Below are 72089 nucleotides of genomic sequence, written 5' to 3' on the forward strand. Positions count from 1 at the left end.
ACCAGAGGCTTCTGGGGTAGTCGAACAAGTAAATGGAACAATAAAAAACAGACTTGGAAAAATGTGTTTGGCCACAGGACTGAAATGGCCTGATACTTTATCACTTGTTCTGATGACCTTCAGGAGCATACCAGATAGAAAGACAGGATTGAGTCCTCATGAAATACTGATGGGAAGAGTAATGAGGCAAGCACTTGTGCCAGTTGATAAACTATTGACTATAAATGATGATATCATACTGGATTACTGCAAGAGCCTGTCTGACGTGGTAACTTCTGTATTCCACCAGGTTGGGATTGATGCAAGTACAAAAAAGAAACATCCAGCTCATGATCTAAGCCCTGGAGATTGGGTTCGGATAAAGGTGCACATGAGGAGAAACTGTTTAGTTCCCCGCTGGGACAGACCACGACAAGTTATTCTGGTTAGCACCACCGCAGTCAAGTGTGCTGGAGTAAAGAGAGGGGTGCATGCCAGCCACACAATCCGAGTCCCTGAACCTGTAAATCAACAATTGGAAGAGACAGAGTAGCACAGACTGATTCTGAAGGTGAACAATACCAAAATCCAGATCTTGAAGCTCGACCTATACGTCGACATCTGGAAATATCAGATACAAGTTCAGCATCTGAAGGAGAAAGTGAAATAGTTGAAGTGCCAGATCTTGAAGATCGACCTGAAAGTCACTATCTAGAAAAACCAAGCACCAGTGTGGACACTGACAAAAACAAAAGGAAAACTGGTAAAGGTAACAGTTCTAAAGGACAAGTTGAAAGTACTGAAAGCAGGAACATAAGCCTTGAAACTGGTCAAAAGGAAAGAACTCACGATAAGGATGAGCTTCCTAGTACCAGCTCTAGAGAAGTTCCTAGCAGAATAACTGAACTGGTAAAAGAGAACGCAGATTCAGTGGATGAGACAGAAATAATACGATTCATCATAAGAAGAAGTGAAGAAAAGTCTGAAACTGAGTCTGAAGACAGTGATGATGAGACAAAACTAAGGAGAAGCTCCAGAAAAAAAAGAGCTTGGAAATTAGAACGTGAAATAATAGAAACTGAAAACAAAAAGCCATGTAAAGGAGACAATTGGCCTGAAGGAAATGATGGATTAAAATTTAAACTGGTTAATAAGAATAAACATCAAGAAGAACAAGTAAATGAATTAACTAGTCAAAAGGAGTTGTCAAAAGAAAATAAGGAGACTGTGCAAAGGCCAAAAAGAGTAAGGAGACCAAACCAAAAGTATAAATCGCCCGAGTGGACATATGTTGCAGTGACCACTGTAGAGGTAGTAGAAAGTAGTCGAGAAAATGGGAATTATCCAAGTGAGTAAAAAGATTGATAAAAGACAAATTGTGTAAAGCTGGAAACAGAAAGACGATAAAACAAAAGTAAAGAGAATCATAAAAAGAAATTGATATTAAAGAAAGAGATTTAAAGACACTTTTCTAAGTGCAAAACATAAAGAAACTGGAGCAACGGTAAAAGACTGAGCATGATGTACTATATTGTGTAAAAATAAATAATAATAATTTTGAAAATTTTTTTGGGGGGGGAAAGATTTTGAAAATGCCTACTAATGATGTTGATAGATCAAAATGTGCTATTTTTCGGAAATGGTGTAGAATGTGGTTAATATGTATATGATTATTAATGTTAGTTTGGCTTATTTTTGCAATAGTGATCCCTTTCAGAACAAAGTTTGAACATGTTAAAAATAATGATAGCAAAAAAAGAGAAGATTCATGAGTTAACGAATGGTGTGAAAATTGTAGATAACACTGATTTGCATAGAGATGATTCTATTAGTGACTTTTCAAAGAATGCTTTTTCTAAACTTTTGTATGAATATGTGAAAACGATGGATGTAAGGGACTGCTATGTCTGTATGCGGTTACCTGCATCTGTAACGGAGGGCATGACTTACCATCATCTTCCTTTGACGTATGGAATAACATGTAGTGTTTTAGCTAGTTTATTTTACAAAACAGGTAAATTGGAATATTACTATTCTGATTCAGATGACGCCTTTGCAACATTGAAAGTTTTACAAGAACTGAACAAAATTAAGATGGGTAAAGTTTTTGATGAATACTTCCTTGAGACACAAGAACTAACTTTTGAGTATGCTTTTAAGAACAATTTAACATGTAGAATGCGCCGTGAAGAAAAAGCCTTTTTGGACATGGTAGAGGAAAGGAGAATCGAATATCAAAGAAAATCAACTGCAAATAAAGCAAAATCAACAATGTGGAACTTTGAAGATCAAAATCGTAAGGGAAATAATGTAAATGTGGCACTTAATATAGATACACCACACTTAGGGAAATTATGTATTTGAAGAGATAACACTCTGTATGACAACTATTTTGTAGGAGCAAGTGAATGTAAAGACACATATATTATCAAAGGGGGATGGGGATTGAAAGGTGGAAATGGTCCTGTTTTTCCTGGGATTACATTTTTGTGTGGAAACAAAGCCCATTATAGATTGCCGGACCACTGGTATGGATCTTGTTACATAGGTCTGGTCTTTCCAAAAATATTTCATGTAGATGGAGGAACTAATGGAATCCATGAGATGGGTAAACCATTAACACGTAGAAGAAGGGAACGTTTTTTAGAAATAATAGGTGATGTTTTTGGAGCATTGATACCAGCAGTGAGCATATCTTTTAATGCGAATAAAATTTGAAAATTGTCAACAATAGTAGATCGCTTATCAACGGACACTGCTGGAGGATTTTTAATGGTAAATATGAAATGGTTGCTATGAGAGCTATGGTGATGCAAAATCGGCTTGCTCTTGATATAATATTGGCAAAAGAAGGAGGAGTCTGTGGAATTTTAAAGGTACAGCACTGTTGTCTTTTATATCAGACAAAAGTCAAAATATTCAAAAGTACATTACGAACATTACTGAATTACATAAAGAAATTACTCCACTGGAGGTTGACAGTGTTCTTGAGAAACTTGGTAAGCATTTTTCAGCTGTGAAGAAATGATTTTTAGAAATAGGTAGATCAATAATAGGAAAGATTTGATTCCACTGACTGTAGTAATTTTTATTATATTAATATTAAGTCTAATTTGTAAATGCAGAAGAAGGAGAAACATTAGAAAATCAATAAAAAATTAAATTAAAGAAAATAAAGAAAGAGAACGTGAAAAGGGAGAAATAGAGTTGGAGGAGTACAAAGATAGAATGTATAATGATACAAGAAAAATGGAAATTAAAGATACAGAGTCTAAGCTAACAAAATGAAAGAATCTGAAACATATTTAATAACATTTTCTAAAATTTTGGGTATTGCGTGGTTATAAAATCACCAAAGGGGGGAATTGATGGAGCAGGGGAGCGGCAAAAATATGTGTGTACCCCTTGCAAAGTCAAGTTCTCATAACCATAAAAGTTATTAACCGTGTGAAGCATGTAAATTAATCAACAAAAGAAAAATACACAGAAAAAGGTACACGTGGGAAAACTAACTGGCTGATTTGCAAACACTAATGTATTAATAATGTGAAAAAAGTCATACTAATATAATGCAGTAATGCTTCAAAATATATAGAGCTATGCATTTATGTTTATTGTGAGTATTTTTGGGGCAAAACGAATAAATTTGGTAAGTAAACAATGCATTTATGTAGCTTTCCGCTAGGTAACATCTAATAGGATGAAATTAGAATGGTGGGAGGTAAACAGAAGGGTGTTAATTTTAAAATCTAACGTCTGTTGTGTTTGTGGCTGCTTATGCGAGACTCCGAGAAAGTATGGATCTACGCATGCGCGACTGTGCGCGAGAGATGTTTGAACGGCCTGTGCTCGGACTACTAATGTCAAGGTCAGCTTGGCCTAGGACATCGGACTGATGCCAAAGGATGCTCGAGTTTGTGAGCCTGGGAAAGTTGCATGCTGTAACTACATGATGTAAAAAAAATTACAAGGACAGGATGACGAGTTGCAAAATGGACAATTTTGATCGTATGAGAAATGTGGAAGTGACAATGCAAAATTTGGACAATAAGGAGATGAGGGGATCTTCACCACCCCTCGAATGGACCAATGAGAAATGAGTATGGACCCTAAAGTTTCAAATTTTAGTTAGTTAGGGAAAAATGGTATAAAAGAGCCGGTACGTAAGAGAGAAAAGAGCTGTTACTGAATTTATTTCCGCACAACGACATGCTGTCGGACTGAATGATTTTTAGGTGCAAAAGACTTTGAATATTTTTTCTGACTTTAACTTTTGATGCGGTATAGAACTGAATGGGGAGTCCTGATAGGAGGTAGACATCGAGGAAGAGAAAGAGTCAGATTTGGGAACCTGTGTCGTTTTAATCCTGTGTTTTCCATCAACGATGCTTGGTAATATGTTTTCTTAATGTCTTATTGCTTATTGAATGCTAATAAATGTTAGATTTACCGAAAATTATTTTTCCTTCTTGACTAAAATTTAGATAAATGTTTTAATAAGAATTTCATAGGTTAAATGTTTCAGTTAAAGAAAATGAAGTCATGACAGAATAATGAGAATAATAAGAAAAATAAAGATAAATGGGAAATAATAAATTAAGCTGGTCTTGATTTCCATCAACTAACTTGCTGGTCCATCGACCGAAACAGTGGGGTGCCTTGATGTTATTTCCTATGAATTTAGAGAAAGAGAACTAGTTCGTATATGCATATATATATATATAATGTATACATTTTAATATACTAATAGGTGCTCCGCTGTCCAGCAGCTCACCTTCTAGTCACACTGATCTTGGGAGCGGTGTGATTGTGTGAATGAGTGACTCGCGGTGCTATGGGCCCCACCGACGAGTAAAGTAAGTTAGCTCCTGGGTAAATTGAGATGAATTGGGAGGGTTGTTTGAGAGCTCCGCTGGATCAAGAGCGAGGCCCCGGCGCGTCTTTTAAAGTCGGACTGTTTGGCAGTGAAGAGGCAGGTTATTAATGTTTGAAGGACAGGAAAAGTCCGGTTGTCAGATGGGGGATACGGGAGACAATCTTAAAGGGGGGGAGCAGCATAAGGAGTAGTGGAAAGAAAAGGGTATAAATAGCTTAAAATTAATAAATTAGCATCTCGCAGGCGTATAAGAATCACAGTTTAGCGCTAATAGTCTAACAAAGTCTGAATAGACATATAGAAAATCGCATTAAAGGCAGTTATAAAGATAAATTAAGGAGAGAGTAAAGATTACTTATCTTGTGAGCAGCAGCAATAAAAGAAGGAAGATGGCTGCCTATTGCTGGACTATATAGATGTTCAGAATGTTTTCAAAGTTCTAAATTCTTGTTAATTGTTGCTGCTGTGTGAGCTGACAATAAAAGGAGATTGCATAATATTGGCGTCCGTGTCGTGCCATAAAATCCAGTGCCCTTACAGGGGATACTTTGAATGCTCATTAGAGCCAAGGAAGGGCATCAGGCCATTTGAGCGATATGGAGTCACAGGCTTTAGCCAATTTAGTTTTTAATAGCACATTAAGTCACTCTACGACATCTGATGCCTCAGGCCTACAGCTACAGTGGAATCACTGGCAAATGTTAGGGGTATGCACAGCAGCTGCATTATCTCATTGTTAAAGTGAGTTCCTTGATCTGATTCAAGATGAACTGGCATCCCAAATCATGGTATCAACCCCAGCAGATAGTTTAGCGAATGTTAGGCTGTCACATATTTGGGTGGAATATGCCTCAACCCACCATGAGAACAGGCACACGATGACAAAGATACTCCTCAGTTGTTTACATCGTAGTATCGCCAAAGGACCAAATAGATGGTCCTAAATGGGACAAGAGAGAATGGAGAAATAACAAAAGAAAAATATTCTTTTGTTAAAAGACCTCTCACTCACCAACCTGGTTGGTGACATGCTTCATCATCGGGGTCCCACCCGGACAGCCGCGTGCCATCCGGGTGTGCTTCAACACCTGGCTACAGTGGAGCGTTTTTTTTTTTTTTGTGAGTGAAGTGCAAAAAAGTGATGTTAAAAATTGTCCAAGTATAACTTCCTGAAAAGGATTTTAATTCTGAAGCTACTGAACAATATTAAAAATATGCAATAAGATACTTCAGTTGGCTTCAATGACCGGCTGTATCTATGTGAAATGTGGAATAGTGGTCTACATGTTTCAACCTGCGATGGGATCTACCAGGTTTTCTTCAGGACCAAGGGTGTGGAAACTGGGCGGTATACGCACTCTAACGTGTACCCAACCCTCGAGTCCAAAAAGACCTCAATGTAAACTTACAGTAGGTGTCCTCACAGCCTGGATTAGGCGAGGAAAAACAGTGAAACCTGTGGAAGAAAATACAATAATCACAAACAAACAAATGACGTGCCTGTAACGTAGTGTAGTTTCTCAGTAAGCAACATTCTCCATGCGAATCCCTTTATGCTGAATAAAATCATCCAGTTTGTGCATACTAAATGGTGGTCTAAAATGTTGACATTTGTCAGCATTTGTGTTCTTAGTATGCAAGGATTAAAGTTGTGAAACTCCAGATTACAAGCTAGATTTGCCTGTGTTTCAATATCTCACACACTCACAAATTATTGATCAGTGTGAATATGTGAGTGTGTGAACAAGCTTTGCATCTGGCATCAGCTAAAAATCCTGTGATTTTGGGTAAATCATTTAATCTTCCCATGCCTAAAGCAAATTAAAATGAATCTGACCTTGTGTAATGTAATCTGGTGCTCATGTAAGGTGCTCCTATGCCGTTGAGCGGAGTTTGTGCTATATAAAACTGGCCCAAAAAATGTGATTTAGAGGACAATTTTCAAAATGTGATCTTTCTTGCGCACTGGCTTACATTTGGAAGCCAATAATAAGAGAAATTCAGTTCATAATAAGAAATGTTATACTGGTCTATTTCCAGTACTTTTCCAGATAAAAACACTAACTCACTTGTGGGGCCGGGCTTAGCACCCATGACAGAAAAGGCCACAAAAAGCAATGAAGACATATCAGCATTTCCTCAAACATATTACCTATTTTGGCGACGAGCGTTGTTGCAGCTTTTGGGTCCATTCTCAGGCACCACCACGGAAATCTTACCAAACGAAGACAAAGCTAGACACACAATGGCATCCAGGTTGGTGCACCTTGAGTGGATCCCATGAGGCTTTTTTATCCACAATGCACTACAAACCTTAAACTGTGGATAAAATCAAAAATATTTCTCACATTTCTGCAATAGAAACTTCAGAATCTGCTGTGATTCACAAAATGTCTACCACCCAGCTTTCCCATACTCTCCCAATAAAAAATATATTTCACTTGTGTTGCCTGCGACAAATAACGGCCTCAAAACGCAATGTGGAGACATCAGTATTTCCTGTCAAAAGAATGACCAGATTTGGCGATGGAGGTAGCTGCAGTATTTGGGACTGGCTCAGCCACTAGTCAGAGAAACCTACCAAACCAAGACATTTTTTAAAACTAAACACCCAGGAGTGTCCAGAATGTTGTGGCTTATGTAGATTACACCTCATTGTTTTACCCACAATGCCCTGCAAACCTACAACTCAGCCTAAAATCAAACATTTTTCTCAAATTTCAGTGGTGGAAACCTCTGGAATCTGTGGGTATCCACAAAATGCCTAACACACATGGTTCCCACACTTGTCCAAATAAAAAAGGTACCCTAATTGGGTGGGTGGGCCAAGTGTTCGAAACAGAAAAGGCACCGAAATGCAGCAGGGAAAGATCACATTTTTCCAGTCAAAACGAACCCATTCACATTCTTCACATTCTTCCATGCGCAACATAAAGCCATTCACACTGCCAGGCAAGGGACCAACACGCACAACACTTGCATTATTAAACCACCCGCATTTACGTACCCATCACATTCATAAACTCAAAGGACTGAAACACTAATCACACAGCCACTCACCCAGTCATGAGCCAACTTAAACACAAGCACACCTCCAGAAAACCAACACACACATACCACAATCCAACAGCCACATATACTCCCAGGCAAGAGCTACATATGCCACCAGCAACACATAAGGGCAGCCTACAGCTACACAAACTGCCATCCAGCCGCTAGATGTAGTGCCAGCCAACAGCCACACATTGCGCTGGCGAAGAACCACACATAGCCCCAACCAACAGCCACACATACCACCACACCCGTACCACCAGCCAATAGACACATGGACCTCAACACAAACATATTACAAGACTATTACAGGATTGGCTGGTGCCGCCATCATTGTGTCTCATTCCTACCCGACTATCTTTGACATTCTGCTCGTCTTTTTCTTACCTGAAGTCCGGACTAATACCACAGGGGTACCAAATTAACTTTGCTAATGCTTCCCAGTGGCAGCCTCCGAGGTCCTTTCAGATAAGCCCGCATTGAGCACAGACATTTGCCCTATCCTCCCCCGCTCCTGGGCGATATCACGTGCAGCACAGAGGACGAAAAACTGAAGGGGCAAGAACGACTCAGCAATTTAAGGTACCAGGGAGCCTCTCCATAGCGGTTTGTGTGGTGGCGGCTGAAAGGGGCCCAATGATAAACGATATGAGCTAAGCTAATGTGCTTGCGAAGCAACAATTTCTGTACCCCTATGCAGATGACATGGGACATAGTATGGGGTACGGTGCAGGGTTAATTTTGGAGCAGCAGCAGGCGGGCCATAGCGGTGAGCAGTGGAAAGCATGTAAGGAGTCAGAGGGTCTGCAAAGCGTCTCTGGAAGACCTAAAAAACCCACAATTGAGTGTCAAAGCTCTAGTGCTAGATTACATTGGGGAGCTGCAGTGTCTTTTAGTGGTTCACTTCCATATTATGCTCTCACCCGGGCATGGCACCCAACACTCTGTGAAATGTGATACACTCAAAATAATTCCTTTTTAAACTAAGTATGAGTGTACCACTAAATCACAATGTGAATAATGATGTTATAGTTGAGGGGAAGATCCTTACTGATGGAAGATGATTTATTAACAGTAGGATATTTCGGTACGCCTTCGGAGTGTGTCTACCAAGGGCTAGCATTGACAAATATCTATCCCTTCCATATAGTCAATAACTAGGAGGGATCAAAATATAAGGGATTTGTAGTCTGAGGAAGACCATTGACCAGTAGGGCATTTGGTAAAGGCTGAAACATGTAAGACAGGGTAATGGAGATGTTGTTTCTCTAATATACCCGATGCATTTTTTAATCCTGCCAAGGGGGCCCATAATAAAAATACGGGGGTACCTACTTAGATCGTTTTATTTATCTTTCTCTCTCTGCAGTAGGGATCCCTCAAGTGAAAACATTTCTCAAAACATGCAAGCCATCCTGAGCATTGGTCTGCACCAGGGTGTGTCAGCTGCCATATGATGAAGCATGCCACTATCCAGTGGGTGAGGGCAATTTTAACAACCCTATGGCTTTCTTCCCCTTTTTGCTGCCCTAGTTGTAGGGAGACCTTATAATCCTCCTCTAGCACAGTGAGTTCAAGTGTTTACTTGGGAGAGTGAGGAAAGGCTCAATCTCTAGTCCCTTCTAGTTGTGTGTATGGTATATGTTCTACTACTGATGCTCTATTAAATATCAGGAGGGAATGATTCCATTGAAGGCAGTGGAAATTTCTTGTGGGAGAAGCGAAGCCTCATTTTTGGGCCCAACCCCTCTTCAGACCTAGCCAACATCAGTGGACCAATTGCTCTTGCCATTCCTAGCCCGATCCCCTCAATTGAGGAGATCTTGCAGCAAATATTAGGCAAAATTAGGGAGATGAAAGTCTCATGGGAGAAGGCCCATAAAGAGACAAACAACCAACTGGGTCAGATCAATTCAAACATTCAGCTTCTCAGCTCAAAGGATGTAAAGGTGCACTCACTCTATTATGTTCTGCCCCTGAAGCAAGCACCTTTTTTGTATTACCTGTTTACTTTGTAGGGTCATGTAGCCGTCTGAATCGCCCTGGATCACCCGCAGTTGCAGTTTTTAGTGCATTGTCAGGGAAATCATCTTTGGGAAGGGAGGTAGATGGGAGGGGAGGAGTATACTTAAGGATGGGTGAGGGCAGCGCCTGGGGCAGCTTCTGTGGGAGCCCGTGACAGGTGGGACTTGAGGAGTGGTGGGGGCAGGGTGGGGTAAGAGGGTCGTTGGAGGGCAGATAAATTCAGGTATCCCTGATTATTAGATGTAAACACATTTAGAATGTCGACCAGTATGCATATGCACTGTCAGTGACCCGGCCAAAGAGGGCATGAAAGAGTTGAAACCGTGTCATAAATTCAAAGCTTTTTCGAATAGGGGCACCCAAAATCCTTAAGACGTTCCTGAGTGACGGTCCCCAAAAATAAGTGCCGATGGCCCCTCACCTGCAACCACCAACGCACATTAAGCACTGCATGAAAGAGAGTGCCAGCAAATGCGTTCACAGGCAACGTCACATACATGAGAGTGGTAGCAGATTGTTCAGCAACTGGTGTGGGTGTCCCACAGGTAGTTACTCAGTTATGCCAAACAACCCACTTTGTGCTGGTTAAAGGGTGGGTCATAAAAAAAAGGCCGCTCAATCACCCCACCTTTACTTCTATATATGCTTATCCTCAGTTACTGTTTAAGACTAAGGGGAGTGGATATTCAGCTGGGCTCATTTATTGTTCAGCAGTAAAGAGTAAAACAAACAAGTTGGTGAGCAGAGGTGGATTTTTTCATGTGACACAGAGCTGTGACATGCAAAGTTCTCTTCACCCTATTTCGGTGATTTTTAGATGTTGATGTACTACTGGCTAAAACGGTTAGTCAGTCCCAAGTGAACACTTGGCAGTATGCTTTACACAGTTTCCAGCTTGCCCACTACTGGCTTAGGTTTTCATGTTAAAGTAAAGAAACTGCTGACCCAGAGAATGGCAAGGTGTTGGGGACCCTGCCCAGATTTTAATACAATGTTTGTTGCCAGCCTATTTTGGTAAAGATTTAAAGGTGGGATTAGCCATAGTAGGCTGGACCGTATCCTCGCGGCTAATGTAGCCGCATCTCTTTCTTTGACAGTTACTCACCAGGCCCGTTTTCATGCTCCAGTGACGTGCATGGCGCAATGGGCTGACCAGGCTACGCGTCCCCGTACTTGGCGGATGCCAATGGACCTATTGCAGGACCAGGTGGGGAAAGACCATGTGGCAACTGCCCTGACTAATTATATAGATTTGAACTGGGAAGGCGGTGATTTGTCCTACTCCACCAAATGGGAGGCCCTGAAACAGTGGTGCGTGGTGCCTGTATGGGCCTCACCTATGGGGTCCGGAAGCACTTGCTCTGTGAGTTACGGGACGCAGAAGATAGACTTCGGCGATGTCAGTCTCTACCGGATCCCGTTGACTCGGACCTGGAGGCGGAGGGGGAGGACCAGGTGTTCATCCATGACATTCTTACCCGTCTGGATAAGTATACCTTGGGCCAATATAGGCAACGTCTCCACCGCGAGGGGGACAAGTATGGTCGACTGCTGGCCTGAATTCTGCGTCGTGAATTTGCACCGGAGCGGATAATTGCCCTGCGGGCGCCCACAGGTGATATGGTGCACTCGGAGTCTGATATTCTTGAGGTCCTTCGATCTCACCTGCAGACGGTGTATGCTGCCGACCCCTTGGTCACGGAGGCCTCCTATCAGCCTTACCTTCAGGGTCGGACTCTTCCAGCCCTCTCGGCAGAGGCGGCGGAGGAACTGGATGCGCCTTAACACTCCGAGAGGTTGGGGTGGCGTTAGCCACCCTTCCGCAGGCTAAGGCGACGGGCGGGGACAGTTTCCCGCCTGAATTCTACTATTCGTTCGGGGACGTCCTGGGCCCCCTCCTCTTGCAGGTCTATAATGAGGCCCTGGGATGTGGCGTTCTTCCGCCCACCATGAATCAGGGGGAGGTTTGTATGCTTTTGAAACCAGGGGGGGACAGTTGCGACCCAGCTGCGTTTCGGCCTATCACTCTGATCAATACAGACGTGCAGATCCTTACCAGACTATTGGCCACTCGCCTGGCCCAACACATGGCACACTTGGTCCACCCGGACCAATGTGGGTTTATCCCTGGTCGCAACACTGCAATGAACCTGCGGCGTCTGAACCATGTCCTTCACGAGGTGCGTGGTTGCGAGGATCCCCACGTCCTGGTATCGATTGATCTGGCTAAGGCCTTTGACACTGTCAGCTGGGGGTATCTGTTGGAAGTGCTACAGATGGCAGGCCTGGGGCTGGTGTTTTGCAATTGGATCCGGGTGCTCTACGGGGCACCCCGGGCTAGGGTTCGGCTTGGGTCGGCCCGCTCCGAGGAGTGGTCTTTGGGGAGGGGCACTCGTCAGGGGTGCCCCCTGTCACCGCTCCTTTTTGCCTTGGCGATGGAGCCCTTGGCGGTCTCCGCTCGTGCTGAGATGGAGCAGTGGGGCATTAAGATGGGCAACGCTGTGAACGTGATCTCCCTCTATGCCGATGACGCTCTATTCTATTTGACCTCCCCGAGCGACGCACTCCCCGCTCTACTGCGGCTACTAGATGGCTTTGGCGCGCCCTCTGGGCTACGCATCAATCCTGGGAAGTCCCTGATTTTTCTTCTAGCGGGCTACAATGTCGGGCCGGGAGTGCGCCTTCCGTGCCTTGGGCTGAAATGGGAGCTGGAGGCCTTCCGATATCTGGGCATTCAGGTGGCTTCGTCTGACGAGCAACTGCTGGTCCGCAACGCTGACCGGGTGCTCAGCTCTCTGCACCAATCTGTGTCCTTCTGGAATACGCTCCCTCTTTCCCTCATGGGACGACTAGCGGTGGCTAAAATGGTGATGTTGCCCAGAATATTATACGTCCTGCAAAATACGCTATGCCCACTTCCCCCGCGAATATTCCGTACGCTTAATTCACTGCTCACGTCTTTACTCTGGGCGGGCGGGCGTAGTAGGGTTGCCCTGCATACTATGGTCCGGAGCTGGGAGGAGGGAGGTCTGGAGGCTCCGCGGTTTGACCTCTATTACTACGCAGCACAGCTCCTGCCGGCCGCGAGATGGTTCGCGGGCGCAGACAACTGGGAGCTGCAACTCCTAGCGGGCAGAGCAGATGAGACGGTGTTGCAGGTGGCTTTGATGCAGGTGGCTTTGATGCAGGGGCGGGGGGCGGTCGAGGCCCTGCCCTATGTCGTGCCCCATGCGGCGGGGGTCTGGCAGCGGTTCGTCGAGAAAATCTTGCGGCGGGCTCCCTTTCATAGGGAGCTACCGGTGTGGTTCTTGGCCCCTGTGCTCCAGATGGAGGAGAATGTATCCTTCCGGGAATGGCGGGACGGTGGGTGTGAGACGCTAGCCGACCTTTATCCGGACGACTCCTTTGTGTCTTATGAGAGAGCTACGGAGACCTTTGGCCTAAGCAGGGGACTGTACCTGCACTATAGGGGACTCCAGGAGATGGCAAGGGCGCCCCCACTGACCCACACCATCAACGTACTCCTTTCCTGCGGTAGAGGACGGAGGCTGATCTCTTTATTGTATTCTGCCATGAAACGGGACTCAGCCCCGCCGATCGCGCCGTCCTGGGCGGCCTGGGAGGCGAACCTGGGGAGGGATCTGGAGCCGGGACAGCGCAAACGTATTGGGCTCCTGACCCGGAAAGTTTTGTGCAATGCACGGTTCAAATTGATCCACTTTAACTTTATGCACCGTACCTACATGACCCCGTTATCCCTGCACCGTATCTCTGTGGATAGGCGGAACGACTGCCCGAGGTGTGGGGCCGTGGGAGCTGGATTCTTCCACTTGGCTTGGGAGTGCCCACGGGTCGGTGGCTTCTGGAGGGAGGTGGTGGAGCACATTGGCCGGGTCACGGGCCTCCGGATTGCCTTGGATCCGCTTCACTGTCTCTTGGCCCTGGTGCCCAAGCCCAAAAAGAGGAACTTGTCTTACAAGTTGCTGCAGCTGCTACTGGTACTAGCTAGGCGGTGTGTGGCGATCACTTGGATGGGGCATAGGGCCCCCGAGTTATCCCTATGGCTACGGGATGTCAAAGAGTGGTCCCTGGCTGAGGAAACACACATGCAGCGTACGCGCCGCGATGAGCGGCTTCAGGAGGACTTACTGGCTTGGAGGATGATGTGTGCTGAGGGGTTGCCTGATGATGACTCGGATGCCACCAGTGCTGAATTATTCACCCCTGAGGAGTCTGGGTCCGAGTTGACTGAGGCGGGAGGCGGGGGGGAGGGACCAGTGTCGGAGTAGTGCCCGGCTGGGCGCGCACGAATGTTCCATATTGTATTATTATGTAATTTGTCTTGATTCGAAGAGGATTGATTAGAACTGTGACGTCTGCACCCTATCGGGCCGCGGAGTAGGTAACCTGACTCTCTACATATACACTGTTAATGATGCCAAGTATTGGGGGGAATTGTTCTGTTACTATTTGTTAGACTGTATTTCTATTGGAAAATGTATCCATGCAGACAGATGGGAGACGGGATAAATAGATGACGTGGGAGGGGGTATAAACAGAAAACAGCGGATGCTAGTGATGCACAAGTTCTTTTAGCGAACGATTATGTTTATCCTTGTGGCACTTCTCACCTTTACGCCGCCCGGCCTCCGGGCTGTGGGCCTAGTGGCTGTGTATTCTACTGTATGATGACTTTGGTTATTTCACCTGGCAGTGCCTATGCGTAGATTTGCTTGATAATGTCTTCTATGTCTTCCGCAATAAACATATTTTTCAACAAAAAAAAGGTGGGATTAGTTATCCAGTGTCACAGTTCCAATTTACTACCCACTTCATTTTTCGGGCAAAAGAGAAAGTGGCGGGCTGAAGCTACATCTTTAACACCATTTTGTAAAAACATCGGCCGAAGTCAGTGACAACGACTTAAAACCAATGCTGGACAGACAAACAAGACATGATCCAGGTGCTGAATGCTCAGTTCACAAAAATTACAGATTTTTCAATTTTTCATATTCTGGGACCAGTTTACTGTTAAATCGTTTAAAGGTAAAAGATTCATGCGACATAAGGTGATCCAACGTCGAATTCCATGTTCTAGGTTCCTGTATAAATATTTCTGGGAAATTCCCAGGGAGCTCGTCCTGGCTATTATCTTTAATCTATCTTTAGTATTACAGAATTTAATATCTCTATTAAAGCTGATCTTACCACTAAGATTTTTAAAAAGGATTTAAATTCTAATGGCGGGAGGGTAATCACGGATTCTTCTTGTACACAGAAGAGTTTTAGTGCCAGAAAGAAATCATGATATAGGGAATATTTCCCCCAAATACCACTAAAGATTTCTTGACACATGAAACCTCTTAATGAGTAAGGGTCGCTATTTTTTTTAACTGGTATCCCCAACGTAAAACCATGCATACACCTTGGATATTGGAGCTTATCAGATCAAATTCCAATCTAATAGCAGCTGATGGAACAAACATGTTAAAATTGCACAATTTAGGTCACATCTGGCCTTCAATCCTATCTAAAAAAAACTCCAGTCCTTTACAGGGATTGATTCAATAGCATAAAGCAGAGCTGGAGGGATTTTTGCTTTGAAAACCGTCAGCAGATGTAAAAAATGCCTTCTGCCCATTGCACTATATAAAATGCGCAGACCATTAGCATGGGATATAGCTTTACAGGAACTGTGTTCATTATGAAGTTTAATCTTTGTATTACCCGCTATTAGTTTCCCTAAGTAAAAGTACGAATCTACCACCTCCAGCTTTTCAAGACCAATTTGCCACTTAAAATTACTTGATTTTCTACTTCTGTTGCATTTCATGATTACAATTTTGTGCTAGTAAACAACCTTGTTTCAGCCCATTTTCTATGGGAATTACAGATCACAACCCTTGGTTTCCTCCCATTAGTACCTGGCACTATATTTGAGAATGTAATTCAACAATTAAGGATAGCAGGGAGCAGACAGTCCCATATTATGTAATTTTCTCCATAGTAATGGTCGGTCTACCTTATCGAAGGCCGTTGAAAATCTATGAAGGTCGTTTAAACATTTGACCTACGAGAGATCGTGTATTTCTCCTTAAATAGATTCAACATGGAGTTGTTATCCAGGGTGGAATGATTTTTCCTAAAACCTGCTTGTTCTATAGGGAGGACCTTCTTCTCCATCACCCATTCCGTGAGGTGATCAAGAATACTACGTGCAAATATTTTCCCTGCTGCATCTAATAAGGCTATTTGGCAATAGTTACAGGGATGGGTTCTAAGGCCCTTTTTGTGCAGAGGGATTAAAATACTCCCGGACCAAGATTGCAGTGTCTTCCCCGGAGAGTAACAAAAATTAAACAATGGGGCTAGGTACTTTGCCCACAGAAGTGGCTCCTTTTTGATTACCGTCATAGGGATTTCATCCGGACCCATCGCTACTGAAGATCTAATTTTTTTAATAGATCCAACCACGTCATTAAATGAATGTGCATAGCTGAATATAGGAGTTTCAAAGGGGTCAGGTGCAGCGGGGACAAAGCTGGTAGAATTAAAATTCGCAGTGTAGAGTTCTACCAGGTGAAGTGTCCAATCCTCTTCTTTAATAGTAATGGGGAGAGATTTCACTCTTGTGCCGTAGCAGTCAGAGATTAATTTCCAATACTTTTTAGTGTTATTTTTTGTGGCCGCCTCTTTTAACTGCACCCATGCGCTATCTTCCTTTATTTGTTTTAAGGAGCGTTTTTTCCCCCGCTATTTCCTCTTTAATAGGTTTATTAGATTACTTTGTTTGATAGACAAATTCAGGAACTGGGCCCTTACTAATTTATTTATCTCCCTATTTAAAGTGAGCATTGGATTAAAATATGATCTCTGTTTAGCTGGAACATGCGAGGATTTACATAATGTTACCAAAAAACCTACATTATGGGAAAATGCTTCAAGTAAATCAAATTGAGGAGAGTCACACTTGGTCATTACTAAATGCTGCTGATATTTTATCAATGCTGTTAAGTTCACTTTTAATTTAGCGGTCGCTTGAGTATTCCAGTGATGTCTACCATTTGTTGCATTGAATCCTAGTGTGCTGCCTTTCACTCCATCGCTGCTGATGATATTCTTCTCCTGTGCTGGACAGCAATGAAAACGGGTGTGGTCTCGATGAGCTCAGCTCGTCATGAGCACACGAGCACCGTGCATTATGACGAGCTGAGCTCGTCATGAGCATGGAAGGGGTTAAAGTTCTAAGGACCTACCTTAACACAAGTAAAATTGAATTTGGAGCGGATCAACATATGGTCGCTAAAATTAGGTCCCAAAACTTCCATACTTATGAGATTACAAAAAAAATGAGCAGAAACAATTAGATAATCTATAACGGATCTCCCAGCTGGGACCTTATGGGTATAATGTGCTGGAAAATAATTTTCTAACCTCCTATTAGCAATTATACCATCTCAGCTTCTCAGACCTTTGAGTAGTATGGCTCCTCTTTTATCTATCCTTCTTTTATTCGGAAATTGGGAAGTGGGGATATTTAGGGCTTCGTTTTTTGCCCTGTTAGAGAATACCCTTAAACTGTGAGAAGAGACTTTAGAATTCAAATCTCCAACTAACATTAGAAACCTACAATCTTCCCTTTCCAAGGTAGAGGAGATAAAAACAAATAGGTCTTTTAATAGGTGAGAGTAAGATGCATCAGGAGGTAAATATGCATTTATGATCAACAGGGAATTTGAATGGTCCTGGCATCCTTGAAATTTAGCTTAATTGCCGGAATTAAGTTGGAGGCATGGAAAAATTCTTTATATGACCAACTAAGACTTGTACTTAGCATAACAGCAATACTTCCTTTAGCATGTCCTCTATTCACGGGGAGGGCAGGCCTGCTCAGCACTATATAATCTTCAGTGGACCAATCCTTTGTGATCCAAGTCTCTTGTACACTTATTATATCTGCACTCTGCTCTTTCAAAAATAGGAGTTTATTTTTGTTGGTGCTTAGGCCGGCTGCATTCCAAGATATCATAGTAATATCCTTGCTAGGAAGAATTCCCACATTAAGCCTAGGGATCTATTTTTATTAAGAGCTCCTGCTACTCAACTCAATTTCTTATCTTCCTCATCTGCGGAAAATTCATACTGAGTCTTTTTCTCTGTGAGTAGTGAGCCCCACCTGTCTTCTTTACCAAGGGAGACCTGCAATATACTCTCTCTCTCCGAGTGCGGTATGCCCCTTATTGCGATTTCAGAATAAGTGTTAGACTGCTGATTTTGGACCACTTTTTTGAAAGCTAACTCCTCTTCAGGTATAAGAACGTCAATGCCACAACAACGTAATTTATCACTGTGTAACATTATCAGACGGGAGATAGCTTTAGATGGAAATGTTACTCTTGCTCCCCTAGGATTATTATATTTTTGGGCTTGAACCAGAGCAAGGTCATTACTTCGTATCATTTGAAGGCCAGGAATGTCAGCAAAACAATCTAGCAGGAAGGGCCTATACATAAATAGATCAGGGTAAAAAATAACGAAAAATCCAAGGTGTGAGGGGCAAAAGGTAAATGATCGATTTGGCATGTTACTTCAGGAATATTTTGAATAGGATTATAAATGATGCTATTGCCTACGGAGGAGGCAAATAGTGAGGTATTAGTGTTCAAGTTACTCTGAACAGTAGGGGGAATGCTTATATCAGATACAAATGTCTCTTGGGAGGATGGAATTGGAACACTTGGGTTCAGAAAAGGAGGTCAAGGTCCCGATAGGATGGATTCTGCTTGACCATCTTCCTTCTTCAAAACGTTTAAGTCGGGGACTGATGATAAATTGTGGATTACGTTAGGGTCAAAGCGTAGCCGTTTTGCCCTTTTTTTATTGTTCCTTCGACGTCTTGCCCTTTTTTTCTTCTTCTTCTTACTGACACTGTTATTTTTATTCCTGGTATCTTTTTCTTTGGTAGGTGTGCAGCCAGCTTTTAGTCTCTCCACTATAGGATGCTCAGGAGGTTTTGAACTGTTTTTTTAGGACAATGGGGAAAACTTTTCATATTGTACATACATTTTCCTTCTTTGCTTGTTGGGGAGACGTAGTTTAAACCCCTGGAGCCAGAGTCACAGGATCGAAAAGCTGTTGAAGAGCGGAAGAGTGTAATTTATCAAGCATATCTTCGTTTTCTTTCTATTTGAATTTGTTTGTCCTACTAGAAAAAGGCTTACCAACCTGAACGCCAAAGTCCCGCCCTTTAGCATGGGGAGGAGAGCTTATTTGAGTAGGGTGGGGATGGATATATGATGTTACAACGCATACTTTTACAACGCTTACCGTTACAACGCATTTTTTACAACGCAAAAACTTTTACAACGCATACCATTACAACGCATGTTTTTACAACGCAAGTACTTTTACAACGCATACCATTACAACGTAAGTATTAGTAAGTATATAATATATTTTTTTTAAATTAATTGTAATTAATATAATTTAATTTATTTTAATTTATTTAATTTAATTTTTTTACCCTGTACCCCCAAAACCCAAATTAACCCAGAAACCTAAAAATACCCCTGTACCCTCAAAACCCAAAACTGTCCCTGAACCCAAAAAATACCCCTGTATCCCATAAACCCAAAACTGTCCCTGAACCCTAAAAATACCCCTGTACCCAAAAACTGAAAACTAACCCTGAACCCTAAAAATACCCCTGTACCCAAAAACTGAAAACTGACCCTGAACCCTAAAAATACCCCTGTACCCAAAAACTGAAAACTGACCCTGAACCCTAAAAATACCCCTTTACCCAAAAACTGAAAACTGACCCTGAACCCTAAAAATACCCTTTTACCCAAAAACTGAAAACTGACCCTGAACCCTAAAAATACCCTTTTACCCAAAAACTGAAAACTGACCCTGAACCCTAAAAATACCCTTTTACCCAAAAACTGAAAACTGACCCTGAACCCTAAAAATACCCTTTTACCCAAAAACTGAAAACTGACCCTGAACCCTAAAAATACCCCTTTACCCAAAAACTGAAAACTGACCCTGAACCCTAAAAATACCCCTTTACCCAAAAACTGAAAACTGACCCTGAACCCTAAAAATACCCCTTTACCCAAAAACTGAAAACTGACCCTAAACCCTAAAAATACCCCTTTACCCAAAAACTGAAAACTGACCCTAAACCCTAAAAATACCCCTTTACCCAAAAGCTGAAAACGTAAAAAAAAACCAAACATATAAAATATTAAATATAATTATATACTTACCAATACTTACGTTGTAATGGCATGCGTTGTAAAAGTACTTGCGTTGTAAAAACATGCGTTGTAATGGTATGCGTTGTAAAAGTTTTTGCGTTGTAAAAAATGCGTTGTAATGGTAGTGCGTTGTAAAAGTTGCGTTGTAAATGTTGTTTACCGGTGGGGATGGTTGGTATTATCCTCCAAAAATAAAGGGGGAGATGACCCCTTCCCTGGATTAGGCTTGCGGGAAGGAAGTAGGCCGGCTTTACCAGGCGATAATCTTTGCTCAGAGGCTATAAACTTAGTCAGGGCCAAAAGAGAATCCAGAATAGAGTCGGAGTTACTTACTGATTTCTCCATTAAGGCTAAAATAGAAGACAGCACTCTTTCCAGGCAAAGTAATGATTCCGACATCACCATTTTTGACTCTGGATTATGAATTGAAGGGTGAAAGTTCAGGGATAGTGTACAACTGAACAGCTGCATTTTAACGGGATGATCCTGAGAGGGAACACGAGAATTAAAGGAAAATGAGATAGCAGGAATATGATTCCTGGACGACACTAGATCAGGTGTGTGGGCATCTTAGAAGACTTTTTTTTGATACATTTTATTACTCAAAAACACAAAAAGCATACAGTCATGTACAGCAATACATATTTATACTGTGAGTCATAGCCTCCTTCCCAGAGAATACACATCCTTGATGCCAACAACCCAGCAAGGGGCAGGCGGCGTATTGTACTCAAATCGCATGCACTATTACCAATAGGTAGAATCTTCCCAGACAGGCATCGCACACTATAGTTTTCTTTGGGGTGGTTAGGACCAGTAGTAATGGCGAATGATCTGAGAGTGTGCGCGGCAGGACCTTGCAATCCCAGATTCGGCCTAGCAGTGACGTAGAAGCCAACCAGTAATCTATACAGGTATGTAAGTTGTGGAAGGCCGAATAGTGCATGAAGCCTCCCTGTTCTGGGTTGCGCTTTCTCCACACATCATTGAGGTCCATACTGACCATCACGCTACCCAGCATTAGCGCAGCCGCAGCAGGTCTCCGTGTGGGGCCTGCCGATCTATTCAGGTCCGGGTCTCTAACCAGGTTAAAGACCCCACCCCATAAAAACTGTGCAGAGTGGTATCTACGTGTAGCTGTTTCCAGCGTTTTGCAAAACTCTGGGCAATTATAGTTAGGTCCGTACACAGTCATTGTCACCCAGTCCATAGCCTGACCCTTACATCTGGATATAACAAATCACCCTTCAGTATCTGCACTCAGCAATTCCAACGTGTACACCGACTTGGGGTTCACCCATGTCAGTACGCCCCGTGCATGCGTAGTGAATCGTGCTGAGGTTATATTGCCAATTAGACCCCCACCCGCGCAGCATCGTGCTCGTCTGTGGGAGGTGTGTCTCCTTGTAGCGATCACGTTGAAGAGGGGGCTACAGCCATACCATTCTCGTAGATTCCGCTGTGTCCCTGGTCGACAAGATACGAGGGTAATCATTAGTAAAACTACAGCTACCAGCATGCCTAGGGGCAAGACTCATGAGGCTCAGGGCGGAACTTACTAAAGCACCTCCTTTGTGATGAGAAGGTGCTTGTCAATCAATCTTGTTTTCTGTGGGAATGGCGAATGGAGTTCCCCGCCGGATTTCAGCTTGAAGATTGCAGCCGTTGCTGTCCTGGACGTTTACTGGATTCCGTGTTTTTGGAGCTTGTCCCAGGTACTTTTAGCGGAAGGAGTGCGGGCTCGCCTCCTCCGCGTCCGCCTCGTGTCCTTTTGTGTTTTAAGAAAGAAAAGCCGCGGTGCAAGTTAAACGCGCTGCTTCGCGTTTACATTGCATTTAGCGGGTGAGAAAAGTTATTGCCACTGCATGCGTCTGCTTCCTAAGACGCGCTCAGTGCAATATAATTTCCAGCAGCGTTCCTAGGAAACGGCTTTACCTTCTGTCATTCTGCCGATTAACTTTTGCCGCTTACCTATTTACTTCAGTCACCTTGAATTGAACACTGCGGCTCAGTCTATGTCTGCAATACCTGTTCCGTGTTCAATCACCAGAGAAACAGTCCAATTGAAATAGCGTTGTGCAAGTTTAAAACAACGCTCGCATTCTTGGAAAGGAACTCCTCCGTGGTATATTTATTTTTGGGTGACATTGAGATTCTTCACGTCTTCCCGTCACAGCTGCAAACTGCGCTTGTTTTGTTTCAGTTAACTAAAGAATCATTTGGTCTGGACCACATCACCCTTGTTTGTCAATTCTTGTCTTGAGAGAAGGGGAAGAATTCACCTTGTCTAGCTGTAATATTTCTGGTAAGAAGAGCAATGACATTTTGCATTTAACTTTAGATGTTCAGATAAGAATAGGTGTTATATCTACTGTTTTGTCATCCCCTACTACAGGGTGAAAGCCCTTCCTGGCACCCAGCAGTTATTATGACCAGACCTTGAGGGAACCACAGAACCTACAGCTAGTTTTTTATTTTATCCACTTCCCTTTTCCCCGGGGCACGAGTTCACGCAGAGAGTTCAAAGTCTCCTTTGTTGGGGGTCGTGCCTGGGAGGAACTGGGGGGCATCTCTTCAGACATCGTCTCCGCTGGTCACCAGGACAAGGTTAGTGGCATTCATTTATCCTTGAGCTACTGGCAATCCCGACAGATTGACAAGCCCAAGTATATATGCCCGGCCTAGACGATGGACATCAATGTCGTGTTGGCCTCTGTGGTGGTAAGCCTGGCAGCTTTACAGCAAGAGGTGCACACTCCAAGAACTGAGACCCAGATATTATATAAGGAAGTGGGCACTTTGCGGAGAGAGGTAGCAGGATTATCGCGTAAAGGTACTGGAGGGGTTCCCTACATTAAACTGGCTACACTGCCTCCTCCTGTTTCCACCACTCACACTCCCTCTGGAGGAGCAGAAGGGGGTGGGTTTGTTATACCTCCTCCTACCACAGTTCCCTCCACTGACCCTGTCCACACAGTACATATCTTGCAAAATGTGGGAATACCATTGGCACCCCCTGAACGATTCTTTGGGGATCCCCGGAAGTTTGAGACCTTTCTGAACCAGTGCAGATTAAATTTTTTATGTAAACCTGGGGTGTTTCAAGATGACCCAGCAAAAACTGCATTTATGATGTCATATATGGGCGGCAATGCGGCGAGCTGGACTATTCCTTTACTGGAAAGAAACGACCCTGTGTTGCACAGTTTTTCTAATTTTTGTTTGGAACTTCGGAAACTTTTTGATAGGAAATCCCATATGATGACCCTTGACAGGGAACTGTTAACTTTACGTCAAGGTTCTCAAGACCTGTTGACCTACATTACGTCTTTCAATAGACAAGTGGTTGAAACTGACTGGCCTCCTAGTAAACGTATTACTCTGTTTTATAAAGGATTAAGAGGGGAGCTCAAAGACGTCCTGGCACAAGTAGTGCAGCTCCCTAACACCTGCGAAGAACTTATAGACTTGACTGTCCAGTTGGACCACCGACTCCTTGACCGAAAAGGGGACAGAAACAGGGGAGATGGTCGGTATGGGTACCCCCGTTTCAAAAACCCCCTTGAAGATCGTCCCAAGGCAGCAGAAGGAACTGAACCTATGCAAATAGGAGGCATCCGCGGTCCCCTCTCACAGGAAGAAAAGGAGAAAAGACGAAGACTGAAACAGTGTCTGTATTGTGGTAAAGGCGGACATTTCATAAAAGAGTGGAGAGCAAGAAATGCATTACCCGGACGCCCTTTTGTGCCTCGTGTTCAGGCAATCGTACATGCAGGAGAGCCGGCGGAAAACTAAAAAACCCAAACCAGGAAGAGGTCTCTGCTTTGGGTTACCAATCTTCAACGATCTCACCAGTACTTGCAAATACACTCCACCCAGCTGTCGCCCACATGAACCTCAAAGTCACATTATGGGTGACTTCCCAAGACGCATTAGATATAGACGCATTATTGGATTCCGGTGCCACTGGGAATTATATCGATCAAGAATATGCCATGAAAATCGGAATCGCCTGTGAAAAGAAGGAAAAACCTGAGTTGGTGAAGGCAGTGGATGGAACTGTTCTGTCCTCCAGTCCTGTGTCATATCATACGTGTTCCGTATTAATGCAGACCAGCCAAAATCATCAGGAATACATCCAGTTCGATCTTATTGACGCACCTCAATTCCGGCTCAATTTGGGCATGCCATGGTTGACCCTTCACGATCCCAAGGTCAGCTGGGCGGCACGTACAATTACACTATCATCTGACTATTGCAAGGAACACTGCAATCGGGATATTCTTGTGAACAACCCCCCTGGTATAACGCCTTCAGTGTGTCTGGCGATGGAAAGTACCCGAGAACATTATTGTTGTGCTACCATTCTTCCTGAGGAGTACAACGAATATCTCCCTGTGTTCGATCAACAAAAGGCTACCACCTTGCCTCCGCATCGGGTATATGACTGCCGTATTGAACTGGTCCCCGGAGCAGACATCCCGTGCAGCCGATTCTATGCCTTAACCGAGAAGGAAACACAGTACTTAAAAACCTACATAGAGGAAAATCTTGCATCCGGCTTCATCAGACATTCAACATCACCAGCCTCATCCCCTATGTTTTTTATTCCCAAGAAGGATTGCGCTGAATTAAGACCTTGCCTTGATTATAGAGCAATCAATCGTGTGACAATCAAGAACAGATACCCTCTCCCCTTAATACCAGTACTGATGGACCAACTGAAAGGAGCCCGCTTTTTCACCAAACTCGATCTTCGCGGAGCATATCATTTGGTCCGCGTTCAAAAAGGGGATGAGTGGAAGACAGCGTTTCTAACAAAATTTGGGTTGTTCGAATATAGGGTGATGCCTTTTGGGCTGTGTAACGCCCCTGCCGCGTTCCAGTTTTTTATGGACGAGGTGTTGCGAGGATGTCTGGAAACCTTTTGCGTCGTATACATAGACGACATTCTGGTTTATTCTTCTACCTTTTCGGAGCATGTAACCCATGTGAAAACCATGCTTGACAAATGACAACAAAATTCGCTACATGCGAAACTTGAGAAATGCTTGTTCCATGCTCAAGAAGTCTCCTTCCTTGGTTATGTCATCAATGCACAGGGCTTTCAAATGGACACGACCAAAGTTGATACCATCACAAATTGGAACACCCCTCAGAATGTCAAATCTGTGCAGAGCTTCCTCGGCTTTGCAAATTATTATAGGAGGTTCATTAAGGATTTTTCAAAAATAATACATCCTATTTTCAGCCTTTTGAGGAAGAACATTCCTTTTATTTGGAGCGAGGAGGCCGCTGAATCGTTCCATTTCCTAAAGAAACAGTTTACCGAGGCTCCAATCCTTCGTGATCCTGATCCGCAAATGCCTTTTATCCTTGAAACGGATGCGTCTCAAAAGGCTGTGGGAGGTGTGCTATCCCAAAGACATCCTGTGACTGGCCAAGTACATCCTGTTGCCTTCTTTTCGAAGAAACTTACGCCCTGTGAGATTAATTATACCATCTCAGACAAAGAGCTTCTTGCTATAAAAAGAGCATGTGAAGAATGGCGTCATTACCTCCTGGGTGCGGTGCACACCGTAGAAATTTATACAGATCATAGGAATCTATTGTTTCTGAAAACCGCCAAGGCACTCACCCCAAGGCAATTAAGATGGACATTGTTCTTTTCTGCCTTTGATTTTATCATCAAATATAAACCTGGGCCCCAAAACGGGAAAGCGGATGCTCTTTCCCACTTAGGAGAAACAGACAACCAGAGAGAATCAGATGATATGGAACCTCCTTTCATATTAAAGGATGCGGGCGATCCGACCCCCTCGGTGGCATTGCGGTCCTCACAGGACTTTTTGGAAGAAGTGAAGGTTGCTCTAGCAGATAAGAACATGCAGGAGTGGGTCCAGGAAGATCCGGAGCATCGTGCCGAAAAGGATGATCTTGCCTATCATGATTCTGCCTTTTTCGTTCCGACGGAGGCGTTGCGACAGCAAGTGTTATCATGGGTCCATGATTCCACGTTGGGTGGACACTTGGGAATGTATAAAACCATTGCCAGTGTGGAACGCTCCTTTTGGTGGCCCCGAGTACGAGATGATGTACGACACTACATTGAGAACTGTGCAATTTGTGCACAAGGAAAGGCTATCCATGCAAAACCTGTAGGACTCTTACGACCTTTGCCTATTCCTCCTCAACCGTGGCATACGCTGTCAATGGATTTTATAGTTGAGATGCCACCCTGTGATGAAAAGACCGTAATCTTGGTTGTTGTAGACCACCTGACCAAAATGGGACATTTCGTGCCATTGGTAGGATTGCCCATCGCTGCGGAATTGGCAAGGGTGTTTCTTCAACACATTGTACGGGCTCATGGTATCCCTTGTGTTCTGATAACCGACAGGGGGACTCAGTTCACGTCTAGGTTCTGGCGGGCTCTTTGTAAGACACTGAACATTGATGCACGACTCTCCTCCAGCAACCATCCCCAAACGGATGGTAAAACAGAACGTTTGAACCAGACACTAGAACAGTACCTCCGATGCTTGACTCTGCAAAATAATCTGGACTGGACTACATTGTTATGGATGGCTGAATTCGCCTACAATAACGCTGTGCACACAACTCTGGGTTGTTCGCCTTTTTTTTGTCTGCAGGGCTATCACCCCCATGCTCTTCCGTTTGATTGGCCAATTCGCTCTCCTGTGCCCAGTATTCATGAACATCATGCACATCTTAGAGCAGTGCTTATAGCCGCAAAACTCAATCTGGCCGATGCTCAGTCCACACAGAAGTCTTTTGACGACAAGAAGAGAACCCTGGAACCAGACTACGGGGTGGGGATAGAGTATGGCTCTCCACAAAACATCTCCATATAAAAGGGGTCACCAGATTAAAACAGAAAGATGTGGGTCCGTACAGTATAGTTGAGGTCATCAATCCTTTGGCAATGAAACTTTCTCTTCCTTGTTCGTGGCGGATCCATCCTGTCTTTCATGTTTCCCTACTCCGTCCATGTCCTCCCAGTATGAGACTGCCTGAGAAACCCCTTCCTGTCGAGGTAGATGGTCAGGAGGAATATGAGGTGCAGATGATCCTTGACTCCTGAATGGTTAGAGGTAGGGTTCAGTATCTGGTGGATTGGAAAGTCTATGGACCCGAGGAACGAACATGGGAACCTGTGGACAACCTAAATTGTCCTGCGCTGGTGGATCTCTTCCATGCTTTGCATCTGGGTAGACCTGGGCGACCTCCGGGTCGGCTGTCCTTGAGAGGGGGTTCTGTAGCGATCACGTTGAAGATGGGGCTACAGCGATACCATTCTCTTAGATTCCGCTGTGTCCCTGGTCGACAAGATACAAGGGTAATCATTAGGAAAACTACAGCTACCAGCATGCCTAGGGGCAAGACTCATGAGGCTCAGGGCGGAACTTACTAAAGCACCTCCTTCGTGATGAGAAGGTGCTTGTCAATAAATCTTGTTTTCTGTGGGAATGGCGGATGGTGTTCCCCGCCGGATTTCAGCTTGAAGATTGCAGCCGTTGCTGTCCTGGACGTTTACTGGATTCCGTGTTTTTGGAGCTTGTCCCAGGTACTTTTAGCGGAAGGAGTGCGGGCTCGCCTCCTCCACGTCCGCCTCGTGTCCTTTTGTGTTTTAAGAAAGAAAAGCCGCGGTGCAAGTTAAACGTGCTGCTTCGCGTTTACATTGCATTTAGCGGGTGAGAAAAGTTATTGCCACTGCACGCGTCTGCTTCCTAAGACGCGCTCAGTGCAATATCATTTCCAGCAGCGTTCCTAGGAAGTGGCTTTACCTTCTGTCATTCTGCCAATTAACGTTTGCCGCTTACCTATTTACTTCAGTCACCTTGCATTGAACACTGCGGCTCAGTCTATGTCTGCAATACCTGTTCCGTGTTCAATCACCAGAGAAACAGTCCAATTGAAATAGCGTTGTGCAAGTTTAAAACAACTCTCGCATTCTTGGAAAGGAACTCCTCCTTGGTATATTTATCTTTGGGTGACATTGAGATTCTTCACGTCTTCCCGTCACAGCTGCAAACTGCGCTTGTTTTGTTTCAGTTAACTAAAGAATCATTTGGTCTGGACCACATCACCTTTGTTTGTCAATTCTTGTCTTGAGAGAAGGGGAAGAATTCACCTTGTCTAGCTGTAAGATTTCTGGTAAGAAGAGCAACGACATTTTGCATTTAACTTTAGATGTTCAGATAAGAATAGGTGTTATATCTACTGTTTTGTCATCCCCTACTACAGGGTGGAAGCCCTTCCTGGCACCCAGCAGTTATTATGACCAGACCTTGAGGGAACCACAGAACCTACAGCTAGTTTTTTATTTTATCCACTTCCCTTTTCCCCGGGGCACGAGTTCACGCAGAGAGTTGAAAGTCTCCTTTGTTGGGGGTCGTGCCTGAGAGGAACTGGGGGGCATCTCTTCAGACATCGTCTCCGCTGGTCACCAGGACAAGGTTAGTGGCATTCATTTATCCTTGAGCTACTGGCAATCCCGACACTCCTGGAGAAGGGCTACATCAATATGCTGCCTGTGCAGGTAGCTCAGAACCTTACGCAGCTGCCGATGGTCGTTAAGCCCCCTGAAATTCCATGACAACGCTCTTATGCTGTCTGTCCGGCTAGGATTATCCGCCTCAGCCTTTTCGATCATCCCAGTTGTCACTGTACCCAATGATCCCTAGTGTTTTGTGTGCACGTACACTGTACTCTGTATGCAAAAACCAAAACAATCCACCCAACCATCCCTCAAACTTCAATCGTATCTCGGTCTTCCCCTCCCCCCTCCCACAGCTGACCTCCCCCAACATGGTCAAGCAGTACCCCAGGTCCCCCCCTACCAGCCCCATCAAACACCCCACAAACATACCCTGATACAGATTTTTGTAGTGCATAGCACGAGTGGGCAGAGGTCATTCTGTGTGTAGAAAGTATAGCTTTATCTATTTTTGCTTAGTGCCCGCTCTCACTATTGCCGTGTCAAACCATCTGCATCAAATGACTCAGCAGCTTCACATGAACGCCTAACTAATGACTCCGCGTTTGTATCACTTGTGTGCCCCTGCTTCCCATTGGGATCAGTATTCGGCCTGCTCTGGACCATAACAGTCTTACGCCATTAGCTATAAGTAGTTTTCTACCCCCATCGCTCCATGTCTCTGGTAACTACTACGGTGCCACCGCCCATGTCATGCAGCTGTGCCGCCCCGCCCCCTCTCCCCCATGCCAGCAGGGAGCGAGAACAGTCATCTCAGGATTGCAGCACCTCCCCCCCACCTTACTTCTTCTAGCTGCTAATGTCCTTCCTTATCAGTCCTGCTCCTCCATCGAGCCACCAGCTGCTTCATCTAGCAACTGTCTTTCCGGGCTTGTGCGCTGTTCCTTCGACCTCCCCTTTAGCGCCTGCTGCAAGGCCTTCGGGTCCATGAATATATGAGATGGCCCCTGCCGGTTTACCCAAAGCTTTGCAGGGTACAGCATGGCATAGTCAATGCCCAGGTCTTGACAGCTGTCTCTTCAGTGGAACAAAATATTTATGTGCTTCCTGCACCCGCGCTATGAAATCGGGGTATATCAAAATATCAGAACCCTCAAATCTCAGCGTCTTCTTCTCTCATGCTATACGCAGTGCTGTATCCCTGTCTCTATAGTTAAGCAGTTTTGCAATTATAGGACGCGGTGGGGCGCCTGGCCGAGGTCGGGGGCCCAGGGCAGCGATGTGCCCTCTCCACTACAAACATTGCAGAGAAAACTCCCTCTCCAAGCAGCGTGACTAGCAGCTTCTCAATAAACAGCTCCATGTTCCCCATGGATATTGTCTCTGGCAGGCCCGAATTCTCAGGTTGCAGCGCCGCGAATGGGTCTCCAGGTCCTCTGTCTTATCCTGTAAGGTTTGCATGAGTTTCCCCAGTTTCTTGTGGTCTGTATCCAGTGTGGTATGCGCCTCTTCCACTTCTGTGATCCTCCTTTCTGACATATCAAGTCTATGCATGTTTATCCATTCTTTCTGCCATTCTTTCCATTCTGTAGGTCAGCGCGTCCATTTTCGTGCCTAACGTCGCTATCCCACTCTGTAAACTTTTTTCAGTTGATAAGAGTAAACTTCGTATGCCGCACCGGCGTTTTCGCTCTCTGTTGCCGGTGTTCTTGTGGGCTCAGTGTTGGCAGTGTCTTGAGATTCCGAGCGTTTTTGTTCAAATGGCAGCTTAGTCTGGGTTTTATCGCCTCTTCCATGTTGCTCCGATAGTTAAGGAAGCCGCACACGGACTTCCAGGCTCAATCGCGACTGCTGACTGGTTGCACTGATTCAGAGGAGGAGGGGGGCACCAATCCGCAAACTCCGCCGGCGGATTCCTCCGGTAGGTAACTTGTATGTGTCAGCTAGTTCCAAGTGGTGCCGATCAATTCCTGCCACTGTGCCTCCCCACCTCTTGGCACCGGTCCCTCTCTCTAGCTGGTAGCTGCTGGCTGCCCACCTCCACACTCCACAGGCACTTCCTTGCTGGCTTGCAGCCGCTTCCCTAGACTCCTTCTTGCCACAGCAGACTTTGGTGAGCGGTACGTTGGGGGGGTGATTCTCCGCACTGCCTCGCTGACCTTCCCCGCCTGGTTACTCCCCCCACCCCACCGTGGGGGTGGCTGGGTGAGTTCTTCGCGTCCTGTGTTGCACTCACCAGCCCAAGTTATTACACCAGTGGGAGTGTGTCGCCCTCGTGACTCGTCATTCCTCCCAGGGGCAAGTGGGAGGGGGCACCCAAAAAGTGGGGAAAGGGGCCCCCCCGTGCCACTCCTGCTGTTCTTGGTTTCTGTCAATCGGGCTATTTGGCACTCCTGTTCCGCCTTTGCGGCCCCACCATGCACGCGGGTCTGCCCGCCTCGCCCCACTGTCACTGTCAGGACCTCTCCAGGCCCCCGCCTTATTCTTGACCAGGGTTCCGCTAATAAAGTGCACCCTGTTCCGCTGCACGTGTAACTCAATGCTTCAAATCCTGTATCTGGGGCAAGCTCCTGTGTGATCCCCACATCAATGAGCACCCCTCACCTTGGTAGAGTCCGCCTTCGCCACTAAAAACTTTTCCACTGTCTCTGCCTCCCTGCCTCCCGTCTCCCCAGCGGCATTGGGAGGGGGGGAGGGGCCTCCGATCTCCTCGCGGGCCTCCCGCTGCTCAATCCGCTGCCTCCCGCTCCCTGGAGTCGTCCGCCACTCTGCAGTCCGCACTAGCGGGGTCACACCAGCAGAGATCTGCCACCCACGCCTCCCGGCACCGTCCTCACTGCAGGGCGCTGCAGCTGCGTCTGCAGGGGGAAAGGGAGGAGTGGGGGGCGGGCCACCCGCCACGCTGCATCAGTCCTCCGCCGGGCTCAATTTCCTCGAGGCGCCGCAGTCAGCGGACGAACACCGTCTGGGCGTTCAAGTGTTGTCACACGTCCGATTACGCCATGCCATCTTGCCACACACTACAGTCCGTGGCTTGGCGGCCGGGGAGCTGCGCCTGCTTCACACCACTGTATCTCCGGCCTTCGCAGCCAAAGACGATCGGAGTTTTACCCGCCTGAGGCGCACCCCTTCCGGTCACTGAATCTGGGTCACGAGGTAAAGTTCAGTCAAATGATGCAGGATATTTGATGAATATTAACAAGGCGAGTTGGAGCTCAGGGCTCAAGCGGCCATCTTGGTCGCGAGCAAGCTCCGCCCGCATCTTAGAGGACTTATTTACATTATTGGTGAGGTCAGGGAGCATAAAATCTTCCATTATGAGTTCTCCAACTTTTGGTACTAGATGAGATACCCCTTCAAGTTGGGAGACTCCATTAGCAAGGGAGTGAATGGTTAAGTTTGCCAGCAAAGAGTCAGCCTCCCTAGATTCCAAGTGTTAGGGATCCCTAGACCAAGTTCCTCCAGTTTTGGGAGATAGTTTAATAGATACTACTGGCGATGATTTTCCCGGACTACTTTAGCCTTTCCATGAGCTTCTTGAGTAGACTCCAACATCCCTGCTGAATTAAAGTTTTTTTTTTGGGGGGGGGGAAAGGAAGGGACGGTATTGAAACTTTTAAAACTGTTTATTTGTAGTGAGTTGTTTCTTAAAGGATTAGCTTTTGTTTTTTTTGCACGCTATTGTATATAGCAATCTACCAGAGCGCAATTTCCTTGCTGTCATATCTTAGTCCTTATGCAGAGGAGCCCTTAGCCAGTCGGCCAACACAACCAGAGAGGTATAACTCCTACTCACCGATACACCGATGCGCCGCTCATGCAACATCGAGAACCGACTCACAGGCTCGGGCCGCTACAGAGGAATTAGTGTTGGCAATCATAGAAAATCATAGGCTATGGACTGGAGAACAGCAAAGTTAAAACCAAAGGGAATCCGTATCAATGACAGTATATAAATAGAGCTGGGCAAATGAAGTATAATGAAGTTTTTTGTTAAAATGGTGAGGTGCTGAATCAGGAATGAGGACTTAGTCGAGCAGAGGCTCCCAAGATTCCCAAGGCTGTGTTGCAGGCCGCCTCCGCTTGACCCCAAGGGATCACTGCCGGCACCCTCTATCTCCAGCAGACTTCCAAACCCGTCTTTCTCACTCCAGGCTAGACGGACAATTGAAATTGTGGGATTGGCAAGATTAGACGAGGACTTTAGCAGGATCTTTGGCGGCGTGAAGAGTAGAGCAGAGCCGAGCCAAACCCCGAGAAAGGAAAGGGGGGGATGCTCGGCCCCACGCACGCATGGCTGGGCCTGGCCCCCCTTCCGCTCCTGGTTGGTTATGGGTCCCACCGTTGACCCGGAAGCGGTCTGAGTGCTTCCGGGTCAAGGGGAGGGACCAGGAGGGTAGAAAATGCGTGGGGGGCGCAGGAAGCGACCTCTTGTACCCACGCTCCCCAGGCTCGCTCCTTGCCCCTGCTGCAGGGGCCGCTAAATTTTCTCTAGTTTTTATTGCAGGCGGAGTCATCGTCAGACGCGGCAGACTGCATAGCTGAGGCATCAGTTTCGGAGCAGGGAACTTCGGGGGAGCGGCGGCATTTTCGAGCTACTGTTTGTCCAGGCGCGGCAGTCCCTCACGGAGTCCGGCGGTGGGACCTTGGGGCCAAGCGACTACTCTGCCGGGGAGAAGCTCCGGGCCGCAGGATGGTTCGTGGCAGCCGTTCTTGGAGGGCACAGGTTAAGAGGGGGCAAGCAGCTGTATTGTGTGTGCTCTGCATCGATGGGTATGAGTACTCGAGCGAGGCTGTTCTTGGTTCGCCCGGTGTGTGTCTTAATCAGGCACGGTTGTCATGGTGAGGTACTGGGTTTTTCAGAACCGGTACCGAACCGGTAACCCAGTGGTGTCAGGGTACACACCCAAAGACCTCGAGTACTTTCCTGATTTAGACCACAGAAACTCAGAGTCTTCTAGGTGAAGTCAAGGATCGATTTTATTGGCTGCAACCAAGTAACAGGTCCTAGAAGTACAACAACACGGGATGTATATTCTCAGGAGACTGCTCAATCTTACAAAGCCAGGCTTCTCTTTTTATACAAAATATTAAGCTTCAGGCAAACATTCTTGGATTTACAGTATACCATTCACATATTTTCATTACAAAGGAAAAGCAGAGTCATGATGACAAGCCCATATTTCAGTTTGTCCAGCCCACAACAAATTACCCGGCAAGGCCCAGCATTTCCATCAGATACCGGTGGACCCCCAATAAAAAGGGGCACCTCCCCATCATAAAGCAAGTGAGAGAGAAAAGAGCAGGGACAGGTGTGAGCAAGATTCGGCAGGGTGTGTGTGCGATGAAAAGGGTTTATGACATGTTGTGCCTTGATGCTATCTCGTTCGGCCACTGGGAGAGGAACTGACGAAACAGGTTCGGCCTGAGGCAAAGGTTTCAGCTTGCCCAGGTCAGAGAAAAGTCAATCAAGGTGTACGTGTCCTTTTATATCGAATTTAGCTGTATTATAGCTTATGTGAGGGCAACCCACAAAATGGCTGCCGTACACAAAATGGAAGCCAAGGGTTCAAGACGAAAATGACGATTTCGAGGTGAAATCGTCACTCGAATATGACGAAAATGCTTGTACATAGTGTACTAGCCATTTTCGGTCTTTTGATATAAAAATCGTCATGCTACGACTAAGTTTTATTCACGAGTTCAGAATTTTCAGAACTACAAACCCTCCTTTTGCCCTTACATAGGCAATTAACCTAATCTCATGCTAATCTGAGTCCAGGTCTATATTCCTAAAGTCATTGAGATGTTGCTGTAAAATCATTCTATTACTTAGTTCGTCTTTTGATACAGGCTTCCTTACACATGATGTAACACAGAGGCCACATATTGCAGGAGCACACTGCACGCACAGACAGAACAGGAAAAGAATGGCTAAGACCATCCCTATGACCATCAGAATTTTCCATCCCCAGGCGGATATCAGTTCCCAGAACCATCCCATTAAAGACCAATCTCCTTTATCCACATGAATAGATTCGGAAATCTTATGCAGTTTAGAGATGGCCTGGTACACTGTTGGAGCGTTATCTGGAATGAAAACACAGCAACTCGATTGGATCAATCTACATACCCCACCTCGGTCTGCAAGTATGACATCTAATGCGACCCTGTTCTGAAGGGTCATAAGACGATCCGACTGGAGCTCAGCAGTCAAGTTACCAAGGGCACCAGCAGTTTCAATTACGGTGGACTCAACCACCCTTGTCAATTGCCTTATGTTCCTGCTGTTAGCCATCGGTCCCCAGAACGGCAGAAAACCCTTTACGAAGTCCCCAAATTCTTGTCCTGCAGTGTCTTCTCTACTCAAGACACCTCTAACTATCCTTGTCTTGTGGTAATCTGCCGCTGCTGTGTAGGTGGGAGGCAACAGGAACGAAACAAAACATGTGCCCGAAAAGTCAGGGGGCAACCATGTATAGGCTCTATCATGGCAGATGAAATAGGTACCCTTAGCTGCTAAAAACGAAGGGGAAGTCTGGGCTGCAAAAACATATGTTTTAGTACAGATACTCTTCCCTAACTGAGCTCTGGGATTCTTGCCATTACCTTGCAGACACAGGTGACACTGATGGGGTACAATCCAAATCGGGGAAGATCTCTTAGCTTGCTGTTTCTCACTCAGAGTAGCTCCATATCCGGTCACGTTCCATCCTATGTATACTAGTGTCTCATCTCTCGGGATAGTTTCATAAGAAATGTCTTCCTTTATCATATCTACTATACCCTTAACTAGAGCAGGGCTGCCGTACACAAAATGGAAGCCAAGGGTTCAAGACGAAAATGACGATTTCGAGGTGAAATCGTCACTCGAATATGACGAAAATGCTTGTACATAGTGTACTAGCCATTTTCGGTCTTTTGATATAAAAATCGTCATGCTACGACGAAGTTTTATTCACGAGTTCAGAATTTTCAGAACTACAATGGTAGAAGCCGCTGAGCTGGGTATTGATATGCTGACGGGGTAGTCAGGGTGCCGCGCGCTATGTACTGGCAATCACCGTCTGTTCCCATCGAAGTTATGTTGTGAAGCGCGATATTTGCTTGCCCCAAAGCTCTCCACATGCACAACATGTGTGCAGAGGTGCACACGGGCGTTGTCTATCCCTGAAGTAATTTAGTGTGGAGTTACTCCCGAACTGCTTTGAAACTTGCTTCTGGAAACGCATACACTCTCATCAGGGAAGAGGTTACAGGCACGCTGATGCACCCGTCCTATAATGCGGAGCCTTACAAATCCCTACAATTCCCCCAGCAAAAACATTTTCGAATTGATTTAAATGACTTAAAGGTGAAAGTTTTTCTTAACAAGATACAAAAGGCCATTGCTCTCCTCGGGTTAGTCATGTGAAGCAAACACAGGTGTGGTGGGAGAACATACTTTTAAAAATCCGTTTATTTGATTTAAAGAAATACAAATAATAAAAAAAACACCATATACCGTATCTGGCAGGCCAAAACTAAGCTCTAGCAATGAAGCATTCCATCTTTATTCAACCCTCAGTAAATCAAAATCAATCGAAGTAATTCATTGATCTGTGGGAATGAAACACTCATTAAACCACTGATCAAAAGGAATGATAGTGTGTCATGAGAATAGATTTGTTGTTGTTGTAATAAATACAAGCAAATATTAGTAACTAAGAAGGGAAAACCGAAGCCTTGGAAACAGAAATGAGTATTTCTCCACCCATCTGCGCGTGGTTGTGATTCTGTCCACGGATCCAGGCATGTCTGACACTTGTGCTCACACACCGTGTGACTTCCAAGAGAACTTTACAGTTTATTTATTTATTTGTGCGATTTTATATAGCGCGAACTTTACCCAAAGGTGTCAGAGCGCTTTACATAAGAACCATTTGAAAACATAAGGACTTAGGATTACATGCGTTACATAAAGGATACAAACAGAAAAAATTGCAAATGTACAAGAGGTAAAGTCACACAAGGAGGGGATACAAATGGAAATACTCTAAGAGTCACATAGGAATGGTAGATAGTACAAAGGTCTGCTGCATATACTAGTGATTAGAGTTATCTCTATCTACAAAGGGAAGGGATACACATGGATATACTCTAAGAGTCACATAGGAATGGTAGAGAGCACAGTGGACCACTGCATATACTAGTGATTAGAGTTATCTCTATATACATAGGGAAGGTATAAGACTGGATATACTCTAAGAGTCACATAGGAATGGTAGAGAGCATAGCGGACTACTGCATATACTAGTGATTAGAGTTATCTCTATATACATAGGGAGGGGATATGACTGGATATACTCTAAGAGTCACATAGGAATGATAGATAGTACAAAGGTCTACTACATATACTAGTGATTAGAGTTATCTCTATATACATAGGGAAGGGATACACATGGATATACTCTAAGTCCCATAGGAGACTAGTCGTTAGAGTTATCTCTATATACATAGGGAGGGGATATGACTGGATATACTCTAAGGGTCACATAGGAATGGTAGAGAGTACAAACGTCTACTGCATATACTAGTGAATAGAGTTATCTTTATATACATAGGGAAGGGCTATGACTGGAAATACTCTAAGAGTCACATAGGAATGGTAGATGGTACAAAGGTCTACTGCATCTACTAGTGATTAGAGTTATTTCTATATACAAAAAAGCAGAGTTCCATAAGTGTGGATGCACTCACAGCACAAAGGGAGGGTGGGAGGGATGCAAGGGTATGGAGAGAAGTCAAAGCAGAAAAGGGAAGAAACATTTGAGGATCATCAACGGGGAAAAGGGTTAAAGGACGAGGGAATGGATGGAGGGTCAGAGTCCAGAGAAAACTGTCCGAAGTCAGCAGCAAAATGGCGGTCAGGACAGAGCAAAAAGTAAAGAAGTCCAGGAGAGAAGGTGGGAGCCCAGGTGGGAGATGAGCTGGAGGCCAGCCGCAGGCGCGTCACCATCTTGGAGAACTTGCGGTCAGCCGGCTCGGTGGGGGTGAGGGTGAAAAAGGTGGTGAAGCCCGTGTTGACGCTGTTGGTGCGGTCACGCGTTGGCCGTGTGGCGCTGGCACGGCAGCCGGTGGGTTGTGTGTGGATTCAACCGCCCTGGAGATTTTATCCACTGCGGTCTGCACGTTGAAGGCAGAAACTCATTCTCGGCTTCACGGTGCTCGTCGGTCAGCAGATATCGCTGGGGTGCAATTTGCCTTGAGGAGGAGGCGCCATTTTGGGATCAGGCATCAAGATGAATTAAAGTTTAAAAAGTTGTGAAGAAGTCTTCACTGGTACTGCGGATAGTGCGTCGGGCAGATGTTAAGATCAGGGATCCTGAGGGTAGACCCCCGTCCCAGGCCTCGCGGACACGCACCGGTGCGGATAATTTGTCTCCAAGACTGAGTGCTGTCGACGGCCAGAAGCAACGAGCAGCCGTTCTCTGGTCATCTGAAAGGGAACCGCATCCACCTGAATTCAGTTTCTTCTCGGGGCTCCCACGGATCCTATGAGCGGGAGGGGCCCAGGGTGGCTATTTGTTGGATCGGCCGATGGTTTCTCACCAGGGCTTCGTTATCGGCTCAGGATGCAGCGGGTCACGGATCGGCGATCCCATGATGAGTGTGTGGTTCCGCTGCTCGGTTGCCTCCGCCTGCTCCTTGCCAGGCTGCTGCTTGTTACCCCAGGTACGCCTCCTCCAGGGCCCCCTGATCCTCCGGGGCCCTTAAGATTGCCCTGTTCCAGGCTCTGCTGATAGAGGCTCACCGTGTCCCGGCGAGGAGGGAGATCACGGCGGGGATATCGGGATCACGGCGGCTGATATCGGGCTCAGTTGAGGTAGCGAGTTTCGATCCTGCTGCAGCTGTGGATGTTGCGATCCCGGAGTCCTCACTTTTGGTGAGGGTTGAATGCAGCAGAACGCAGCTCAGTGCCGGAGATCGCGAGGAGGGGCACTGTTGGGTGGTTGAGATCTCACAGTTCCCCAGGAGCCATCTTGGTGTATTCAGTCTCAGGGACGACGCGGCTCATTGCTCTGCGATGCAAGATCGTAGAAGAGCGATTTTGCGCATCAAGTCATCCGCCTGCATTCCGGTTACAGAATCTTAGTTTTATGTAGGATATCAGCTCGGCGGAACGCCGACAAGGCAGCTGTTGAGAGCGTTCACCATGGAGCAACGGCTCCGAGCGGCCATTCCAGTTGGCTCCTCCCCCTCAAGTGCGGAATGTACTGATGAGGTAAGGAAGAGGAAGGGTGTCAAACACTTGCCTCGGAATATCTCCCACAGCCCCCAGTCACCGCTGCTTTTCCTCCATGTTGTAGAGATGGGAAAAGAAATAAATAGATTGGGGCAGGATAACAAAGTGGGCAGGTTTCTTCCTCCACGCACTAAAAAGAGATCCCATTAATAGGCAAGAATGTGGAAAAGCAACTCACACCAGTTCCTCTTTTCTTAGGAACAAAGACAGTCAGAACAGGGCAGCCCTGGTGCACAGTTCTTCTTCCCTTAGAGCCCTCACTATGGCATGGTTTGGCTCACACAACTCCTTCGGTGGTGGCTAAGGCACTGGGCGTTCGGGTGCCGCACCATCATTAGACAAAATCCAGAGAACTGAGTTCTGGGTGGCTTCCAGCTTTTCGGCAACACACACAAAAAAAAAAAACAATTTGCCTGTATCAGACCATGTGTTTGTGTGTACAGTTGTGTAGGCGTGCTGCCCTTTGGCTTGAGGTGTGGATATGAGGGCACCAGGTCCCAGAGTTCCTTATGTTTTCTGTTGTCAGGCTCCAGCAGCTGCAACCCTCGCCTCTCCCCACAGTCTTTCTTTTCTTCACTCTTTGAAGCTGGTGGCAATGATTGAGACCACCAGGGCATCTCTGCTGGCGCCCAGTGTCACAAACAGCACAACAGAATAAAAACTCCTGAGCAATGCACTCGCATGCGACCAACACACTGCCAAAGGCCTTACCAATGGCAATGTGTTACTGACTATCAGTACTAAATGCATCAAAAGTACCTGAATACTTTACACAGAACTCATGCACTAGATACCTGCTTGAGTTAATATAATGTGTATGGCTAATGTCTCTTTCACCTGTATTAAAAGGCATGCACCAGAACCCATGCACACTCCGTCACATTACTTCTCATCCATCACAACGGACCGGAGCAATCAGTTCAGCAGGTTTTGAGATCTGTTCAAAATGAAGAGGACTAGATCTAGCTGCCTGTGCTGCTATCTAGTGGTTTAGAAAAATGTCGGAAATGAATTGTTTAAATGCAAGCCTTTTAGTAACAATAGAGAATTTTCTGCATGGGGAAGACACTGCTTGGAAATAGCCAGCTAGTGATTATAGACGATAAAGCACATTACTACCCATGTCCGTGCTGGACCCAGCGGTGCTGGAGGAATTTTAAAGATGTTTTGCCAATAACGTCACCGCACAAAAAGCATAGGGATAGTGGGTAGGGCTTGTGTGAAAACCCTGAAATGCAGCCCCTTTGGAAATCATGTGAAGGCCCCGTGGATTGTTGGTGCTACATGTGAACTCTTTCAGGCCTTGTGGGGGTGCTGCAGCACTGCCCCGCACCTCTAGCGTCATCACCACTGGTTTCTGTCGCCTAGAGGAGGTTTTATGCGCCTCCCAATACCGATTACAACCGGGGGAGATAATGTTGCGCTTTCAATGGCACTTTAATCAGATTTGTGACTAGGCCAATCGGGACAAGTCCCGGCGCCAGTAATTACGTATAGATCTGGCAATAATTTTGCTGCCGGAAGTCGCTGCCAAAGAACGCTAGCAATGCAAAGGGGCTACAAGGAGAAGTTTCGGCGCTCCCTCTTTGTATGCAAGAGCTGTGACCCTGGTCGGATCCTGTAGAGTCTGGAGCCACCCGGCTTCGAACAAACCTGCAGTTGGGGGTGTATTGTTCTGCCTAATTCAACGGTGCAATGGGTTTGAGCTTCTCAATGGCAAATGTAATGCGAATATGGACAGTACTGCTGCCGTTAGTCACTTGACCACCTATACCTTTACAAAGACGGCAGTCATAACAGTTAGTGTCTTGTTTATGCGCATCTGGCATTAAATATATCGCGATGGTCGACAAATAGATTGGTGTTAATTACCCATCTTAAGGGCAGGGTACTACAGTCACACGATTGGGCATTGTTTTGCCAGGGAGGTGGTGGTGCCATGTAGGGCCTCACTATGCACAGGACTGACACATGTATAAATTACAGATTGTCCAGGTACATTTTAGATACAAGAACGCAAGACTGTGCATGGTCCGCTTGTGTATGTTGGTACACCAGGCACATGTCAAGCCACATTCTTAGGCTCGTGCGGGCATCAAGGGCGGCCCATGGTGCGTTGGCCCTTAGCGAATCAATCTTTCCTGGAGCATGGAGGCACGATTGCTACTCAGCCTCTCCGGAGGCATGACCCTGCCTGTTTCTTGCTGTATTTTAGGCCACAGACAACTGGGTTCAACGTGGTGTGCACAGCCCTGTCATGAAGAGACCCCTGTCGCCGTTTCTGAACACCGTTTGAGAAAGAGGCTGAGCTAATGGGCCGGTGCGGGGGCAGTATCGATAACGGAGAGGGATCTCCTGTGTTGGGCTTCCTGATTTACTCAGTTGTTACAACGTAGGTGAACACGCATTGATAGCTGATGGGGACTATAATGTCTGATACCACTGTTGGTGGTAGGAGGTATGAAAGGTTTAAGTGGCTGCATTAGCAGTTACAAAAGTTTGAAACATGAGCTTGGTGCCTTCCAACAGCATAGCCGTCTTGAGACCTCCATATGAAGTCACCAACCGGCCAGTTTGTGACTGGTGTTGCCCCGGGCACAAATCCCTGCTTGAATGCATGGGCTGCGCAACACCGCTTGCAGCACCGCCCACTCCTCCAGGAGAGTAGAGGCTGCACTACTATAAAAGTTGCTTAGCTTGCGAGGGGCCGTATCACATGTGATTCATACTGTGTTACTCCTAGGAGGCTTCCAAATATTAAGGTTTCTCCAGCTATACTGTACACTTCACGATCGCTTACATTCCTTAATTAGTGGGGCACACGTGGAGCACACTTGCAGAGGGGCCGGGTATATGGTACGTTGTTAAATATACACCTGCTACTGAACTCTCCCTGCGCATAGTGCGGCGGTACATAAGAATTTGGGGGCCTGTGTATAGAGCCCTTGGCACCATGTGCTGGTACACGTAAGCTGTGGTGGGGTGTCATGTCACACAGATACGCTAATATACGTATGTGTTGACGGACTTCGGGAGTACCGTTAGCATCGGCCCGGCTAGAAATGTGCTTGGCTGCGGCATACTTGTTAGTAACCATAAATGCGCTGTCACTGGATTTCACACTGTGTACGGTCCTGCAGTAGTCATGAAGGTGCTATCGCATCCACGGTGGACCACAGGTCTATTCTTTAATGAAGGTCATATTGCCGGGCACCCTCTCTGTAACACTAATTCACAACTCTGCATGTGACACACACAAATGCGATACTAAACACTTGCAGTTGCAAGTATTATGGGAAGGCATCTGGTGCTAATCTTAGCTAAGGCTTAGCAAGTGACGGCAATGTAACACAGGCACGTGTATGGCATCTTTTGTCAGGAAGCCAGAATCACTAATCGTTTGTGTTTGTTTTTCCATTTATGTATGGCCGGATCCATGGCGGATACCTGGGAAGTGCTCCACCCGCAACAGGTGGACAGCCAAGGGGACCCATACTTCAGGAACAGGAATGGCAAGCGACGTCATCAAGTGTGATGGGTGATCGGTCAAGGACTCAAGAGGTGCCAACACTGGGTTAATTGTTTATTGATGTGTTAACCATAGGTTGGGCTGGCCGTAGTAATGTAGCAGAATCTTGCTTCACATAATATGGCAGTATGTTACTTATCAGGAAACAGTATTGCTGCAGTAACGGCACCTGTGCTCGCAGGGCCAGCGTGGTCAAGACAGTATATTCGTAGTTTACCAACTGGTAGTAGTAATGTGGCAGTACACAGGGGTGTGCTTTGCCAGCTTGGCCAAACCCAGGAGTAATAGGAGTATGCTACACCTCCGCAACCCTGGTCGGGAAGCAGAACTCTGCCTTTACAGGGCCTGAGCTTCCAGTTGCCATTTGTGGTGAACACCGTGCATCTAGGGGCTCCATAGTAAGGAGATAGACATACACTGAACATTTCCCAGAGCGTAATGGTCAGTGGGAGTTTTTGGGGGCCTGTGGTTCCCAGGGTAGCCGTTTCAGTTGCACTAACAGTGTGTGTCAGCATCAGGAGCGCGGTGTCTATCTGGCGCAGCGTAATGTCATCAATTGAGCCCATCTGGTGGCCCCATGGCGGCAGGTCTAATTTCAGGAAACAGTATTGCTGCAGTAACGGCACCTGTGCTCGCAGGGCCAGCGTGGTCAAGACAGTATATTCGTAGTTTACCAACTGGTAGTAGTAATGTGGCAGTACACAGGGGTGTGCTTTGCCAGCTTGGCCAAACCCAGGAGTAATAGGAGTATGCTACACCTCCGCAACCCTGGTCGGGAAGCAGAACTCTGCCTTTACAGGGCCTGAGCTTCCAGTTGCCATTTGTGGTGAACACCGTGCATCTAGGGGCTCCATAGTAAGGAGATAGACATACACTGAACATTTCCCAGAGCGTAATGGTCAGTGGGAGTTTTTGGGGGCCTGTGGTTCCCAGGGTAGCCGTTTCAGTTGCACTAACAGTGTGTGTCAGCATCAGGAGCGCGGTGTCTATCTGGCGCAGCGTAATGTCATCAATTGAGCCCATCTGGTGGCCCCATGGCGGCAGGTCTAATTTCCCTGGATCAGACAGCCCTAGCATATTTAACACGCAGTTGGGGCGTCAGGGGGCTGGAACATCCCAGACCTCCTGAAGTTGGGAAGCGAGTCTGTGAGGCCATGGTGTGACGCTGGGCTGAAGGGTCTTGTTGGAAGAGATTATCTCAGCAACAGGTTGGCTGGCGAAGTTGCTACCGGGTTGCACCATAGTGTGGTCACATTTGATACCTAGACTTCAGTGGAGGGGAGGGAACTCAGTTAGGGCGTTGAACCACTCGGTAAAGAGGGTCAACAGCAAAATCAAGAAGCTGTTTCGAGCACCTCAACTGCAGAGTATCCCGCATGGGTGCATCTGGGGAGATCAGTTCTACTTACGGGATGGGGTCCACTTGACTGAGACAGGTAATGACCTATTGGTAAGGAACATACTGGCATGGTTGGAAGGTTTTGCGAGGTAGGTATGACCTTTCAGTGTAGGCATTTTGGGGGGGGGCAGATAGTCGGTCAACTATGCTGGCCTGTGGCGGTAAGGTCATAATCGGTGAGCAGCAATTTAAGGTCCTTAGGGGGCGGCACCATAATCGAATGGGGTCACCCAGGGGGAGGGGCCATTGGTCTCTCCTAGAACTTCAGGGGCAGGATATACGCTTGCTTGGAAGGATGCGGGGGAGGGAGTCACACTTTCCTCAGGCTGGTAGCCACCCCGCACATACACTATGACATCATCAAATGGCGCGAGTGTAAGGGCCCTCCTGTTATGGTTAAATGGAGTTCCCGGTGCATACGAGGGTTACCAGGAGATGTACGTACTCTCCCGGTAACCGGGCCCTTGTTGCGCATGCGCACTCCTACGTGAGTGCGCAGCTGGAAAAAGGATCTGACACCGGTTAGCGACCTTTCCGTAGGCCTCAGAATTTTTGAATGCAAAATTGATAAGTAGGATGTTAGATTTGGTTAGGAACACGCTGTACTAGACATTTGTTAAGGTTAGCCCTTCATACCTGTCTACCTTGTTGTAAATCTAATGTCAGAATTTTGCATTTAATAATTATGTAAATAATGTTTATTTTACCAATTTTTATTTGTTTTCATATTTTAATAAATACGGCCGGGGGGTCGCAAGACCCCCTGCCTTCCAAAGAAATCCCTCGCCTGGCTAAATTACTATGGGGATTGTATGTGGTGTTTGCATGATAGGGAGGGGGTGGTCGGTAGTCCCAGACCATGGAGGGGGTTAGGGGGAAGGGCGTCAAGGTCTTCCGCGCTCCTACCTGCCTGGGCACGCCAGCCTCCCTCCACCAATCTGTCTCCGCCTCTCACCTCACGCTCGCTGAGTCCCGCAGTCTCGCAAAGTCCCGCAGTCTCGCAGAGACCCACAAAATCCCTCCTTCCTCAACAGGTCCCGCAGCTCCGCGCCCGCTACGCCATCAGCCGTCAGCCTGCTCACACTATCTGCACAATTAGAATCATGTTGCTCTAAAAAGTGTAATTGGCAGGAGAGTCACCTCGCCTCTTGCCTCCATCTGTAGACTGACGCTACCGCTCCCCGCCACTCCACTCCGATACGCTTTGCTCTGCTCTGGACTGCTGACCCAAGCTTAGCCGAGTCGAGGCACGCACCTTCAAGTCTCAGGGTCAAGGCGAGGGTTCCAGGACAGCAGGAGTCAAGAACTTGTAGTAGGCTCCAGGACTCCGCCTCAGCCTAGCACAGCCCCCCAACAGCAGGACAACAGAGAGCACAGTAAAAACAGGTGTCTGCCGCGGTTTCAGTCGTGACTCGTGGCCTGTTCCTGCAGGCTCCGGCACTGTGCCTCATTGTCGCAGTCTCTGCGATAGCGGACCACAGAACAGCAGGAGGCAGAAAGCACAGATTTTGGCCTTAGATTGCGGTGGGCTTCGGCACAGTCGCCGTGTCGCACTGTCTCTGCTTCACACATGTGCAAATTGTTAATCTGGCAGTTTCTGTTAATTCTGCTATGCTACTGTACAGCTCTATGAAGCAGTAGCATTTACACTACCTGCCCTTCGGTACCTACTCTGCCAGCAAGGAAACCTTGCATTGTTCCAAGGTGTATTTTAATTGTTAGGAGTACTCATTGTGATGCCCCTCTTGCCACTGCCGCTTGTCATGCACATTTCCTTAGTGTTAAGGAGGCTTGCATGTTGCAGTTTATATTGTCTATACCACTCCACTCTAAGCTACTCCACAACATATTACTCTACACCATTCCACTCTATGCCACTCTGTTGGAGCAAGGATTCGCACGTTACGCGACTTGCTTGAATTCATGTTATGTTATGTTATGTTATGTTAATAACTTTTATTAGGCGCACAGCTGCCCCAGCGAAGGGGCGTCCTGGCGCCTGATCAAGTGCCACAACACAACAGATCGATGCTGGAAAGACAGGGGATCAGTCAGTAGTAACAAACAGATGAGTTTTTATGGCGCGTCTAAAAAGAGTCAGGCTGTTCAGGGCACGAATGTGGACAGGAAGAGAATTCCACAATCCGGCCGCCAGAACACGAAAAGAGCGACCACCCATCCTACTCAATCTGAACCTGGTCTTAGTCGCCAGATATAAAGATTCCGACCTGAGAGCCCGCGTGGGAACATAGGGGGAAACAAGACCCACAAGGGCAGGAGGAGAGGAGAGTTTCAAGATCTTAAATGTTAGACAGAGGGCTTTGAATTTAATTCTCTGTCTAACCGGCAGCCAGTGAGGAGAAGTCAAGACTGCGGAGACAGAACAACGTCTCGGAAGGCCAACAATGGCCCGCGCTGCGGCATTCTGCACCCTTTGCAGCCGAGTAGCCTCCGCCTGATTCACTCCAAGCAGCAGTGCACTCCCATAGTCCAGCCGAGAAAGAATGGAGGCTTGGACCACCAGTTGCCGAGTAGGGGGGTCGAAGAATTTGAGGACTGGTCTCAGTCCTCGCAGAATACCATAACAGGTATCTACAGTCTTCTTTGTGTGGCTGGTAATGGAGAGTGTAGGATCCAGCCAAACCCCCAAGTTCTTAACTTCGGCAGCTGGGATGGGAGTCACCCCCAGTTCTGGAGGCCACCACTGATCTCCCCAGAGTTCCGCCTGCTTACCTAGAATCAGGACCTCGTTTTTTTTGGCATTTAACTGTAAACAGTTAATGCGCATCCATTTAGCCACGGCTATAAGTCCTGCACGGAATCTGGGAGCAGTCACCTCAGGGTCCCCACTGAGTGTCACCGCCAGCTGCGTGTCGTCGGCATACGATGTCATGGTTAAGCCACTCTGTCTAACGACTGCAGCCAGCGGTTTCACATATAAGTTAAATAAAGTGGGGCTCAGCGCAGAGCCCTGAGGGACTCCCAGTCCCAAAGAATGGAAAGAGGACTGGCCAGGTGGAAGGAAGGAGCGAAACCATTGGAGAGGCGTCCCCTCAATTCCCACTTCCTCCAGACGCCGCATCAGAATGTCATGAGACACCGTGTCAAACGCGGCGCTCAGGTCTAACAAGAGGAGCGCCGCTGTCTGCCCCGCATCCAGCACCGAACGCAGATGCTCAGTCATAAAGAGCAGAGCGGTTTCGGTGCTGTGTGCTCGAAAACCATTCTGACTCTCGTCTAGAATATTATTACGAGAGAGGTGGGCAGACAAGATGGAATTCACGTGTGCCTCAGTGACCTTGGCGGTCCAGGGCAGGAGGGAGATGGGACGATAATTCTCAGGTAGCAGGGGATCAAGATTAGGCTTCTTCAGAATGGGACTGACCACTGCTTGCTTCCAAGAGGAAGGAACCACGCCCTCAGTGAGTGAGAGATTAATCAGTTCCAATATAGCCTCACGGCAAAGGGGCGGGAGAAGAGTGAATAGCTCTGGCTTCAGCGGATCTAAGGGAGAGCCAGATTTAATTTTGAGGCTGAGAGTGTCAAAAACCTCGACAGACATAGCGGGCAGAGAGGAGAGAGTTTCGTGGACCGTAGCCCTCACACCACTAGGCTCAACCCCGGGCACAGATGACATAAATCCTCTGTAGATTATCTGCACCTTCTCCACGAAAAAGGATGCCAAGCTTTCACAGTGAGAGTCCGTGCAGATTTCTAGCGAGGTTGCCCGTTTTCCCATCAGGTCTTTAAGAACCTTAAAAATTAATTAATTAATTCATGAACCTCGACTAACGTTAACAAAGTAATCCAACATGTTTTGTCTTACTAATTTCCCTTTATTTTGACATTTGGGGTGTCCTAGAGACGCTTGCATATGTGTTTACTAACTCAATAACGCTTGTCCTTAAAAATGGCCGCTGCTTGGCGGGTTTCCTTCTGCGCATGCGTTAGTTATACTCACGTGGCGTGACGTACTTGCAGTTCTGGTGGGAATCTTTGCGCTTGCGCATTGGCTTTAAGATGGCTGCTTTGTGTCCTCACATGGTGAAGCTTGCGCTGATGCTTCTGTGTTATTGTTTTGTTTGCACTAAAAACCTTATGCCATAGTTTATATAAAGTAAGGGGTATAGAGTAGCTATTCATGGTATACAGTGTATTCATTAATTTTTTAATTTGTTTTCGCTTACTTTTCATGTACCGCGATTTTTGAGGGTCTGAGAGGCACTCGTGAATCCATATTGAGCGACCTTTCTGCGCATGACAGTCTTCTGCCGGTGGCATTGAAAGCCTGCCAACTGGAGGTCCCAGCCAAGATGTGCCTGGGAAGATGCACCCTCACCTAGCAAAAGAAGCTAAACTGTTCTGCAATTGCTACATTTGTCTGCTATTTCATTGTATTCCGTAGAGTATGTCATGGGAACCCCAAAATCAATAGGCGGTCTCAGAATATGTTAATGCTGGCTTGTAGAAATGAAATGTGATTGGTGTGTTGACCTATCCTACTTGGGGACCAATCGAAATTGGGGATTCTTACACTTGCAACATTCGGGGGGTGGTACACTGACCCGAAAACAGTATAACTAGCCTAGGTTCAGCTAGAGAAATTGTCCGACTTGTCCGAATAGCTGACCTGTCACTGACCCAACGCACTCAATAGGTGATTGGTACAGAGGGCTGCGGAGCACTCTGACCATAATTTCCATAGACTCGAGGGGTTTTGCTAAGAAAACCTTAAGTGCTGGCGGAGCACTTTGCTGGGGAATTCGCGAACCCAATCAGGGTTCTGGCTGATAGCTGCAGAGAGGGTGGAGCGCAGGCGTTTCTTCCAAACTGCGGGTGCTGGTCGTGCCTTGGTGGTCCTGTTCTAATCCTAATCTGGGTTTCCTGTCCTGTCCTGGGGTGTCCATTCTGCACCTGCTGTCCCACTGATGACTGTCCTTCCTTGGGGTTTTTCCTGTCCTTAACTGACCCGTGGCCAGGGTTGGTCTTCACACCATTCTAGGTAAATATAGTGCTGAAAACTCTACACTGCACCTTTCTATGTTTCTGTCTTTTGCTTTAATAAAGACATATCCTTGCATACGTTGATTTTCCATACTTTTCGCAAAACTACTGAATGAAAAGCTCATACGTTATTGTTGTTATCCAGCATGTTCCTATCTGTCCCCTTCCTTAAGTACATTTTTCTTGATACCATTCATGAAATATAGATGTGTCTGATCATTACCTTTAAGCTGACTCAATGATGGTTCTAATATTCTAGTATGTTCCACTTTTTCCCCTCCTATAGGTGTATGTTATTTAGAGCTCTCGTAATTCAAAATTCAAAGTTCTTTCCCATTTTCATTTATCCAAGGTATAGGTTCTCACTTGTGACATTATAGTCTGTCCCGTATTTAGTTATTCCCTGTTAAAGACTAACTCTGAGATTTTCTGATTAAGTAGTTACCCTGTTCTTAATTTTCCTTAGACTCATAAATGATTAGTTTGATCTATTTCCTTTATGGATATGTGCTCTTCATCATCTTGGTTATTGATTGTTTACTGGTAATAAACCTCATGCTTTCCGAATCTGAAATCTAGATAAAATCTTTAAAACTTCCCCGGAGTCTGTGGTTTTTATAAAATACAGAAGAATAAAAAGTTGATATTTGCTTTTTTTTTGCCTTTTTCTTCACAGATAGCTCCCTGATTCATCGTGGTCATTAGGTACCCGTAACGGTGGATTGGTAAGTCGGGTACAATAGAAATATATAGGAAGGAACAAGGGTTACTGGTAGTAGAGCGAAAGGTTACCCGATTAATGTATATGATCTATTGAATTATATGGGCCCGATACGTATATGGTAAATTGGTTGATCGGGTGACCTGCGCGCTCTATCAGTAATTCCACTTTATGCATTTCACTCTACAACACTCTTTGCTACTCCACTGGTGTACAACATGGCTAAAACACTTTGGCAAACCCAATACCTCTCACCTAGGCGAGACTTTGCCAATGCTTTTTTTTTGGTAACCATTAGTCATCCCTCAGGCTAGGAGAAATGAATGGAAGCAGCACCGACACCTGGTCACCCTCCCAGATTCGACAAACGCAGACCACATCAGCTAACCTTCAGTGGAATTGAAACAACAGTTTCTTTGGCAATTTTCTATTTACAAGTGATCCTTCCCTTTGTAGTCATCTGAGAAATTGCCATACATTGAAGTTGGACTATGTACATAACATGTGCCTTGTGCCCTAGATCTAAGCCTATTTCCCTGTGATCCAGTCTCCCCTTTTAATTAGTGGCAGGCATTTTTTGCTTTCTGCTTAACTAAGTGAGGGTTCAGTTTCAGAGCAACTTTTTCATTTTTCATCCAGGCCAACATGTGCTTCTAACAAGACCAGATGATTGTCTACTTCGAGCTCAGCCTTTACTTTCAGCATAGGGGTAAGAGTTTGCTTCCAGCCCAAACCCTTAGACTCTTTCTTTCCAAATATTTCTGAGTGGGGATCTTTTTTCATATCTACCAACAGGTGTAAGTATGTTTGGCAGTTAACTGTTTCACCCCTTGCCTCCTTGTCCAGATGAGCAGGTCATTTCAGGACTAAGTCATTCCAGCTTGCAGGATCTTCCTTGGCACTTCCAGATTAGAAGCAATCGGCGTGACCTACCTCTAACTGAATCCCAGGACAGACCGGCGGCCTAGGGCCGCTCTTGTAGGCTAAATAGGCTCACACCCAGACTAAACCTTGCAGGATGATTTTTATGACTGGTTTATCTCATGGCATCCAGAGATAGAGGAAAAGGTGCATTCTCTAAATTCTTCACTAGTTTTTGCTTAATCTGTCTGGGATATGGTCCTTGGGGAAAGGTCTCCACTAAAAGAACAAGTTACTTACCTTTGTTATCAATGTATATGTAAGAGACATATATTAGTTATAGATTCCTTACCTTAGAATTAGCGCCAGGTGTCAGACTGAATCAGAAGAATTTCTTTCTCTCTCTGTCCATCCTCGGCATCGTGGTTGCCAGGATGACGTCGCTGTGCCTACATAGACTCCGCCCCTGCACGCTGATGTCAGGTCTGACATGACTTTCCACACCATAATCGCAGAGCCATGAAAGACATTGACCACTGGTGCACCACACTAGGGCCCTATAAGGGTGTCCCTAACCCTAGAAGTCAGTTCGCAGAGTGGGGCGGATGGGTGTGTCGGTAAGGAATCTATAACTAATATATTGTGACGAAGTACAGGAAACAGGTTGATATTAGATCAACTTCTTTATTCAAGCTTTATATACAGAAGGGCCTATTCACATGACACCCAACAGCAATTGGCCTTGATCACTTGGCAACCATCCCATGTACTCTACACTCTAGAATTACAGTGAGAGAGTATTCCACAAGGAAGGAGCTTGCTGGTACACGGCACTATATAAGTAAAATACCACACACCTTCCCCCAAACCTAAAGTAAGAACATGCTGATACAAGAAAACAAAAAAACATTGAATAAATTTAAAGGAGCCATAGAGCTAGTGAATTACCAAAAACATAAACTCATTCAGTTCAAAACATAGTCACGTAGAGCCTCAGGAGCTCTAGGCGTGCGAGAACTCCTTTACAGAGGAGTAACAACCTTGGGGTGAGTAGATAGGTCATCAAGTTCAGAGGAACTGCTGGAACATCTGGGAGCAACGAAAGGCAAGGGAGCAATCCTACCCAAATGCCAAATTCGCCCATCATTGAGCTTCAAAGCATTGCGAAATAGCTTTGTCACCGTGTAGGGAGAAGAAAACTTTGCACCGGCAGACTTCTGGGGAAAGCGTACCTTCACACGGTCACCCACATGAACTATCGTGTGTGAGACAGCATGTCTGATATCAAAATTTGCTTTTCTTTTGGCAGACTTGAGATCCTGGAGTGCCCACCATTGAGTATCCTGTCAATTCACAATGTCAGTACCTTATCCTCTCATCCAAGACTGAAACATGTAAGTGTTAGGAGTGAAGCCCCTAAACAGCTCAAAGGGGATTTTCCCAGTGGTAGAATAGGGAGTGAACCGGTAGACCATGACTCTCTCAAGTATTTCAGCTCTCCAGTCCTTGCCCTGTTCTTTGGCTAGCTGGATAGATTCCTTCAGTACACGGTTGAACCTCTCTACCATTCCACTACACTCGCGATAGTAGAGGGAGCAACACGTGTTTAATCTCTTTATTGGCCAAAAACCTCCTCCATCTCTTTTGACCCAAGCTGAACTCCATTGTCCGTCAAAAGAGATTCAGGAAGACCTTTCCGGCAGAAAATGTCTTGCAAAAATGTAGTCATGTCTCTAGTTTCTATGCTTTGCATCACCTTGACCTCAGGCCATCTTGAGTACATGTCAAGTAGTACAAGAACATAGGATTGCCGCGCTTTACTGGGAACAGGCCCAAAGAGGTCCAAGGCTACATCTTGCCATCATCATATGGGTGCTTCTCGTATGACCATGGGTTATACCCTAGTCTTGTACACCTTATCACAGGCATTGCACTCTATGCAATCTCTTATCATTTGCTGTACGAGAATATCGATGCCGGGCCACCAGAAATGCAGACAAACTCTTTCCTTGGTTTTGGAGATTCCCTGGTGACCTTGGTGGGCTAAATGGACAATTTTTTCTCTAACCAATGAAAGAGGAACGAGTCTAGTACCTCTCCAAAGCTAACCTTCGCATACCGAAAGCTAATTTCTAATGTACCAGAACTTCCGGACACTATCACTCAGGGTCTTGATAAAAGACCAACCCTCAGATACCAGCCTGCATACTTCATGCATGTCCACATCACTCCCCATGGCATCCTTCCATTCTGCCTCGGAAACTACTCCCTCCACAATCTCACATACTTTAAATTTCTCAATTTCCCATGAGTTTTCAGGTCAAGCAGGACTTCCTCAGATCGTTCAGGCACCAAGCGAGAGGGACAGTCGGCAACCTTATTATCCACACCAGGTATGTACTTCACACCGAAGTTAAAGTCTTGGAAGGCAATCACCCACTTACATATTCTAGAGGAGACTGTTCTTGCAGAACAGGTCCTTTAATGGTGTGTGATCTGAGTGGACGACAAATGAGCTGCCCCAGAGAAATCTTTTCAATTTCTTGATGGTCCAGAAGATGCACAGTGCTTTCTTCTCAATTACGGAATATAGAAGTTCTGGACCAACAAGAGCCCTAGAGAGAAACATTATGGTGACCTCCTTACCGTCCCTCTCCTGTTTAAGAACAGCGGTCAAACCCTTAGAACTAGCGTCTGTGATCAGAATTGAGCTTGAAGATGTGTCAAAGCTCTGAAGGGAAGGGGCAGGACAAATGGCCTTCTTGACATCTTCCAACACAAACTGACACTGTGAAGACCAACAAAACGTTACCCCTTTTTTTAGAAGGGATCTTAACGTGGAGGTGCGGCAGGCAAACCGGGGAACAAATGTATTGGAGTATTCAGCCATCTCTAAAAAGGTTACTAGTTCATCTCTGGTTTGCGGAACCGGGAGTTCCTCAACGGTACTTACCAGGCGATCCCTTGGTTTAACTCCACCCAGGTAATCAATTTCAAAGAGATTGAACTTGCATTTGTTTTCACGCAACGTCAAACCCCTAACACCAAACCGCTCAAGAACAGCCCTCAGTCTCACATCATGTTCTTGTTGAGAGGAACCATGAACCAAGACGTCGTCTTGATATATTTTAACTCCTTCCACACCATTCAACACGTCTTTCCATGACTCTTTGGAATACAGAGGCTGCGGAGATCAGACCAAGTGTGAATTTGTAGGTTCCAAAAGGTGTTATAAAGGCAGTCAAGTTCAAGGACACCTCATCAATTTTAACTTGATGATAGTCTTCCCTGAGGTCTAGAGTGGAGAAAACACGTGCATCTCTTAGCTGAGCTGGCATCTCAGTGATATTAGGCAGAGGGTACCTGTCAGCAACAGCTTCACGGTTCACAGCACGGAGGTCAACACATAAGCGTACTTCTCCAGAGGCCTTGTGTGCAAGGATGATCGGAGCCAACCATTCACTCGCCTCTGTTTCAACAATGATTCAGTCTTTCTTCAATCTCTCTAGTTCAGAGCAGATTCGAAGTCGTTTGCTGCCAAAGCGGGACGTGCCCTGAATCCTGTGTCCCTGATTGCTGTGTGGAACTGTGGGCATCACCGGGAGCCGGCGTGCTCCATTCCGGGTTTTCCTGTCTCCAGTGTCAGCCAGAGGACTACCTCAGCGCGAGCGGGACTGCGAGGCCCACAGGTGATTGCGCCGGACCAGCGCGCACACCTGCTGCCTCTTCCCGCTCACTCCTCCTCCTACAAAACCCCGTCCATCAGCGCAAACGCGGGACGCGCGCGGGTGAAGACCGGCAAAGAGCGGGCCCTCTGAGGCCCTCCGAGAACCGCAGAGACCGGTCCGGACATATCCCTTGGTATTTTGTTGTTTCCAATTCTTTCATCAGATTGGCCTGTTGGTCAACCTTGAACTGTTGTCTTGTAATCCTGTACATTGCTTAGCTTGAGTTCATCATGACCGACAAACAGGGAGGTTTACTAGGCAAAACGCTCGATAACTATTTTACCAAAGCCTCCCCCGATATCCCTTTGGAAATTGCTTTGGCAGAGCGGCGAGCAGAACGCCGTCGCTCTGTGGAAAGCATGAAAAATCAGGGAATATCGCCATTACTCTTACCTACTGCCTCCACCAGCGAGAATACCCAGATCGTCAATGTAATAGTTCATACACTGGATACTCAGTCCCCAGAAGTGAACAATATTACAGCCACATTAACCACTCCCTCCGAGCTGGCCATGATAGGTACCTCTCCAATTATTCACAAGAGTACTCCTAACTTGACAAAGGCACCTGTCCATACATTACCCAAAACAACGCGAAATAGGGTAAAACATCCCTTGTCTGTATCCAGGGTTCATGGCCCTCCTCCTTGTAAGAAACGGCGAAGAAGGGGGGACTCGCAACAACCGAAGTTAATGCATTCTGACTTTGGGAAAAAGACGAAGACTCTTGTTAACAACCCTGTCAATCCATTAGTAAATATAGAAGGGTCTAATATTATACCATTGGTTTCACCCAAAATGCATATAGACGAAGAGGGCAGTATGGATAATATTATGGTTGATAAAGTACCCCAGGTAAATCGAGACCTTGCTACACTAGACACCCTAGAAGGCTTGTTTAAAACCTACTCGGTGCCAATTCTAGAGAGGCTGATCGAAGTGGAACTTAGACTAAGCAAAATTGAGCATGCATTGGGAAGTAAGGGTGTTGATTCCATCTTAACCCCTAGCAATGTACCGTACAACACCACGATACAACCGGAATCCATCCCAGTTGTACCAGTCCCTGCCCCAATTTCCACTCCATTGACGATTCCCTCTACTTCCAAGCATACAGGGAACAAAACGACTTCCCAGTCCATTCCACCACCAAATCAACTACAAAATAAACTAGATCCAATACCAGCTATGTTAGTTAGCAAATCTTCCAATGCTACGGAAAACACATCCCAGGAGAGACCATCAATAGAGGCGGGGGGCCCTAAGTCCAGCTGGGGGAGACCCAAACAGGCCCCTCTACCTGAACTACCACCAGAGGCAGTGCCCTTTGTGGTAATTCTAACAGGGGTCCCCGTGTTGCAACCAAACAAGCGGGAGAGTTTTGTCCAATTAAAGAATAAGACTATGCACTGGCTAAGACTATATAGGCCAATAGCAAATCATATCAATGGCGAAATTGTTCACGTTCGCCGTCTTCAATGGCCGGGGGGAAGACCCAAAGACATCGAGGGTGATGTGGTGGTTGTGAACTTCAGGGATCCTAACGCTGTCCAATTTATATTAAATTGGTCGTCAGACACTACTAACAACTGTATAAAACCAAGACCACTGACGTATTTTTATCCTAGGTCAGTGGTATTTCCCTCCCAGCATCAACCACCCCAGCAGATAACATCGCTAACCCACCCTAATTGCCATCCTTCGATTATACAGAATGCTGGGAACAACCAATATACTCTGTTCCCGCCAACCAGACAGAACGTAAGGGACTTGTATAACCTACCCCATCTGGCGCCAGCATCTGATTCCTATGGGTGGAAACATATGCCAGCCAGACCTTTAATGATACCAACAGAAGAATGAACCACTTAATTCCATTCACACCTCTAGAGACCACTAATAGATTCGATATATTTAGTGGACTAGATGATTGTGACTGATGCCATAAGACATTGGGGTGGAGGGAAAAGGAACAAGAACTGTCAACGTTGGGGGGGCGGGGGATGTGGAAAGTGGACCAAGTATTCTGCGTGTTGGAGATAATGCTAATGAAACTATGAAAAGTGGAATAAGTAACTTGAGTGCGGGGGGTATTGTTACTGTAATTATGGAAAGTGGAACAAACATTTTGAGCGCTGGGGGTATAGCCAATGAACCTGATAACCAGGAGAATGCAGTGCTCCTACCTGTGGCGGTATTAACAACTAGGGACAGATTTACATTAGATGAGAGTGACATACACTTAAATGTCTTGGTGTCACCTCAGGACAATCTGAGTTGCACAGAAGGTTCTTCGATTGTTCAATTGGAGGTGCTGCCTAGTCGCAGGGAGGTGGAAGAGGTACTCCTGGAATCGACAGCTGTATCAAGGCAGCCACTTAAACTGGTCTCCTGGAACATAGCCGGAGTCACAAAAAACCTGAGGGACCCAGACTGGGCTAACTATATCGATTCCTTTGACCTCTGCATGTTACAGGAGACCTGGACAGTTGGCATTCCTCATAGATTGGGTTATAAGACTTATGCAATTGGTGCTGTTCCGTCTAGGAGTGGAAGGCCCTCAGGTGGTTTAATAACCTGGGTGAAAGTATATCTAAGGGCGAAAGTCGAGGTGGTGGATGTGAATTCCCCAGATATATTAGTATTAAAAATCTCTGTACGAGAAGGGAAAAACCTATTTTTAATAAACATATATAATAGGCCATCACCCGCAACAAGAGAATCACCAATACTATCTAAATTAGATTACTTCCTAAGTCACCTGGATGTCAGGGAGGATTTTATTATCGTGGCCGGCGATATAAATTGTAACTATGAGCCAGTTATGGGTCTTGGTGATATCTTTGAAGAAGAAGACCAGGCGAATAGAATCCCCGCCATGGATAATGTTAAATCAGTTAAATGTACAACTTTGGCTCTCCAAATGACTAAAATATGTACAGAATACTGCCTTAGGGCTTGTAATGGACGGTTACCGTCTGACAGCGTGAAGAAGCCTACCTTTTGTAGGAAGGAGTACAAAAGTAATATAGATTTTGTTATTGCTTCCATACCAACTTGGGCATACCTCCTTGATATTGAGGTAATAGAGAGACTAGAAAGTGACCATTTTCCCTTAGAACTTAAAATGGAAGCCTCACTGCTGGAGGCTATAGCTTTTTCTATGCCCTTAGAAGGAAGCAATGGTGATACCAACGAGATCCATATTAGCAATAACAGGCGATCACTAAAATGGCCATTTATATTGGACCACGGCGAAATTGTTGCAGAAATATATACACTTTTCGCATGCATATTTGACCCATATCTAGACTGTATAGCAGATGAGGAAAACAACACCCACTTTAAGATCTTACATCAAAAATTTTTGATGCTCTCAAACTTTTTGTTACCAAATTGCCTAAAAAAAGTCAACAAAAGATACACAATTTATCCCACAGCAAACCCTGGTATGACAGAGCTTGCAGGGAGTCTAAAAGGGATCTTTTAACAGCGATCAAATCTAAGGTACCCTTAGATATCAAAACAGCTAGGAGCAATTATAAATTAGTACAAAAGGCTTCAAAAATAGTTTGGGAAGAAGAAAAATGGGCTGATATGCTGCTGGCCGCCAAATCTTGCGATAACGTAGCTTTCTGGAGGCTAGTAGCTAATGGAAACCACGTAGGGAGAGTGGTCAAGGACGTCTATTTGGACGAACAAACTTGGGTCATCCATTTTTCTAACTTGTATAAAAAATATGATGAGCTTCCCACTGATATGAATGCCTCAACTGTCGTACTTCGAACAGATTTTCTGGATTTCACTTTAGGTGAAACAGAGCTGGCAATAACCCAAATAAAATCTGGTAAAGCAACAGGGCTAGACAAGATTCCCGGAGACTTATATAAACATGATCTAAAAGTATGGGTACCTTATATTAACCACCTGTGCAATAAGTTTTCCCGTAACCCAGACTTTCCAGAAAGTTGGAAGGGAGCCGAAATAGTCCTAATTTTTAAAAAAGGAGACAGGATGGACCCCTCTAACTATCGTCCAATTAGTTTAATGGACACACTCCAGAAAATCTATGCACAACATATTCTACTTCGTGTTAATGATTGGCTGGATGAAAATGCAATTTTAACTAGATATCAAGCTGGATTTAGATCCAAAGTCAGTACAATAGATCAAATCTTCCGATTTTGTTGCCTTTACTGGAAATATGTTAAGATCAAAAAGGGTCAACTATATGTCGCATTTGTTGACTTAAGGGCAGCATTCGATTTAGTGCCTCGCAAGCTATTATGGGACGTTTTGAGTGCAGTAGGGATGCCCAACAACTTAATAGTTCAAATCAAGGAGCTTCATAGAGGCAACTTTGCGAGAATTCGTTGGGGCCCTAACGGAGAACTAACCCCAAAAATTCCTATTGAGCGTGGTGTTCGCCAAGGGTGCGTTTTGGCACCTACACTCTTTTCCCTTTTCGCGAATGATATCCCCTCATATCTCGAGGGATGTGAAAATGATTCTCCTAAACTGAATGGCGAAAAGGTAACTTCCCTATTATTTGCAGACGACACTATTTTGATTTCCCAAACCAAAACAGGTCTCCAGGCTCTACTGAACTCTTTCAGTGAATATTGCACCAAGAAGGGACTGGAGATAAATGGGAAAAAGACTAAATGTATGGCCCATAACCCTACTAAATCAGACAAAGGCTGCTTAACCCTTAAAGGAGTAAAACTAGAATCAGTTCCCCACTTTGCATATTTAGGGGTGACACTGGACTCCAAATTTTCCTGGAAGGCCCAGTTGGAAAGAAGTAAAATGACATTTTCCCAGAACGTTAAACCCATTCTCAGGGAACAAAGTCTGAGTACTAGTAAAGCCGTGTCACCGGCGGTTGAACTTTTCAAATTTAAAGTACAGCCAGCAGTGCTCTATGGTGCAGAAATTTGGGGCCCTGGGTCTAAGGGCACTTTTAGTGTCCTGGACAATAATTTTATGAGAAGTTTGGTAAGGGTTCCGAGAGGCACACCCCTTGTGCCCCTTCAATTAGACCTAAACCTAAAAAGAACAGACCACCACACTATAATACGCCCATTGTTCCTGTGGGTTAGGCTATGGCAGGTACCCGAATTACAAGATTACAGGGATGGGCTAAAAGAAATTATGGAGCTTGATAACCTTAAAGTTATCCCGTGGTTTAAACATGTCAAAACTTGGTTTACTAACTTAGGTTTGAAACACTTTTGGGAGAACCCAGATCAATTTCCAGCTGATCCGAAACAAATATTAAAAAGGGCCTTCTGGACCTTTATTGCAAACATGATCAAGAGTGCTCCAACTGGCGGTACCCTACTGACAAAGTTTCTTGCTTTCAAGGACGAATCATTATTTGAGAAGTTTTTGGATGAAATAGAGCCTCCATTTGCTAAAACTTTGTTCTTAAAATTCAGATATGGTAATCTTAAAATAAGTTCAACCTTGGCAAGATGGGCCAGCGGCCCTAATGGTTCAAATTCAATGACAGATGAATTTTGCCCTATGTGTGGTAGCCACCAGAAAGAAAATGAGCAACATATCCTCTTTTTCTGCCCTGTATATGCAAAGGCGAGGAAAAGATGGATAAAACCAATTTGCCTAGCGCTAGGCGTGAGATCATGCATACAGGCCTTGAGAATTTTTTCAACCAATACATCACAACCTATAGTATTCAGTGTTAGCAAATTTCTACATTGTATCTATTTCCAAAGGAAAAAACTGGGATATCAATTGTAAACTGGATCAACTCCAGAGATAGAACTGATAAACTTTTTTAGCTATTAGTGGGGGGCCCACTGCTGAACTCTATGGCTGTTTCAGTGTCGATTGTTTCTAATATGAAATGTTTTGTTTTTAGTGAATGGTTTTTTGTTCTATGCTGAACAGTTTTATCTTGTTCTTTTTATTGTATGCATATGTATTGTTCTTTTATGGCAACAAAGCCGAAATAAAGAATTTGACTGACTGACTCCCGCCTGGCTAATGGTACACTGCGTACTTTACAAGTCACAGGAACAGCACCCGGTTTTAGAGTGATTTTGTGGGTAAAACCAGAGAGGCAACCCAACACTTGACTGAAAATTTGTTTAAACTCAGCACGTAATGCACAGCTTGGATCAGTCTTATTTGAAACAACATTCAAAGGGGTAAAATGCGAAGACATGTCTCTGAGAACAATGCAGGGATCCCCACCAGCAACCAATGACACACCCAGATCAGCCTGGTGAAACCAGCTAATTATTCTATTGCCTCTACAGGAGATGTATATTTTTAATGCAGTAAGCCTCCCTTTGCATTCTATGTTGCCTACAATATTCAATTCAATTCAATAGAGACTTTATTTCGGTTTTGATTCAAACCACAAAAGTACATATACAATATTAGCAATTTAAAACACAGTAGTTTTAAAACATGATGAATAAAGTGCAAGAGTGCAAAAAATAAAGCGTATTCCATACATAAAGGTTCATTATAAAAACAATTCAGTCAGCAAGGACCATCATTGGTTCAATCAATTTCTCAACTTAACAGACAATTTTAAAAATTCAGTAACTTGGAGAATACTGTCACTATGTAAAAGTTGCAGATACATTAGTGCTGGTCTGGTCTGATTAAAATTGAGTTTCCTTAAAAGATCTGCCAGATAGCGTTTGCGCGGGTATTCATAAAATTTACATAAAAATATAAAATGCAGCATATCCTGTGGAGACTTTCCGTCGCAGCCACAGGATGCAGCAGATTTATTAAAAATATCATTTTTTGGTCTAATCAGCAGATGATGGAAGAGATTTAACCTAAACCTTGTTCACAGGAACTTTTCCTGGGATGTCAGCGAGCCCGTCAAGTTGGGCTCCATCGTTTCACATGTTTTTAGCATAACAAATTTTCTTACACTAGGTTTCAGGAGCTCCTCTCCTTCTCTTTTAACCTTTCTGTCCATAAGGAAGGCTTGCTTGATTACCTCCACATCGCCCTTTACAATCCCGCTCGGGTGTTCAAACAAATCCAAACGGCCGAGCCTGGAAAAACTAGATTTCAAATATTTTAACCAAGGGGTACCCATTGCCTTATCCTGAGACAGATAATCTCTCACGATCAAGTGTGTCAGTGGTATGTCCTGATTCAGCCACAATTTTAGCCAACAGGTCAGCGGGCGTAAAGAAAAATTGGCACCTAAGTATTGCGACCCTAACTCTTCATGTACTACAAAATTGGATGTACCTGCTGGGACACACAGGAGACATTTCATAAAAGAGTTTTCGGCAATCTGCAGCTGCTCTCCGGGCACATAGCCCCATAATTCACTACCATAAACGGCAGTTGCCACTGATTTTGCACTGTACAGTTTCATCATGGCATTATTAGGTGTTTCCCCAGTTTCGATGCAAAGTTGAAAATAGAGGCATTCACCCTTACCAGTTCCCTTTTCTTTTTATCAAGCTGGGGACCCCAACTGAGTTTGTTATCAAAAAGGACCCCAAGATACGAGAATGATTTAGCAATGGGGATTGCTACATCATCTATTTTAAATAAGAAGTTCCTTCTTGGTTGTTGGCCAACGTGCATGACGAAAGATTTAGAGTTATTGACCAGGAGGTCTCTATTCGTCATGAACATTTTAAAAGCATTTAATAAAGCTTGAAGACCCCTCTCGGTTCTAGAAATTAGAACCGCATCATCTGCGTATAAAAGGACAGGAATACCCCGCCTGCCAACTCTGGGGCAGTCAGCCTTCACATTCTGCAATACATTATCGAGCTCATTGATATAGAAGTTAAAAAGAAAGGGGGCGAGAATGCATCCTTGACGCACCCCCTTTCTGATGTCAAAGTTACTAGTTATGCACAGATCTTGAGAATACCTAACATTAGCACTAGTGTTGCTGTGTAAATCGACAAGGAAGTTGACAATCCCACTTTCAACACCCTTATCCCTCATGGACTGCCACAGCTTTCCCCTGTTTACACAGTCGAAAGCAGATGACAGGTCCATGAAGGCAAGGTGGACAGTACCCCTTTGAACAACAGTGTAATTGCTTAATATTAAAAAGAGGTTAAGGCACTGCGTAATAGTAGATCGTCCACTGCAGAAACCATACTGAGAGATGTACATGATATTGTTTTCCAGCGCCCAGTCAGAAAGTCTCTGCAGTAGAATTCTGCCCACTATTTTAACCATAGAGTCAATTAATGAAATAGGTCTATAACAAAGTGGGCTACCCTTGTCCCCCTTCTTAAAAACTGGGACAATCGTGGAGACGCCCCATGATGGTGGGCAGCCAATTTTAGCAGCTGCGTTAAAGACCGACTCTAATATGGGTGCCCAAAAACTAAGTTCAGACTTATATAAATCTGGAGAGATCCCATCAGGGCCAGGAGCTTTCCCGGCTGTAAATCCCACTATACCCTCAGTGACCTCACCTCTATCAAACCTGATAATATCTCCACTATTGCAAGGAGAAAAATAAAAATTATCATTCGTCGTACAGCAATACAATTGTTTAAAATGTGTTTCCCACTCCTCCTTTGTTATGCAGCATTCCAGACCATCCCCCGGGTCCTGCTCCAGGAAAGGTCTCTTTACTATCGCCCAGAATCTAGAGCTACACTTCAGGATAGAGGGGTCAAGAATCTCACCCCATGCCTCTTCTCTTAAAAATTCCTTGCGTATTGTGATAACGGATTTGCATTCTTTCTGGCACTGTTGAACATTCTCCTTTATTCTGGGATTAGCTGCCAGGGCTAACCTTAAATTGCGTGCCGCCTTAGAACAGTCATGATTAAACCATCTTGGTCCCCCGATCTCTGTGTTCTTTACTGGAACTAGCATCATCTGGGACACCTTGTCCGATAGACTCTGAAAAGCACTAAGGACCTGGCTCGGGTCAGACCCTTCTTGAGTGCAATTTGCAATTGCCTCTATGCAATTGTCCTTGATGTTTTTATACAAGAAGTCTGGGGTAATCATAGACCATTTAAGACGCCGTCTCCCATCAGTTGTGCTCAACCTGCCTGTGATACAATTCCGACCTTCCTTAGCCACCCAGGGTCCCTTCAAGTGTACAGTCAGTGGGTTATGATCACTAAATTCACTATGTTCAATAGTGAAAGAGTCCACAAAAGACTGCATTGACAGAGAGCGGAAGACATAATCAATAAAGGTACCTCTCCCATGACCCTTAAAGGTTGGGATCTCAAAACACTCTAAAGGATCCCTCAATGCCATAGTTAACGATAAGTCTAAGTCATTCAGTAAATCGTTAAAAACTTCCCCCTCTGCCGTATGTTCCAAATGCAAGCCCTCGGCGCGGTCACAATGCAAATCCGTGATGCTTTTCAGCAGAGGGGCACCGCAAGGATGGACATTAAAATCGCCCATAATCATAAGGTTATGGAGGCATTCCTTCATTGAAGTACTGATAAATACATTTAGTGCTGATATTGGGCTAGAAACTGAACATAGGTTGACAGCATTATAAAAATCCACCAAACCAGCCAAACAGTTATCTCCATTCAATACTAAACCAATAATTCCTGAATTGCCTGTTAAAACTCTACGTATTTTACAGGAGAGTGCAACAGAAATAAACGTGACCAGGCCCCCCTTAGGTCTACCCCTGCTGGATGCTGTCGCAGGAACATAGAAGGCCTTGTACCCTTCGAGAAAGAGGTCTCAATCCACTGACCAGGTCTCCTGTAGGCAAATTATCAGAAACTGCTTAATATACCTGATCCAGTTACAATCGCCCATCTTTGAACCCAGTCTCGCAATGTTCCAAGAAATTACATTATTTCCACTCGTTTTCACCTGTGCGATTTCCATATGGCTCACTTCAGCTGATCTTACAGTTTCCTGGCCCTCAAACTCCTCACGTCAATCACATGCCTCAAGGCCTGAAAGCAAATCATATCTATTCTGTGTTTCCACAATAAACCCATTCCTACTATGGTTAGCAACATTATATAGATATGGTGCTGTCGGAGCCGGAGCCTGAGTTTGGATCAGTGGCCTAAAATTCCTGTAATTAGGCGGGGCTTTAATCAAGTGGGTGTAAAAATATCCAAGTGGACGAACACATATACTGTTCACATTATACACTGATGAGGATGCTCTTAATAATACCGTGGCCACATGTTGGGGATGTTTAAAGTTAACAACGATGCAATCCCCACTATTTGTCTTTCTAGATGGGACAATCCAATTTACCCTTCTAACTGATAGTATTTAATCAGTGTACGCGATTGGAAATCCACAATTTGTATTCAACCAAGCAACTGTTTTATTTTTTAATGATTCATGGGATTCCCCATGGGACTGGTCAGAATGGTCATCAGTAACTGGGACATTAGTAAAGACAGCCACATAGGGTGCACAATCGGGTGGAAGATTAATATAGCGACTTTTCCTTATTTGTCTAAGATCAGATCTACCATCAAGATCTGCTATGGGCTGTATAGTCAGATCAGTTTTTGATGGGGGTTCAGGTGGAGCGTTTTCCACTGCAGAAACTTGCCGACAAGTCTGCTGTACCTTCTCTCTCCTAAGTCCCTGCCCCATTTCCACTGCCTTAGGTCTGGCAGGCGAGGCTGATGCTAGGTGTGCTGAAAACAGTCCACCTAGTCTATCGACCTCTAAAGCCAAGGTATCCAGCTTACTTATCAAAGGTCTTATCAGCTCTTCCATTTTTTCCTCAATTTTTCCTTCTAAGGTGCTAATCAGTAGGGCAAGTTGCTCAAAATGTGTTTTAATACCACCCTCATTATTTTCCTCAGATAGACAGGGACCCGTGGCAGAGCCATTACTGACTAATCCGGCTGTGTCAACTCTTTTTTTTGCTATGCCTCCCCCCACGTTTCAGTTGTACTTTTCTGCAGTTTCTCACCGGTCTTGGTGCTGGCGGTGCCTGCTCTATTTCCTCAATAGAGGTATCTGGCTGGTCTTCCTGCCTCTCTGCATGCACCTGAACTATAGCATCCCTATCACTAATAACAGAGTTATTGGGCATAGCTGTGTCCACCACTGGGAGAGGCACCTCTTCCTGTAACAATGGAGGGCTCCCCCGACCTAGAGAGGCCCTTCGATCATTGTTAATCTGATTTACCTTTTTTTTTTAACCAAGTAGTTGTCCATAGTACCCAACCCAGAAGCAGTTTTATCAGAGTTACCTCTAGACATCGAGTCGGCTTATTGCTACACTCAAAATGAAGGCTAATGTAATGGAACAATCTTAAAGCTTTCAGTGCACCTTACACATACACCATGAATTAAAATATAAAGTCTCACTTCAATACAAATAGTCCTTCGCTAAAAGACCAAAGTCTATGGCCCAGCCCAGTCTCTTCAGGCCTCTGAGGGCAACAGAGGGCGTCCCGCGAGGCGGGGATGAGGCTCAACTTTATGCGCCTCCTGGCGCGTAACGGTCATGCGCGGCTTCCGGCCGCGTTGGATGCTGGGGATTGTAGTCCCCGGGGCACGCTCACCTAACAGCGGCCGCACAGGGATGGACAAAGTGCGGCAGCGGGCGGCAGGCACAGCGGAGGAAAACAGCGCTTAAAGGCATCCACAGCAGAAGATAAATTACAGAGTCCCCTCCGTTTCAGCTCCCCCGCTCGTCAGGGGATGAGGCTCAACTTTATGCGCCTCCTGGCGCGTAGCGGACATGCGCGGCTTCCGGCCGCGTTGGATGCTGGGGATTGTGGTCCCCGGGGCACGCTCACCTCACAACGGCTGCACAGGGATGGACAAAGTGCGGCAGCGGGCGGCAGACACAGCGGAGGAAAACAGCGCTTAAAGGCGTCCACAGCAGAAGGTAGTTACAGAGTCCCCTCCGTTTCAGCTCCCCCGCTCGTCAGGGGATGAGGCTCAACTTTATGCGCCTCCTGGCGCGTAGCGGTCATGCGCGGCTTCCGGCCACGTTGGATGCTGGGGATTGTAGTCCCCGGGGGTATACACCCGTTACAACGGATCTTTTACTCCGCACTACCATTACAACGCGACTTTTATAACGCATACCATTACAACGCATTGCGCTGGGGGGCGCTATAGGATAGGGAATGGTATAATTTACTATCCAACACCTTCCCTAGGGTCCACGGGGACTGGAGTTAGAATAGTAAATTATACTTACCACTATCCAGCACCCCAAAGCGCTATGCGTTGTAATGGTATGCGTTGTAATGGTCGCGTTGTAATGGTAGGTAGTTGTAACGGTATGCGGAGTAACGTCATACATCCGTCCCCGGGGCACGCTCACCTCACAGCGGCCGCACAGGGATGGACAAAGTGCGGCAGCGGGCGGCAGGCACAGCGGAGGAAAACAGTGCTTAAAGGCGTCCACAGCAGAAGGTAGTTACAGAGTCCCCTCCGTTTCAGCTCCCCTACAAAATACCCAAACAACTTTAAAGGTTGACCACCGTAAGCTAGAGGCTTAATGTCAGGTTTGTAGACTCACTTTCCCTTGAAGTTTGGCATCAAAGAACTCTTTAGGGATGAGAGAGATTTTTGCTCCTGAGTTAAAAAGCATTGAATATTGCAATCATTCACCTGTACCTCATCCACCAGCCCCTTCCTCTTGTTTTGACAATTCTGTAATGAGACCTCTCCACAGTGTAGCTCATCATAATCAGAATCACTTTCATCCTCAGGGGAAACCTCGGATATTGCAATCATTCGGTTGAAATTGTATGCAAAAGTCTGAAGAATCTGTTGAGGCATACATTACTGCTCTTCGTAATTTGGAAGCTACTTGTAAATTTGATGGGTCTCTTGAAGAGGGCATTGGCAACCTTTCTGTATCTAAAGCTTGAATAAAGAAGTTGATCTACTGTCAACCTGTTTCCTGTACTTCTTCACACTGAGATGAGCGAAGAACCCTGGATTCAAATTCAACGTTTCATACCAGAAGAAATTTCTCGAGTATTCTACAGCAAAGGTCCTACACAACCAAGATTCGCCTTCAAACTTTAAGGCAGAGGTCTTCCAACTTTTTTGCTCTGAGCCCCCCCTAAGCACAATGTTTCGAAGTTGGGCCCCCCTCCAAAACTATATGGCAAAGATTTGCGGAGTGGAGGGGTGATCAATGGGGGCGGGATCATGTTATCATTTCAGGATTGCTTTACTGTAGCTCGTAATCCACACTGAATGTGAGACTTATAAAAATGCATCAGCATCAAACAAGAATAGAATTAATCCAAAACACTACTACCCATAATTGGGGTGTTGTGGGCCTCAATGCACTCCATCTGCCACATTAATGAAGGCTGTAGCCCTTAGAATCAGTCTATCTCCTCTTCTTCCACTCCTTCCCCACAAATTCTGACCATCACTTCAATCTCGCAACAAGCCTGGTCTCTTTCTGAAAGAAAATGAGCTACTGCATGCTGCCCACCTTTTTTGCATCAAGGGCACCATCTGTCCTAATGCTACCAAGGAAAATGAGCCCCCATGCACCCTTTGTATTGTAAAACATTCAAACTTGTGATGCAGTGGACCCCTGGGCAAAAGTGTCACGTTACCTATTTCAGAAATGATAGGTGCAGATGTTTGTTAACAACATAGGCTCTCATCTCACACATCCCTCTCAATCCCATCTCTCATCATCTCTCTCTCCCGCCCTTCTCTCTGTTTCCCTCTCATCTCTATGATGTCCAAATCAAGGTGTCTCCTCTGCATTCATTTTTCCTCTCCCTCAGGTCACTGCGCCAAGGTTTCAAAGAAGCACTGGCACAGCAAGTATGCCCTGGCTCTCTAATGCAACTGCTGCATCAATAATACCTAAAGCTTCAGGCTGTCCACTCTGCCCACTCAACAGGACCATTACTTCTAGGCCAGATGCCCAAACAGGCTTTCTGCCACTTGGTGTAAAAAACAGCAACAAAAAAAGCACATTTACCCCTCCCTCCTCCCTTGTTGCTTGGGCCATGTTCTGTGTGCAACAATAGTGACTTGAGCCCTAATACTAGCAAGCAAAATGCACCCTGTGTTCTTTTTAATAGTAAGACTGCCATAAGACTTCCAGTACCCACTCACAGAGGGTGGGAGGGGGGTCCTGTTCTGTGAAACAGATAGTAGAGAACTAAAGAAGAAACAGGCCTTCCCACCGAGGTGCTAGCTACATGAAAAAAAAATGGAAATTTGTGCAGTGGTTAATCCCCAAATATAAAGGCTGCTTTGGTGTCAGTGTAGCTTTTTATTAAATGAGTCAATCAGCTACATGGTGACAAACATTTATTCTTTTTTGAGATGTAATATATGTGTCCATTAAAAGGAGTGCACATTTTGTAATGGGCACATAAATATATTTACATTAGATATAGTTTAAATGCTTATCACAGAAATTTGTTTTTTAAAGCACTTGTTTTTCCTTAAACAGTATTTTGCAGCAGCCTGTTTTATACATTGTAATACAATTTTATAATAATGGCATTCATAGTGCTTTCTGTCACAGACTAGGACCTTGTAGCGCTATAAACAAATCACAATTCCTCATTGCACCAATCAGGATGTAATTCTGTGACTTTGTCTGGTCACACACAAAGCAATCTGCAGTGAACACATTAACCAACTGAGCTTTCATAAGGTAAAATAGCATTTCCCCCTTGATTAGTTTAACTTGCAGACGTTTTAGCCATGTCTTGGACCAGGGGCGCAACTAGACTCCTAGTCCGGGGGGCAGGGGGGTCTAATACTTTGGTGGCATACACATTATTAGAACCTGGGTTACAATGAGCAGTTGAGGCTCCCTTTACTGTAGTGGTATGCTACATAATCTGGACAGCACTATAACGCACAGATTGTTGAAGCTGTATTTAGTAGTACTACATAGTAACCATGAGTTCTAGCTTCCAATGTGTATTTATGCTTTTGATATGCTTGGCAAGTACCACAGCTGCATGAAAACAACTAATATTTGGAAAGATGTTGGTGCTAACAGCACATAATAAAGATTGTTGGGTCAGTGGTCTCCTGCTGATGCCTCTGTCATCTCCCAGAACTCCTGTCTTCCCTCAGTGCTGATCTGGAAACCACCCAGCCCATTAATTTATTTTCCAGACGCTAGGAGACCATCAGCCACCTGGGAGGTGTGGTGGTAAATCCCATCAGAGGAAAACAAAAGAAGACTGTAGAAGCTGGTAAAGGCAGTCAGGGTGAAGGTTACGAGGCCCAGAGCAAGCAACAAGGTAGGAGCTAAAACAACCAGCCTATAGCAGAGGTTAAATACTATACAATCAGCACACATTTCTCACTGTTTGTTAGTAGTGAAATAAAGGCCAGAACATGTAAAAGGCCAGGATGTCATGATGGTCCCCCATGCACCGAGAAGGCCAGGGTACAAACTCCAGCATAATTCATGGAACCCATTTTAGTCATTTAGCACATTTAAAATGTTGTGTTCTTCATAGCGATTGCTACAGCAGATTTAGCAAAAAGTAATAAAGTATTGTGTGGAATGTTTGAGTTAATCTCAAGCAGTGGTAATTATTCAGGACCCTATTCCAGTGCATGATTGTTTTGCCCACCATACCACCCCAGACAGAAACGAGCAAATTAGCCTCGGCCCTGCTTCAGTAGGAATAGTCTTGCTGAGACTGAGAGCCAGAGCCCTCAGAACAAGAGCACAAGCAGCCCTAAATCTGTTTTGGCCCATTTGCCCTGTTCAGTCAGGTGATTGAGTCCTGTGATGGAGTGAGCACAGGATCCAGGTCTAGGGGCCAGATGTAGGAGCCAAAATACCGGTCGGTAACGGCCGATTTCGGCCGTTACCGACCGGTATTTAAGATTTGGCATGTAGGGGGCATATTTTACCGATTCGGTAAATTTATCGAATCGGTAAGTTTACCGAATCGGTAAAATACCGAATCGGTATTTTTACAGATTCGGAATCTTTCATATGTAGGTGGGACTCTTCAGAGTCCCAAAGCCATTACAGATTCGGTATTTTACCACCCAATCCAATTGGGTGGTAAAATACCGAATCCTGGTGTGCATGCTCATGTGTGCATGCACACCTGTGCCATGTGGCAGACAGACATGCCCTTGACACATGACAGTATTTGGGGTGCTAGAGGGTGTCAAAGTGACACCCCCTGCACCATTGCAAAAATCGGTATTTACCGATTCGGTAATTACCGAATCGGTATTTCCCATTGATTCCTATGGGCTTTACAGCCCATAGGAATTAATAGGAAATACCGATTCTGTAATTACAGAATCGGTAAATACCGATTTTTACAGAATCGGTATTTCAAATACCGATTACACCTACATCTCCCATCTTCTATTTTACCGATTCATAAATACCGAATCGGTAAAATTCGGTATTTATGAGTCGTAAAATAGAATTACCTACATCTAGCCCTAGGCTCTTACAGCTGAAGAAAGCACAAAAGGAATGGGTGAAAAGCTTGAATTTCTCTCTACAACTGGTAACTGCTTGAGGCTGCATTCCAGTCCATAATTATTTTGCTCACCATCTCTGACAGGAACCAGCCATGCTCAAATGTTTGCATCATTGCGAACAACAAGTTCTAACTTTAACTCAGTGGTATCCCCTTTATCTGCCTATGTTTATCAGCAGGTGTAAGGTTGGACAGCCCTGCGTGAATCCCTAATCTCTTCAGGTTGCTCGTAGATCTCTGTAGATTGCACAAAATGGCATATATATCTACCTACATACACCCAGCTGTATATAATGAGAAGTAAGCAGGTTTATACATGGAAGGTTCATTTTTTTATTTGATGTCAAAACGTAATCTTTCTTTTGTGCATTTTACTTCTAATAGTGCTGCCCGATATCACTAGCATAACAGCACCAAGAAATAAATCAAACTCTATTAAGATATATGTTATAATTCAATACACTGGTCTAAATGTTTGGACTTTTCTGTAGAAAGCAAAATTCTTTTGGTATAGTGCAGCCTTTTTTTTTTTTAAATTCTTTTTTATTGTCGCAAGAACACAGATATACAGCATCCACAAAATGTTTGTCTTTGTGCCTACAACCCTGAGGCCGGCATAGTAAAAGCTTCATATTTATAATCATTCATTACTTAGTCTGCCCCACCCAGGCATTCAGCAAAGTAATACATAGGCATTGCGTGTGAACCATACGAAGACAGTAATCAAGTGTGTCCTAAATTCCTGCATTTTGTATTCTACGTACAACTTATAAAACCCTTAAAACGTGACTCAACTATATCTCATAAAACTCACATCCGCCTGTGTGGTCAAGGCGTTACTCCTGATTGGGCCCCTCACATTAGTCAACAAACGCCAAAACCTCCCCCCACCCTCCTACCCCTGCTGCTCTCGTTGTATCGGACAAGGCCTGTGCCCTACGTGTATAGCCTCATTTACACCCTCCGATCGTTACTCAAGGTCTTCCTCCCCTTCTGAGCTATCGATATCGTCCTCCGGCAAAGGGTCACAGATGTCTCCCCTGTAGGTGTTCCAGGGCTGCCAGATACCGTTCCATTTACGCGGGCTGGCTCTTGATTGGTACACTGCCCTCTCTGTCAGCATATGTCGTGTCCATGCTGTGCGCAGGGGTGTACACCACACACAGGACGCAGGTTAGTTTAACACTTCTTTATTCTTACATCATGCAGTTGCTCGTCCCCACGTCCGTCCACGTCTCTGTCCTGGTCATTGTCCCCGTCCTTCCTGTCCCGTCACCGGATCTGGTGTCCGGTGACCTGGTCACTCTGCCTGAGGACCCACAGGGTCCTACTGCCCTACTGTCAGTCGCCCACACTGTCGGATCCCAACATCTCCGTCACGACATCTCCCCCCTTGTTGCAAACAAATGTTCGTGACACATTTATCATAGTCCTCATTCACAGTTATATTGATGAAGGTGAAAGAATGAGAGAGAGAGAGAGAGA

The sequence above is a fragment of the Lissotriton helveticus genome, chromosome 1_1 (assembly GCF_964261635.1).
Source record: "Lissotriton helveticus chromosome 1_1, aLisHel1.1, whole genome shotgun sequence".
NCBI lineage: Eukaryota > Metazoa > Chordata > Amphibia > Caudata > Salamandridae > Lissotriton > Lissotriton helveticus.